Here is a 72,089-nt window from a genome sequence, read left to right as displayed (position 1 = left end):
GACAGTAGAGGGTACAAATTAGGAAAGAGTATTTACAAGTATGAAATGAGGCTGTTCTGGAAAGGGAGAGAGGAGTAGGATAACAGCCCGATGGAGAGACTGGGTTAACTGAGATTCCTGTTTACTTTATTGTTAGGAAAAAGTGTGTGTTCCTGTTGGTGAGAATGACCTGGTGGACACGGACGATTTGAAGTTGGAAAGGAAAGGAGAGACAAAAGACCTAACCCTTCATCATCTCTTCATCATCACCCCTGAGAGTTCTATGGTGTTCCTAGAGAAGCTGCTCCAACCCAACTTCTATGGTGGTGGTCACAAGAGGATGGTGAGGACCTGCTCCTAACTGACGAGAGCCTGCCTGTCAGGGTTAGGAGATGCTGATACGTCTGTGCTGCTCAGAGCTTATGCCTTAGCCAACTTAGGTCCCTATATCTAGCATCTAAGGATTTTCTTTTTTTGCCTACTTGTATCCCATATATCATTAGGGAATAACCTGTTGTCTCACAATAGAATCCCAGAGAGGTTAGAGAACAGGCATGAGGTTATCCTTAACCACACTTCCTTCTCTGTGCACCTACCTGCAAAACTTCAAGCTTCCTTCAGATCTGTAATGAGATGGACACATTTAAGGTTAGCAGAGCGACTGAGAAAAGACTGTTGAAAGTAATGGTTTGTGGGGTATCAGTGGTGTGAAATGTAACTTTGCTTACCTTTTATTGACAGAGATGTTCTTTGTTCTGCAACCAATCACACAGAGAGATAATTGCTTTGGGGGTATGGAGGCTGAATTTCCAATTTAGCATGGAAAAAAGATATAAAACTTACCAAGTTCTTCAATGATTTCCTCTAAAAAATGGAAAAAAATATAAAAAAAAAGGGTTAGTTAGTGATCTGAGACACCAATAAGTTTCATCCTAGACTACATCTTTGTAGGATTCTAGTGACCATTTGAGTCAGATTGCTGGACTCTGCGAGGCACAGACTGAAAGGGCATCTTGTTTTATGTTTCCACATTGGACATCCCCAGATCCTGAGATCCTGAATGTCCTGAGTCTTATACAGTTTACTTCTTATGTCCATCACAGTCTACTGCTCATCAGTGGCCACCGTGTTGTCTCTGTTTGTCTTCTTGGCATTCCTGAGGCCACTGCCACTCTTTCCTGTCCACTCAGTGAACTTTTTTTTTTTCTTTGTACCAGGGATTGAGCCCGGGGGGCTTAACCACTGAGCCACATGCCTAGCCCTTTTTATTTTTAGTTTGAGATAGGGTCTTGCCAAGTTGCTTAGAACTTTACTAAGTTGCTGAGTCTAGCTTTGTAACTTTAATCCTCATGCCTCAGCCTCTAGAGCCATTAGGATTACAGACATGTGCCACCACACCTGGCCAGCAAACACTTACTGGACCCACATTAGTCCAGGTTCTGCCTTCTGTACTAGGGATATCACCATGAGCAAGATAGGGTCTTTCCCCTACAGGGCCATTGACAGGCACCTGTCAATTATAGCTCAATGCTATGAGCAGACTGCTACAGAGAACAATAATGGGATCTCAGGTTCTCCTTTGGATTTTGACAGAGGATTTTATGCTTTTGTTGTATTACAAATACAAATTTTTAAAATAGCATGTATTCATTTTATTAAACAAATCACAAGAAGAGACAAATAATCCTATTGGATTTCAGTTACTGAGCTTTAATACTTTAATTTTTTTAATAAGCATTAGTATATTTTTGACACTCAGTGATGAGAAAGGATCAAACTATCCTTTGTCATTATCCAGTTTAAAAGCAATTTTCAAAACTTATCATGAAAATAAGCTCTCTTCTATAGCAACACTGAATTGCTAAATAGTACTTACTTTTGTAAACCGTATAGAATGAAATCGTTCTTTCTGGTTATTTACTGACTCCCCCCTGCCCCATTTTTTTTTTTCTTTTCTCTTTTCATGGTGCTGCAGTTTGAACCCAGGACCTTGGGACTGCAAGGGAAAACTCTACCAACTGAGCTATATCCCCAGCACCTGTCTTTTCCTCCTATTTAGATAAGTTCAAAGAAAAAAATCTGTATTTCTCATGATGAAAAAAAGGAAATAGAAATAAAATAGATGTGGATAAAAATGACCTTGGGAGTGAATCAAGTTAAAATGTAAAAAAGCAGCTTTTTGAACTTAAAGACTAAAGACAATGCAAAAAAATAAAAATTAAAAAAATAAAAGAAATATTATTCAAGATGGCAGATGAGAGGAAAGATGGATCGGTGGTTGTTTATAGGTTTGGTACTCAAGCAGAAGGTACTGTTCCTCAGCAAGTTTGGTGAAAGAGGGAATTAGGTGAAATTCAATAAGTGGCAATCAGAGTCTCTTAGAGATTTAGAAATTTGGGTGCATTGAATAGAGAACAAGAAAGTACATTGTAGTCCAGCTGGTGGTGGCAGTGGCACTAGCAGTATGCCAGTTCCCTGGGAGGGGAAGCATGAGACAGAGACAGAAACACAGTGGCACATTTGGCAGAGAAAAACTGTAGAAGAGAAAAGGATCCTCAACTTAGTGGGTTCAGAGGCTGCACAGTAAACTTGGGTCTAAATAATGCTCCGTGTTTTTCATTTGGCAAGTGGAGAGCTAAGTGAGAGCCACCTGGAGAAGGTCACATTGACATTTGCTGCAGGGTATTATAACATATACTGCCATGCTGCACCTACTGCATGACCTAGGGTGTACCTAGCAGAATGTGAGTGAAACAGGCAAAGAGAAGAGAGTGCCCAGTGGGATTCCAGTCAGAGATAAGGAGAGGAGAGAATCTGCTCCTTAGATAAACTGAACCAAGAAACAATGCAACTTAGTCCCCATATATATTAGCCAAATTTAAACTTTGTTGACACTTGAATACAAAGAGCAGAAGTGAAAAAAAAAACCCAAGAAAATGAGCATGCCCCAGTAGGATTGGTTAGGTCCACTCATGAACATTCTCCTCTAGATGAAAATAGTATTAATACAAAGGCTATAGATACCACACCCATAAGGGGTATCAATCTATATCACTTTAGAATACCTTGAAAAAAAAAATTGTCTCAGTGGTCCACAGATCAGTGTGAAAGATAAATCCATCTCAACAGATGCACAAACCAATTACAGGAATGCAAGAAATATGAAAAAAAGCAAGGCAACACGACACCTGTAAAGTTTATACTTTATCAGTAATTGACTTCAAAGATATGAAGTGGATGAAAAAATCAAAATAATAAAAAAATCAAAAGAATGATTATACAAATTGTCGATGGATACCAAGAGGATACAGAAAAACAACTGAATAAATTAAGAAACTCAGTACAGAATATGAATATAAAATTCAGTGAGATGGTACAGATAATGAAAAAGAAATCTTGTGAATAAAAGACTCATTAAGTAAAACAAAAATATTCAGTTAAATTTATCTCTAATAAAGGAGATCATAATGAAGACAGGATAACATAATTTCAGAACATTACTTTGGGAGAAAAAGTGTTTGCTTTGAGCATTCATACAGTATTAGAAAAGAGAAAACAAGTAAGCATAACCTAAATATACAAGAATACTTTGATGACATTGAAAGACCTGATTTCAGAATCAGTGGAATGGAACAGGATTGCCAGGTTTAGGCTAAGGACACAGATACCCTCTTCAGGGAAATAATAACAGAACAGAACATTTTTTTTTTCAAACTGAAAATAAGATGTTTTTCCAGATACAGAAGGCATTTTAAATCCCAAATAGACAACAAAGATCCTCTTCATGACTCATTAAAATTTCTAACATGAAGAATGCTGCTCTAAAAATCTCAAGAGAAAGATATCAGATTACATTTAGAGATAAGCCTATCAGAATTAGTTCCAGTTTCTCAGCATAAACTTTAAAACCCAGAGGGACTTAGAATGAGACTTTCCTAGTCCTGAAAGAAATTAAGTGTCAACCAAGATTGCTATATCCTATAAAACTATCCTTCAGAATCAAAGAAGAAATTAAATTCTTCAAAGATAAGCAGAAAATAAGATTCATGACTAAAGCCAGCACTATAAAAAATACTTACAGAAATAATACACACAGAAGAAATTTAAAAAATTCTCAGAGCTTACAAATGGACAAATCTCATTTGAAGAGTAGTTAAGAAAGTAAGAAACAGGACCAAATGAAACACTGAAAATAAATCAAAATTGCAGTAGTTACTGAATATCTCTCTATAATAATATTGACTATAAATGGTCTCAAATCTCCAAATAAATGATGTAGGCTGGCAGGTTGGATTTAAAAAAAAAAAAAACAACTAACTGTGTATTGTTTTCAAGTGAGTCTCCTTAAGGCAAAGATAGTCAATGGCTGAAAGTGAAATAATATAAATAGATATAACTTGCAAATTGAAACCCAAAGCAAGCAATGATAGCCACCCTCATCTTATATTGAACAAAGCATACTTCAAGCCAAAATTAATCAGAAAAAAACAAAGGTTACATCATAGTCGTAAAAAGAACAATTCAACAAGAATAGATAATGATAGTAAATATTGATGTCACAAATGTAGATGCACCTAGTTACATAAAACAGAAAGTACTTGAACTGAAGATTCAGATGGACCCCAGTGATTGAAATCACTGAATCCATTTGTCATTCAAGAAACAGGAACAAATTTTTGTACTGCCTTTTCCATCAGCTCCCAGTATACTCCCAGTTTCATCCTGGGCTTCAGAAATGTGTCTCCCTCCCCCACCCCCCCCCCCACTCCCAGCAGCTCCACTGCTCTGTTGACTCTTCCTCAGCAATGGAGAAGGACCTTCACTGTCCTCCAGTGTCCTCTCTTGAACACACCAATGGATTCTGTAATGCAGTCTTTTCAAAGCCCGTATATATACAATAGCCAAGTCATTGCACCAGTGTAGGTATACTTCAGGAGAAGAAAGTATAAAGAATATGTACACATGGAATTTTACTCAGCCATAAAGAAGAATGAAGTATTGTGACTCATAGGAAAATAGATAGAACTGGAGAACATCATGGTAAGTGAAACAAGCCAGATTTAGAAAGTCAAAGGTCAAATATTTTCTTTCATATGCAGAAACTAGAGCAATTAAAGGCATAAAAAGAATCACATGAAAGCAGAAGAGAGATCAGTAAAACAGAAAATGTGGATGAGGGGGAATAAGAAAGGGAGGAGAAGTGAAAATACTGGGAAATAAAATTGACCAAATTATATTGTATGCATTTATAGATATACCATAGTGGAACCAATTCTTATGTATAATTTTAATTCACCCATTAAAAATGAAATAAAGTTCAAATGTAATCATCATATTGTTAAACCACTCTCACTCTAAATCCTTGGGAATTTTTTACCACTTAGGGAATAAACATCTAAACTCCAAATATTGCCTAAGAGGTGCCTCATGGTCCGCCCTCTGCCTCTTCCTGCTTATCTTTTCTGCTGGTTCTTCCGCAGCTCATCTGTTTAACATTTGTTATTTCTGTTTGAATATTGAATGACAGGTTTGAGGACCATTTCCAACTGGCTTACCCAAATGTCACACTGTGAAGTACAATATTTACACAGGAGGGCTTTAGGTGAGGTGTAAAATGACATGGATGTTGGTGAAACAATCTTCTTGTCAGGAGTGTTTTCAGGTGACTCCCTTAGACTGCTTATAGATAAATGGTCTCTTCTTCCAGATTTGTTTTTTTTCTAATTCATTCATTTTCTCCTTCACTGAAAACCAGAACTGATTCAATTCTAGGAATGCAGGTTACTGGGAATGTGAAAAAGTGGAGGTGTCATTTCAGATGGGGATCAGTTCACAGTTGATGCTGCATCCAGCCTGGGTGGAGTTTTGTCCTGCAGGTCCACTGGGGACAGCTCACAGCTGATGCACAGCTTGTCTTGTGGGGAAGATCCTTCTCAGCAGATGGTCTGGATCTGAGTGTGACTTCAAAGTGAGAAAAGGCAGGGGCAGCTAAGAGAGCACCATCTCCCAGGGCTGGGCCAAGATCAGAACTGCGCCAGGTGTCTGAGGCAAGTAAGGCTGTGCATACAAACTTTGCAATGGTGTTTTTTACATGGTTTTCTTAGTTTACCACAAATGTGTTCACGAATAGAGAAGCCCACTTTGGAAAAGTTGTAGGAGAAGCAGGATTCTGGTGGAGGGGATTGCTCACTCTGTGGAGTTGACAGCCACCCCAGAACCATCTCACGATGCAGCTGCACAAGGTCGGCAAGCTGCAGTGGATCAGCTCTACCTCTCTGGACAGCATGACCTAGCTCTCGTGGTGGAGCATCGTATCCTGGTGGCACCGTGTGCAACAGAGCAGACCCCAGTGTCACTACAGAGGCAGTGTAGGGAGGTGTGGCTGGCTCTCCCTCCTGAAAACCAGGGGATGGGTTCTCTTGGTATCTGCATTCACTGGGAACTTTATCTGAGGGTACAGTGTGTGATTTGAAAAAGTAAAATCGCATTACACTGTTGGCTCTAAGGAAGGAACCCTGGGCAGGTAACTGGTACCTGTTGTCCACATGCTGATGTTTATGATACCGTAACTACTATGCTCTGGAATTAGGAGGAAACCTCATTGAGGGTTAAAAATTTAGCCCACTGCTATTTCTTGGACAAATTATCATGTTCATGAGGTTAGCTAAAGATTTTTCCTCCTAACAGAGAATGGCTAATATAACATGCCAAAATTAAAAAAAAAAAAATCACTTTTCTTTATGACTTTAGCCAAGAAGAAAACTAGCAAAAGAAAAATAAAAATTACATGAACTAGTGAAAATAGAAATGTAACCAATATCAAAAATCCCTTCTCTACTCCATGTGTACAGCTATACCACAGGCTCAGTGTTATCACCACCATCAGCTGGACCTTGTAGCTGGAGCAGTCACGTGAAAGAAGTTTCTGTCCAGTGACACCTTGTTTTCTATGTGATGACTTAAATGAGTCAGTTTGTTCTTTACATAGAAAGGTCAAAACTAAACAGTTGCACTAAGTTCATTTTAGCCTCACAGGGTCCCAGATGTAGCTATAAAACCATCTCCCCTTCCCAGACCCAATTACTGCACAATTGCCACCAAAATACAAGCTCTGTTCCTGAGCCCTGATGTACATGATCTTTTCAATACTAACTGTACCCCCGTCTGCAAAGGCAGAAGGTGCCCAGGAGGTTGAAAGTATTTTGAGAGATGGATGAAGCTACTAAGTGATAAGAGACATAACTTAAACCCAGACAGTTCAGCTCCAGGGCAGGTCCTTTGAAAATGAGGATGAACGTCCCTTGCTCCCCTTCTTCCTAAGGCACATCAGAATGAACAATAAATCTAGCCATCCACAGCAAGACGAAGCACTCAGTTACACAGGATTCCTCCCTTTGGCTCTACCTCTAGTCCTTAAGTGGGTTACACACTACTTAATCTTCATAATGAACCAGAAGTGGACAGGAGTCGTCGCATTGAAGACCAAACACTGACATGTGAATGATCAAGCATGACTTTTAGCTCTATTTACTCTGGTGACAACAGGACCAAACTTCCATGGATCCTTCCTGACTTCCTCCTGAAAATTACACCCTAGTCACCTATCCTGTTCCCAGGGAATAAATGCCATGTCCCAAAGTCTCTCCAGTCATAACAGACCTTTGCTGAATGAACCATCCCTGTTCTGTCGCCCTCTACATCCTTAGCAAGGTGATAAAATGCCATGTGCCCTGGAGTCTGCCTTGGAGCCTTCTGAGTCTGTCTTCTGTCTACTGTTCATCTCCTCTGCTAGAACCAGGGGCTCAGCCACTCCAGGGTTCAGGGATTTCCTTTCCTCACATGTCCTGCTGCTCTCCTCGCTGTCCACAGCCCCGTCCTTACCTCTGAGCTCAGCTCAGTGTTAGCTCCTCAGGAGCTCCACAGCCTGGTGACAAGGCCCAGACTCACACCTATGAGCTCTAATGGCACCTCCTTCATTATTTGTTAAAGACCACACAGAACAGGTGGTCTGTGCTAAGTACATGGAACAACCAACTTTCCCCTAATAGACATAAGCAAACTCTGCAGCTCCCAGAAAACCATCCCATCTCCTCTGGCTGCACATATGTGAACAACTTCCCTGGGGCAAATACTTGTAGAGAAATGTGTGTTGGCTGCTTCGTGCCTGGGGTCATAGAGGCACATTCAATTCTATGTGTACTCTGGTGTTCCTATAATAATAAAAGAGCATGAACGAGGCAATGTTGGTTTTAAAGGTCTAACACTGCCTGTCAAACCTCAGTAATCACATCATTCACTCTGTCCACTGCTTCTGTGGAAAGAAACAGCAACCTTAACACAAGCATGATGGAGAGCACCCTCCTCTCCCTAGTAGAGAAGGCCCATCTCACCACTCAGCCCCAAGGACGGAGGAGTCCGGGGCCCAGGCTTGTCAGCCCAGCTCAGGAGAGGCACAGAGAGGACTCCAGATTTCTGAAAACAACCATGTCACGAACTGGAAACCACCTTTAGATTTCCAACTGTGTTTACTTGGAAATAGGATGAGAGAGAGAATAGGATCCCTTCTCTTTTCAAGTTTTGGCTGAAGTGCCAAAGATGAGAAAATAGATATTAATATCTACAAATTCTGCACATCATTCTCTGGATTTTCAGAGATTTGTATGAAACTAGCTTCAAGATTCTCAGTCTCACCAGAGTATTTTTGGGGAGAATTTATAACTGACACACACACACACACACACATACACACACAAATTCCACGTTATAAGTGGAATAATTCAAAGTGAAGACTTCCTTAAGGGACAGATATTACTGGACAGAGGACTGGGTAGGGACTGCTTCATCCTCCCTTGGGAAAATGAGCAGGGCTCCTCTTGAAAGTCAAGCAAGGGGCCTGTATGTCCCCAAAATGCACTTCATGTGTCCACAGCTTTGAAAAAATACTCCTGTTGTTTTCTGATCCACACCTTAAAATGTCCCCAAGTGCATCCTGCCCAGGTGTCATCAGCCACAGAATGTGGCCTCAGTGCAACTCATGTAATCCAATCCCCAGACTTATTTGGCTCCACGTGGCCAAAGAACCACAGTCAGTTACACTGTCCATGGTGCATCCCCCAATACTTCGGACAGCTTCTCCATGCAGGAATTCCATGTCACAGGTTTCAGCACGTGTCCTCTGAAGCCCTTCCACAAGTTCCAAAGTAGAAACTATCTAGTATGTTTCAGGACTGTGCGCAACCCATATAAACAGGCCTTTTATACAAGATTGGTCTCCATGTGATTGTATGACAGCCATGCTGGCCTTTGTGACTGGTTTAAGAGCCACCTGAAAGCCAGGGGGTTGAGAAGGAGCAGACTCAATAGCTCCCCAATTAGCCCTTTCAACAAGCTTCCCACCCAGACCCCACTCTCTATGGAATGTGGGGACTGTGGCCCTGCCCACGCTCCCTCCCCTCCACCTGGTCTGTTGCTCCTCTAGCTCTCACAATTCCCTGGTTCCTCTTGGTCAGAAAGCTTAAGACAGAGCGCAGGGAGGTTTCAGACAGGAAGGAGAGTATGAGCCCTACAGGAGGATCATCTGTGTGCTTAGAGGCCTAAGATCAATCTGGTCCTTGCAGGGCATTTAGTGGGCTCCTGGGTGTTCCCCTATGGTCCATCTCCACTTATGTTCCCATGGGATGACTGAATATTTCAGGACTGCCCTAAGACCCCTCCTCCTGTCCTTTCTCCTGCAGTCAGGTGAAGCCTGACTGGGTGTCCCTGGGCAGGTATGTTAGGCAGCCCTGGCCACAGCTCTTACCTGGGGCTATCTTTGTCTCAGAGAAGACCAACCCAAGGCATGAGATTCAGGTCATTATGAGATCAAGTCAGAGTGGACTTTAATTACAAGACAAAAGAGATTTTGTGAATTAAATGTCATGTGACATTTAACCTACAGAACACCAGAGAAAACAGAACTCATTACTATTTTGGCAAGTGTAACCTGGAAATACACAAACCCCAAATGTAGAGAAAGGAAGAAAACATTCTAATACGAATCATTTTTTCCCTCACTGATATTTCTGAATCAGGAGCCATGTCCAGTTCAGCAGGAAGGCCACTGGAAAAAGTAGTGAAGAAGGAAGATGGGTGCTCTTGTGTAGTTCAGAGGTAGAGCTGGCCTACCAGGCCCAAGGCCTGTGTCCCACATGTAGAACCCAACGTGTAGTACCCAACATGTAGTACCCAATGTGTAGTAAAAAGGAAAAAAAATAAAAGACAGATGGAAGATGGTGGATAGCAGATAGTTCTTGGTGGATGGTACTTGCTGGACGGTGGATGGTCCCCTCTTGTTCATACACAGAGCTCTCTGTGATGTGCCTTGAGGACAGAGTATGTGGCTACAGGGTCCTGGAGGGCACCCAGAACCTTCCTTAATGAGCAGCTCACCTCTCTCCTGCATGGAAAGCATGTTTTCTAGAAATTATCAAGAAGGAAATGAGTCAAGAAGTGGGTAAAGTGAGTACAAAGGCGAATTGAAGTTCAGACACAGCACCTAAGAGTGTGTCAATGAAGCATCCCTGCTCTTCATGTTTTCCTAGTCAACAGTAAAAGATAAAAACCCTAAGTAAACTTATGATCTATATGTAAATCTAATTGCTACACAAATGATGTCAGCCCACTTGTTCAAGCTTACCTTTGGCTTTTCTGGTTCTCAGGAGGACAATACCGATGACCACCAAGCACAGAGTCAAGAGGCTGAAGAGCACCCCCAGCACCACAGTCCAGGGGCTGACCCTGGGGAACAGGTCACCTGGAAAACAGGACCATGGCGCTGAGATCTAGGCTGACTGCAGGTGGCCTGGCTGATGGGGACGAGTCCTTCCTGTTTCCTCATGGAGGCGTCACCAGGCAGCAGAGACCCCAAGCCTCACTAGCCCTCCCAGCACTCCTAAGGACCTCCGCTTCCTGCCTCCTCCCAGCCTGGGTAGGCCCTGAGCTGCCCTGTCAAACCAGGCAGCTATGTGGACAGGCTGAAGAGAGGAAAGTAACACAGCAGACACCGTGTGACCAGCTCCAGATTTCACCAAAGCCTACATGACGCGAGTGGCACACAGTGCTCCTATAATAAGGAACAGGCTGCAGATGCCACAGAGCCTCTCCTTCACCTGCCTGCCCTGCCCTCCTGAGGCCCCAACTGCTTTCATCATGGGCCTGTTCCTCCAGTTGTCCTCCTCATCACGTGGATGTGGGTCTAAGGACAGGCTGAGGACTGACATCCTCTGGAGCTCTTCTCAGGTTAGAGCAGGAACTGTGAGGTGTCAGCGCCTAATCCAGGCACATCTCCTGTCCAGGTCCCAGAAACAGAGTTCCAGCTGGGCTGGAGGGGGACTGAGGTCAGTAACAGTGGCTCTGAGGCCAACACCATCTGCAGAAGAGGCCCTGAGCAGCCCTCTCTCAGTCCTTCAGCCAGATGGCTAGGAAATCGCCACGGAGCGCAGCTGGTCGTCAGGTTGTGAGTTACTGCTCAGCTCAGCAGACCTCCTGCACTCACGTGAAGAAGGCCCTTCTCCTTCACGTCCTCCATGTGGATTTCAAGACCTTCCATGTGAGGTCCTGAGGGTTGCTGAGGTTTGCTATGCTCAGCCCCGACTCACCAGTTTCTCCCAAGTTTTCTATACACCTTTCTTCACTGTCAAAGTCTAAGGAGGAGTGAGTTAATTTTCCCCCATGGAGATTTGTATTTCCAAGAATGACATTTAGAAAAAAAAAGAAAGAAAGAAAGAAAAAAGCAAACCCCCCACCCCCGCACATACACACACACACACACACACACACACACACACACCACACACACACACACAAATCCCTATCCTCTAATATATTTTCTTTTATTTTCAAATTCCCAACTTCATTCCAGTTCTCTCTTTCTAATGATCTACAACACATGTGACCCACACAAGGGAAAGTGGTGGACACCAGATCTGGTGGTCCTGATAACGTCCTGCAGACGTTCACTTACACACCCACCAGGCAATCTGTTCTTGGGAGCAAGTGTCTGCTAGGCAGTGGGGAGTTCAAGGCCTGAGAGAGCCTCTCTTCAGGGGCTCACACACCCAGCCTGAGAGGAGGCAAACATAATCCAGGGTAATGGGGGTGGGCAGAGGTACACTTGGTGCACACGGGATAGGGGAGTTCCCTAGAAAAGATGGCTCCTGGGTTAGGTCTTGAAGGACGAGCAGGAAAGGGCGCTTGAGGAAACATAGAAGAAAAGTGGCTCCCAGTGCCCATGAGCCCCAGGGGGTGGGTATGTCCAAGGAATGATACCAGGAATGAGGAGGGAAAGGAAGGAAGGGTGGGGACGAGCTGAGGAGAGAAGGGCCTGAGAACACCCTGGAGCACAGGCTACACTCTGCTCCCTGGCTGGGAAAGGGAGAGAGTGGTGCAGGGCAGTGTTGGAGCCAGACTGTGTCCTGTGGACAGTCACTCTGTGTATGTAAAGGGCATACCTGGGTGCTTGGTGCTCTCTGCCTGCAAAATGAGTTATATCATTAGCCCTCATGGCAACTGCATGAGGACACACTATTATTAGCCCTTTTTAGTAGTTGGAAACTGGGCGCAAAACGGTCTGCATGTTCCATGGTCACAGAGGTGGCTGTGGCCAGCATTTTAGCTAATTTGACAGGTGGGGAAAAAGCCCATATTGTTAGGTGTGGATAAATCTGAGCAGGAGTATTTGGAAAGGTTCCAAGGAACTCTGACAGATCCTCTTCTTCCTGTCACTCTTGAAGGCTTTGGCATATCCACTTCTACCCTGTGAAACAATGACCTTGTTGACCTCAGCAGGAGTGCACAGGGGAAGTGGGTATATCTGAGGAGGTCCCCACTCAGGAGTGGCAAGGCACCCAATGGACCCTCATTGAAGTCTGTGTCAGGGGTCTCTGCTCCTCACAGCTTCCTATCTGCACTGGAACTTCTGGACGAGCACCTGGGAGGCAACTGACCTGCCATGGACACTTGGGTCTTCTTCTCATTGAGGACAGGGTTCCTGATGGAACAAGTCACGTGTCCTCGGGAACTTTCCCCGACTGAGAGAGAGGACTCCACATGGAACAGGCCGTCTCCTGCTATAGTCCTGGTCTCCGAGGCAGGTTCTAGATGGAGTGCTCCAGGACCACTCCACTGTACCTCTGGCTCCGGGTACCACCCTGGGGACATGCAGGTCAGCTTAATGCTCCCACTGGGACCAGGTTCAATATGAATACGAGGATCCAGGCCTGAGGCTGGGAATGAGAGAGGGAGAGAGAGAGAGAAACAGAGAGACTGTTGTGTTAGGAGGTCAATGGCTCTGCCCCCCTGAGGTCTATGGACTTGGGCTTACTGGTTGATCTACAGGAGTCCGAACTCTTCTGCTTGTGAAAGTTGGGGTATGAAAATACTGTCTCCAAAATAATTTCTTTTCTATGTACTTGTGAGAAATAAATTGAATTATCTATACCAGTGTGTGAACAAGTGGTTAAACACCCTCTGAACCACTTTCTTTCCCCCTTTCCTTTGAGTGCAGGACTCATCCTTTCTTTTCATGCTCACTATAGTTGGGCTGAGACCCTCCATCCATCCATTTAGCGTGGTTGAGAATTGAAGGGCATGTGTGGATTAGAGGCTCCTGTGATAAACTGCTCCGCAACATTTACTCACCCTCCTCCAGCTCAGGCCTCCTGCAGAACTTCTTCTCATGGGGGAAGCCCAGGAAGGTCAGGGCTCTGTGTGAGACCCACTAGCCAGGTGGCTGTGGGACTGGCATTCCTGTATGATTTAGTAGGGGTTAAGCTGCACCTGCGTGGCCACATGCAGGAGGTAGCTACCTTACCTTGGGCAGCACAGTTTTGGGGTAATGAAGTTTTTATCTGTGGAAGTGCCTCCCCAGCTGTGGAACACATGTCCCACCTCCTTGTGCTTAGGAGTGGTCTCCAGATGCTGATGGAAGTCTCAATGGAATTGGTTGAGCCTCCTGTAGATGATGTCCTTAATAGCAGGGAGCATGCCTTATCCTCAAGTACTCTCTATCTTCTAGGGCTAGGCACAGACAAGGCTGTAAGACATCTACAGCCCCAAGGTCAAGGCTACATTTGTTGTTGAGAAAATAGCCTCGGGGTGATTGAGGTGGAAACCTGACATGTCTTCCACTCCTTTCTCCCTGTTCTCTTTCTCTGCAGGCCTCTGTGGGGAAGTGGCCTGGGATAAAGCACAGTGACTAGCATTTCTGTATGGCACTGGATAATTATATCTCTACTAAACAGTCTGAACAGAGCAGACAGGCCACTGGGCTATGTAGGATCTCTACATGGGATCTGAGAAAGCAGAAGAGAAAGCAAAGAAAGGCAAAGGTTTAGTTTGGGAGATGAGAAGAGCAAGAGAAGGACATCCTTGCTGGCAGGTGTGCTGCTTCTCCTCCCTGGGAAGATTAAGGAGCCTGCCAGAGGTAAAACTCTGGGGCTCATGGCACAGACTGATTCTCCAGGGAACCCTTCCTGACCTGGCCAGGCCTCACTCCTATAGGAGGGAGGGGACAGATGAAAAAAGGCATGCTAGAACCCACCCAGCCTAGAAAATCACAGGACAGCCTGAGGCCATAGTGGGGAGGACCAGGGCTCTGCCTGGGGCTGACCTTTGCCCACAGGAGCACATATGAGACCTACTCTGTGCAGAGCCCAGGCACTGCCTTGCACTGGGCATGGGCAGTAGGTACTCAGGGAAAATACCCCAGGGTCCAGGAAGCCCCATGGCCAGTGCTGGCCAGCAGAAGAAGAGGAGCACAGTGCTCAGGGTGACTGGTTCACCAGGAGTGTGAACTGTAAAGCCAGCAGTGACTTCCCATCACACTCCAGGACACGTGCAAAAAGCAGCCTGCCTGGAAGTCACGGAACCCTGAGCTCCTGGATGTAGGGACCAGAGAAACCTTTCCTTTGGAAAACCCTATTGGTTCTTCAAAAAACACCTGTGGTTATTTGTTATTGCAATATTTGCATCCAGACTTATATTGTAGCAGACCACAAGCATCAGCAATTGCCTGCAAAGGTAGAAGAACATCTCACTCCTAAGCTCAGAATTCACCTCACTGAAGTGCTATCAGAGTTGCCATCTGCAGACATTCAACTAGCTAGAATGCGAAATCTGGGATATTTACACAGCGCTTACAACTGACAAGAGAGTCAGCCCTGGGTTTGGGAGGACACAGAACCTCCACAGAATGGTGATGGATTCACAGGCATGGTGCTGCACAGACACACAGTGCTCACCAGGAAGTCTGACACAGGCTTGAATTTGCTTTAATTTTTTTTTGTTTGCATCCTTAAAAAATTAAAATCCTTTACTACTTTGTTTGGGAAACACCTATACTTTCCTATCTGCTTTAGAGAAGTCAAAGAGTTAGTATGAAAATATTTTCTACCATGGATTCATGAGACTAAAATATGTTAGGAACCCTCTGTTGAAGCTCAGAACACATTCATTTGCAAGTAGGAGGCCCATCAGCCCAGCCACTAGCTTCAAGGAGCTGTGTGCTGGCAGGGAATCTGGGGTATAGTGGGACAGCAGTGGGAAGCTGTTCTCTGTTTGCTGGTGGAATTCCTCTGGGCCAAGAGCAAAAGCATCCGGGATCAGGCAATTCCACCAGTTCAGAGAAAGGAAGGACTTTTTTTTTCTTTGGAGAAACAGTACTACCAACTGGCTCTCAAGATGACAGCCACTAATTAGGTTTCACCAAAGCTTTAGGAAGTATGTGAAATACTTTTAGAAGTAGATGTCTCCTGCCTGGTTTCCCCTAGAAATCATTGTCACAGACAAACCTCTCTGCCCAGAAAGTGAGGCTGAGCCACTGCACGAGCCCAGCTGGCCTGGCTCTTGTGGCTCTAGGAGGGCCTCTTGATGGCCTCTGCAGGTGGCACTCCACCGCACAGGGCTGGCTCTTGCAGTAAGAACTCTAAGACCACCCTTGAGCCTGCTGCAAGAAGGAGGCTTTCTCTAGCCCCAGACAGGGCTCGCTGTCCCCTCTGAGACTCTGCTGAGATTCAGCTGGTAGATTTATAAAGGGTCTGGTTGGCAGAAGCTTTGGCACCAACTGTTGTTTAAAACTTGCCAGCAAGCCACTTTTCAGTATTTACCTACAGTCCAGGAAGAATAGGTAAATGCTGCCATTTATTGTGTAAACTTGTTCTAATGTAACTAGACCAAGCACAGTCTCTGTGATGGACAGACTCTTCTCCCAATCACCTTGACTTTCAGGATTGTCATTGAATGGCAGGTAGGATATCTGTACGTAGGTCACAGGGGCCTAGAAGAAAGCTTCCCTGTTCTGCAAGGTTATGAACGCTATGTTCCTTGAGATGGACCAGGATGGTTTCTCCCAGGGTTCATTCAAGGGATGGGAGAGAGAAGCTCCTCCTGGAGACCAGCACAAGGCTCTGTGCTGGTGTTGATGGAGGCTGATTCAGACTCAGGTTATGTTTTCACTAGAAACCTTCCTTACTCTTCCACCCCAGCCCCACAGGAGTTCCTGGGGTGACTGTGTGCAGAGATGTGGGATGTAAGTGCTTCACCTTAGGCAGAGATGTGAGCAGATAAGGATATCCCAGGATGAGTGTGCAAGTCTGTGCCCATCTAGGGGTGCTGGGATTATTGTCTCTGTTCAGCAAAGAGTTGGAGATCAGGACACAGGGATAGCAAGCAAGCAGTCGGTTTGTTGCAAAAGGAATAGAGATACAGAGAGAAACTTCTCCAAAGGGAAGGGGCCCCAGAGCTGGGAATCCAGTGGGGGAGGTTGGGCTGTTCTTTTTATGTGTTTAGAATTTTCTCCTTTTCTTTTCTCCTCCCCTGTCCACGCTCTCCTTACTATTGTTGAGTGGTGTCCCCCGTATCCATGCATCTATTCTGTTTTTCTGTTGGATCCCCTGCTAATAGTACTAGTACGGAAATGTCTGTCTGATGGGTCCCCAGCTTGTGTCCACAAGGACTTTTGTCAACCAGAAAGTTGACTTCACCAGAAGACCCTCTCGAGACATGTTCCTTTATTCTGGCACTGCCCCTGGCCTCCTCACTGGCCGTCTCGCCCTGGCTGCCCACACCCTTCTACATATCACTCAAGAGTCAGATTCCAGTCAACCAGTGCACATTCTGTCTGGATGGAATGAGGTTCAGAACCCTGGGCCTGCGGCTGGGCTGATCATGTTCCCTCCACCTCCCTCAAGCTCCTCCTGTGTTCCTGAAATAATTACAACATCTCTAGATGGAGACATGTTTCTGGGAGCTCTGCACAGGCCACGCTTAGATGCCCTGCTTGCACCTGCCCTTCATCAGTGTGTTGGAAAGGAAAAGGGATGTCAGTGTCCTTTTATCAAAACACGAATCTGTGGGAAGACACTCTAGACGAATCTCAACCCCAGCATTCTGGCAGTCCTCCCCAGTGTCCTTGGGACACTGCCATCTGTCCTTGCACACTGTAGGGTACTGGTTGAACAAAAATGTACCTCCATTCACCTGACAGCTTTCAGGCCAGAGGCTCACCTGTGACCTCCACAATGAACTGTGCTTCACTGTGGTGTGTAGAGCTTGTAAATGAACAACTGTAGTCCCCTCCATCTGAAGGGCGGATTGGGTGGATCCTCAGGGCCACCTGCCCTTGGTTGATCTGATCCTTGAGGAGCTCCGTCCTCCCGTGGTACTCTGGCTGTTGCTCTTCCAGGATAACCTGGGAATTCCTATAGTAATATACCAGGTCTGAGTTCTTGGTGTGGAACCACCTGATCTCCATGTCCTGGGCATCCGTGGAGGGGTTGAGGTGGCAGGAGAACACGGCCTCTGCTCCAACCTTGGCGATGACTGGTGAGCTTGGTCCCATCACGTCGAATTGCCCTGGAAATCATGAAGATAAAGCGTCACAGCCCAGGGTTGTCAGGCGAGGCTGCAAGTGTCTGATGAGAGCAGCAGACCAGCTCCCTGAACACAGAGAGCTGTGCCAAGCTATTGAGCAGACCTAACACCAGGATGCCAGAGTACCATTGGTATAAAAAGTCATAGCCACACAGAGCCACAGTGCAAGGGTCAGATGAGCTAAATCAAGATTCAGGTGTTCCCTGTTTAGAGTTTGAAATCAAATTCATATAAATTACGTTATTAAAGTCTCATAGAGCTCTGTCTGATAGGTCCCCAGCTTGTGGAGATAGAGATGCCGCAGAGCAGCATGAGCTGCGCCCTGGATCCACACCTAGGGGTGGCATTGCCAGGTCCCTGGAAATGAGGAAACTCTTTGAGGGAAATAGAGAAGCAGAAATATATGGAAAGACTTTACACTTAAAAAATCTCTATTTCCCATTGGCACCAACACAAGCAATGCAGCCTCTACTAGGTGGTGAGGAGAGGGCAGTTCTCAAGGATGGTTGCGCTCTGGAAGACCTCACAGTGGGAGTGTCCAGCCTTCTCTCCACAAAGACAGCAACTGAGGGAGCTCTCCATTGCTTGCCAGTTAGACTTGACCACCGCACAGCGTATGTGCACTTCCAGTCCTGTACGTGATAAAGACACAGATTTATCTATTGATTGAAATATATAAATATAATTCCTATGGCACTTTTCACAAAAATTTTAAAAAGTTATAAACATTCATGCAGAAGCACAAAAGACCATGATGACAGAGTTGACAATCACAGCCAGAAGAGAAAAGTTGGAGCCACCCCACTTTTCTAACTGCAAAGCTGCATGGAAATGCAGGGTACAGCACAGGCAGGAGGGCGGACAGATGTATGGGCCTCTAGAACAGAACAGGGAGCCCAGAGACACCCACAAGCATGTAGTCAGGTGTCTCCACCAGGGCATCAAGAATGGGTGTCGTGGAAAGCAGTCCAAGAGGTGGGATTTGGAAGACTGGCCATCTGCCTGCAGAAGGGGATCTCATCCTTAGTCACACTTAGAAGTCTGCCGAAAACAGGTGAAAGTGTCAAACATCAGACCAAGGATGGAGTTTCCAAGAACTTTCAGAAAAAAAGCCACTAGACAGTGGTGTGACCAGTGAATTTTTTTTTTTTTTTTTGAAACCATAACAAAGCACAGGCAACAGAAACCAAAATAATGAAGTAGACTATACCCAACTAAAAAGCAAAGCAGTCAATGAAGGCCATGACAGGGCAGCCCAGGGGACAGGAGGAAACATGGCAAGCCTTGTGTTGGACAAGATTGATATTCAGATACAGAAATGACCTGGCAATCAAATACCACAAGACAAACTAATAAAAGTAGCCCAAAAGAAAACACGAAAGGACATGAAAAGACATTTCCTTCAAGGACACATGTAAATGACCATGAAGCACCTGTAAGGTGATCCATGCCAGGAACCTCCAAAGAAATGCAACAAAGCCACAGTGGACTATCCACTCCACCCAAGGCGTGGCTGTCAGCCAAAGAACAAAGGAGAAGTGCTGGCAAAGGTGAGGAGCAGAGAGGCCTGGCCCCTGCTGCTGGGAATTGGCACAGTCCCAGCACTGAGGGCAACAGCTTGGAGCTGGGCTGTGCATTCTACCCAGAAATGCCCCCTGCTCCAGTCCTCTTACCTCAGGACACACACGTGAAAGAGGAGAACTCTGAGCAGGAAGAGGAACCCGCATTCTCACGCACATTGCTGCATCCCTCACCATGGTGCAGACAGAGATGTCTGCTGCCCAATGAAGGGCTGCAGGAAACGCGGTTACACCTCAGAGCTGCGTGTTCAGCTTCCAGAACAAGGACACCGTGCCATTATGACCACAGGCACACTCCTGAGGACACTGTGCCAAGTGGAGTGGCTGACACAGGCAGACCCACACCGCATGAGAGCATGGTGTGACGAGGAGCTGGGGAAGAGCAAGTCAGGGACTGAAGGATCGATGGGATCTCTGTCCTGTGAGATCAACAATCTGAGATCTAATGGCTAACAGAGCTGTACAGTACCTAGAGGCTTGCTAAGGGGAAGGTCTTGTGCTAAGCATCCTCAAAACACACACACACACACACACACACACACACACACAGGGTGATAATAATAACAAAAGCAAGATGGTAGGAGGAGACACTGGAGGAAGGTCGAGATTAGTTCCTTGATGGTAAGACAATGTCACAGGTGCATGCTAATTCCCAAACTCCTCCACATGTGTCCTTTAAAATGCATGCAACTTTAAAAATGTTTGTCATGGGGCTGGGGATGTGGCTCAAGTGGTAGCACGCTAGCCTGGCATGCACGCGGCACTGGGTTCGATCCTCAGTACCACATAAAATAAAGATGTTGTGTCTGCCAAAAACTAAAAAATAAATATTAAAAAAATTATCTCCCTCTCTCTCTTAAAAAAATGTTTGTCATACCTCAATGCTATCTTCCAAAAATATCTGAATAACTGAAAAAATAAAGATAAGAAACAGGGATCAAAATGTTCACCCAGTGTGATCATTTCAAGAAAACTCTAAGACTCTACATCAAGCCTTCCTATAGGCAGCTCCAAGCACATCATACTTTTCTACCATCATGTCATTCAAGAGTTCTGTGATCTAAGACGTCTTCAACAGGCTTGTGTGTTTATTTTCTAGTCTTCAAACCCCTTAGTATTTGAAAAATAAGCCTGGGCATCCAAAGGAGTTGGAAAACAGTACTGATCCTCACAAATCGGTTTACATCAGTGCTTTCAGAACCAGATGTGGCAGAGGAAATAGTTGAGCTCTCCTGCTCAGTTCACATCATTGCAGAATAGCCCAATGTTCCTTCTCTGATGAGGAAAGTACCCTCTATAAAGTAGATCAATTCCTAATATCCTGTGAGTGGCAACTGAGTAGAATGTCAGTGGTGGGAGATGAAGGGATCAAAGGACATTCATCCCATGCTGAAAGATTTCCAGGGACCAGGACAGCTGAAGAGTTTTTCCCTGGCTGAGGGAAAAGCCACTGCCCCTGGGTAAGCAGATGTATCCTAGACACGACCTCCTCCTGTGCACCCTGGGTGACAGCAGAGGCAGATGCACCCTTCATCTGGGTCTCCAGGGGTGTCACTCTGGGTGGCCCTTCCTCCTATCTCCTTTCTTGCAGACAAATCCAGGCTTCAGTGGGTGGCTGGAGAAACAGGGTAGAAGCAAATACTACTTTCCTAGAGCTCCCAGCCCCAGGTTGTGTCCCTGAAAGTCATGGGGAACCAGAGATGGGAACAGGGAAGGCTGTTTTGGGCCCTTCAGGGAGAGCAGCAGATTTCCAGAGTGGGATCTCTGCTGGGGTCTGAGACCCGGAGCCCAGGTAGGAGCACTGCATCCCCCAGGCAGTGTTCTGGGGCCACTTCCCTTCTCATTATCTTCCAAGCTACTCTGCCCAGAAAGTTCAGACAAGTTGGACAGGAGGAAGGAAGCCTTCAAGGCTTGGAGCAGTGGGGGAGAGCAGACCTTTCATGGAGGAGCTGCACTGTGCTGAGAGTTAGCTGAGCCCCTGAGAGCTCCCAGGCCTGGAGACTAAGGCGATGGGACCAGGAGGTCTGCTCAGCACACACACAGGGAGAGGCATTGCCCGGGAGCCTTGGGGGCTCCTCACTCAGCATGCAGAGGCCCTTCTAGGGCCTGAGATGCCTGAGATGCCAGGATTTGTAATCTCTCCTATGAAGTGCCCACCACACTGCACCAAAATAGGGGGCTGGTGTTTCAGAATTCAGAGGCCATCTTAAATCTTCCGCCAAACTGTATTCTGAATTTGATGACATAATAGAAGAATTCCTAGAGTTGGAGCTTCAAAACGCACCACTTCTGCATGCCTGTTAAGGGACCATAGCAAGATGTGACTCAGCCAAAAAAAGAGGAAAAACCAAGAGGAAGACAGCAGATGGGATTCTACACAGGAAACCCCGAAGGAACCTCAGAGTGATGGATGGTGAGAGGGCAGGGGAGAGTTCCATGAATTCCCAGAACCAGTCATGGGAGGAACTGGAAAGCATATCTTGGAAAAATAAGTCGTTGATAGACATTGAAAGAACTACTGGGAATATGCAAATGAGAAAACTAGGGCAGGTGCCAGCTTAGGGAACTGAAGAGTCCCCCAGACTGCCTGTGGGGTCAGCACCTCCCAGCAGCAGTGAAGGGCACGGGGTAGCCAGGATGACCCCCAAACTAGGACTGGTCTGACCCGATGTTGGGATGAACTTCCACTGAAGGTGGATGAGGGAGGGAAGCAGAAGGAGAGGATGTGGGGTCCACAATGTGACAGGGAAGGTCAGAAGCCACAGCCCAGAGTCAACAGAGAGGATTGAGGAGGATCAGGGGGAGGAATTCTGACCTTGGCCTAAAGTTTCCAGTATTGTGTGCTTTTAAAATATTGATCACCGAAAAGCAAACTTTGAATGAAAGCCATGCTGTGCAGTTAGGGTGAGCTGTGCAGTTAGGGTGAGCTGTGCAGTTAGGGTGAGCAGGTACCTGCAGGCCTTTGGAGCCAGGAAATGAACTGGATTCCTTATCCCCATGGAAAGATCATGAGTAAATTCACGGGAACAGCAGGTTTCTCCAGGTGCCCTCCAGTGGATGGAGGTGAATCTTAATTATAGACAAGGTACATTTGGTGAATTATCAATTTCTAAAGGTCTCATTTATAAAATGAGACAAATGTCACAGGGCAGAGATAATTCATAAACACTCATTCAAAAATTTTAGGGCACCAAAAAGTAATTCTCCTATTATTAGATCTTATTATTAGGTGGTATATAAAAAGAAATATAAAAATATAATATATATGTATAATGTTTATCTCCTCCATAGGAGGTAATTTGTTTCTATTTATTTTGTCTGTGTCTCTGTGAGCATATTCACTCACTTTTTAGGACAAGGCCTAAAGAGATTTTACTAGGAAAAGTATGCATATTACAAGGTCTTTGTATGTAATTTTTTTTTTTTTCTTTTGTACTGGGGACTGAACCCAGGGGGCACTGAGCTACATTCCAGTCCTTTTTATTTATTTGAAGTTGCTGAGGCTGGCTCCAACCTCCAACCTCCTGCCTTGGTCTCCCAGTCCCTGGGATTGCAGGCATGGCATGCATCTTTCTCCTTAATGCTAGAATGTTTCATAATTTGAACTAATTGAAAAAAAAAAAATGATCTCCAGCCAAGACTGGAATATTTTCTTTTACTTAGTGAAATTCTACTAATGTTGGAAATACTGTCATGTGATAATACTTAAACTGAGCAGGTTTAAGATGAAAGAGAAATTCATACATTTAGTAGTTTTTTTAAAAAATAATAAACATATTCTTATTGCAATGTCCCATTTGCTTTCTAGTGTTTTAGTAGAAAATATTTTCTGAGGTAGAGGGCTAAGCTACTATTTTAGAGTCTAAAATTATCTGTTTTAGTTTTTGAGAAGTTATGTCTGTGTATTGTTCAACAAGATGGTTCTCAATAAAATCATTGAGATGTACAGACATTCCACACCCACACTGATATCTTTCATTTATGGGAACGCATGCTGGTGTCAAGCAATATGTTGTTTGGCCGGTGTGTGTGTCTTCTCTTGGATCAGTTTCCATATTGGAAACATTTTTAATCATAACAGCTCAAACCCAAGCACTTATCAAACAGGAGACCAGCTCTGTGGGCAACAGGGGAACAATGCAGGGCCCCTGCTGTGCTCCCTCCTTTCCAGCCAGGACCAAACACAACAGGGATAATATGAGAAATGAATTCCTAAGAAAGGAGGAAACTAAAGACTAACAAGGACCTGCCTTAGGTGGGGGCAGTGGGGCCCTTGGGTCTCAGAGCTTGTCCTCAGGTTTGTTGGCCTCGTGCCTTTGCATATACCTTGATTGTCATCACCTTTCTCACAACACTTGTAAAACACTAGAACTTCAAGACAGATGCCAGCTCAGTGTGTTAGAGGATGCACTATGTGTCGCACACACTGGGGTTCCCTCCTTCCCAAACACACAGGGCCAAACACAACAGGGAATAACAGGAGAGGTCAAAGCATAACAAAGGGTGAACACAGAGACTCTGACAATGGCCTGCACTATGGGAACTGAGCTCTCAACCCAGGTTTGTCAGCAGGCGGCCACTGTCCCCAGGAGCACCTGCACTCAGGGCTCAGCTTTAGAGAAGGTGCAAACAAACTTGAGCACATCACAGAAACCACCTAAGACACAGCTTCTACAGCACCTCCATTAAAAACCAGCTTTAGGTGACTGGATCATTTGATCCTCACAAAGGAAAGAGAAAAGCACAGTTGTCAACAGACTGAATTCAAAAGCACCTGGGCTTCAGCTCCAGCAAAGGGGCATGAGCTGGGCTCAGGGGCACCTGAGGAGGAGGGGCCCTGACCCAGGCACCAGGGAAAGGAAAGGGCAGCTGTGCCCTTTGTCACTCACCTGCGCCTGGCCAGGGAAGCAGGAGGCAGAGCAGGAGGGACCTGAGGCTCTTGCTCCAGGGCTGCATCCTGGGGGGTCTCAGTCCTCTGTCCTCCCAGGGGTTGTCCTGGGTCAAGTCCTTCCTCTGGTTCACTGCAGTTCACGCTCTTCCTGAAACACTGTGAACAGGATCCCTGGACAGAAAGCTGGTTGTGAGAAACCCACAGCAGGGCATGTGGAAGCAGGGGAGGGGCCACTTGCTATACCTTTACAGCCTCAAAGTCCAATAGCCAAAGAAGGAGTTCAATGCAGGGTCAGCCACCACAGGGTGACACCAGCCTCTAGGACACAAGGAGAGCTCCAACCCACACTCTCCTTATTTTAGATTCCAGACTTGGTTTTCTGAGTAGAGTCAACCCTGTTCATTCACTCTTAAGTGACGATCACATTATCACACTAGTTGTCACTAGAAAAAGACAACATAAAACCACACCAGGCTTATTAGAGTGGAAAAAGGAAAACCAACAGGTTCCATGAGTGATCTGAGAAGATGGCCTTCCTGTGCACTTTGGGAGGTGGGGGGACACAGAAATCTAGCCCTACTGGAGAAAATGGTGGCTTCCTGTCATCAGTCACCTGCTGTGTGACCCAGGCAGAGAAATGACTCCTGTCCACATGAAAATGTGTGTGCACACAATCCAATTTTAGTCATAGGAGACAAAATTTAGAAACAAGTCCAACATTCTCCAAGTAGTGGGGAAAGGGCATGAGGTATCACTCTGGGGCAAACAGAAGGGAATATTCATTCACAGAGGAAGGTACATCAGCAGGGTCTGTGCTGGGAGGAGCCAGGCTGCAGAGGCTGCATGCTGGAGGCACTCCCATGGCGCTCTAAGAAGGCAACAGCAGAGCCAGCCCTGGGGTTCTGGTTCCCAGAGTTCAGTTCCTGGAGGAGGGGGCAGAGGAAGGGCTGAGTCACCAGGGACAGCACTGGAGCTCCCTGGGGGAGAGGAGCAGTTTTACATCCTGATGGGGGTGGGTCTACAAATCCATGTGCATGTCAAAGTTCAGACTTGGGCCTTGCTGATGCCTCTATATTTATAAAAAGATTGTTAATACAAAGGACAGAATAAAAAGCTTGAAGCAAAACAAGCAAACAACAACAACAAAAGGATATTAAGAATCAGGAGAATCTGCCTTTCTTCTCTGATCACTTCAGTTCCCATGAAGGTTCTGGCCCCAGCATATTTAGGGTTCTTGCAAGAACAAGATTCTTTATGATGAGACACAACATTGAACCTGGGTAGATGAAAAGCAGAAGTCTTACTTACAGTTTGAAGAAGAGCAAGCTGCCAGGCAGGGCCACTGAGGGAAACAGGCTAGGCTCTGGGAAGCATCTGAAGCAGGGTTGCTGGGCTGGTACTGACCAGGGTTCTCTGCACCCTGTGGATTGGCTGATTTAAATAATTCTCCAGGCCCTGGCCACAGGGCTGCCCCTCCTTGTGGTTTTGTCTCAGGGTGATAGGCAGGTACATGGAGGCCCTGAGTGAGAGTTTGATAAGGAAAGGAGTTGGGGTGTGGACTTAATCGGCTGCTCAAGGAGAGGAAGCCATGGGCCTCTAGCCAGAGCCTCCAACTGGTACAGACAGCAGATGTTTTTATTTTTATTTTGTTTTTTTAGTTGAATATGTTTATTATAAAGCAGGTGAAAGCCCCTTTTTCAGCAGGGTAAGATAATAGGAGGGTTTTTCATTTGTACCAGGGGTTAAACCCAGGGCACTTTACCACTGATCCACATCCTCAACCACATTTTAAATTTTATGTAGAGACAAGGTCTCTATGAGTTGCTTCTGGCAATTCACAATCCTCTTCCTCCGCCTACTGAGCACTGGGATTTCAAGGTGTGCATCACCAAGTTCATCAGTTTTAGTTTTTAAAATAATTTTATAGAGAACAATTTAGTTTGTCGTAGAATTCAAGTAGCATGCACATTTTGACCCAAATCTTGACCCTTCAGAAATCTATCTTGTGATGATCCACAATATGAACACTTTTTTACTAAAGCAATTTCTCTCTAGGCTTTTAGCCTAAAGAAGAAATTAGACAAGTACCCAGACATGTACAGAAGATTCCCATTATAATATTATTTGTCAATGAAAATAACTGGAAATTGGGTATGTCAAATATCCTTTAAATATTTATTTTAATAAATTCTTATTTAGTCATCAATGGGACACTTTTAGACATTAAAATTATGTTATATAACTGTATTTTGAAATAGTTAAGTATAACAGTGTAAACAAATCCATAATATGTCATTAAAGAAAGTTAAATATATATATATATATATATATATATATATATATATATATATATATATATATATGATACTCTTTCCTTTTTTTAAGTAAATAAGAAGCAAGTGATATGGTATGATTTCATGGGTATGCACAATAGAAAAATAACTATAAATGTAAAAGACAACTGTTCATAGTAATTTTCTCAGGCTAGTGGAATTTCTAAATTATTTTTGGTATTAATTTATTGCTGCATGGAAGATACATTCATTTTACAATCACAATTAAACTAATGAATAATTTACTTTTGGTAAAAATGCTTCTTAAGTAGATTATCCCAATTCTCTTACATATATATTTTAACTTCAACTACACCTTTCAGTGAGAACTTTCTGCTAATTACAGGGTGTTTCACTTTGGTGAAAGAGGAAAAAAGTGTTATTGTTGTTGTTTTACTTGTTGATTTTTATCATTCTTTTAACATGTTCTTGAACTCATTTATACTTTTAAACATTTTTATTTATTTCTCTACTCAGAATTTTTGTGAAGTTTTGACTTATCAGGCTTAATTTGCAAGCTAGATTTTGTTTAAATTTACTACTTAGGCAATTTATAGGTGGATTCATATCACTAATTTTAATGGCCCTTCATTTTATACCATGGATATCATCTCTGAGTAAGAGGTAAGCCACCAACTCAACCACAGATGACCAGACTGGCACTCTGACAGGTCATCTGTGCTAAGTGGGATCTTGATTTCTTAAAAACATTTCCAGTAGGAGCATCGTCATTGACTTAGGTCATCGTCTGGCTGGTTTATGGGTTCTGTCTTGGCACATCAGTCCAGTCTGATGGGATCATCGTGAATGTTTCCCTCAAATGCCTGGCTTTCTGGTGAGAAACTCTCCACCAAGTTGGTCTTAGAAATGCTGGCATCCCCTGCATGTAATTTGTCTTTCTCTGCCTCCAACAAGTGGGCATTCTGTTTCCTGGGCTTCCTGGCTTCCCCTTTAGGCTGTGACTAAGGGAGGTGCAGCAGGCACACATGCAGATGGAGCAACTTCCTGCATGCCATTTATAGACCTCTCCTTTGGGCTTTCATTTGTTCATAGAAATTTTCATGTATTGGTCCTGGATTATATTATACTGAAGACATAAATTGGTGTGCCTTCAGTATAATTTTCCTCAACCCTGGGAATGTAGTCCTTGGAGTATCTGTGCATTTTATCTTGTTGTCGCTTTTTTACATAGTGGAAGATATTGAAGTTTAATAAAGTAACCAGGGCCAATCCAAGGAAGAAAGGAATCCCCAGAGATAAAAAAAAAGTGCATCCAGAGTTTCTTGAAAGGCATGCTGTACAATATCCCTGAGCAGGAAAGAGTGGATTCTTCAGGCAGGAGCCATGTTAGTGTTGCTTCTTCGTGTCTAGACACTGGTTCTGAATGTGGTTACTTGAGGCATTTGAGTGGTATTCATAGCAGAGGAGCCTTTTAGAGAGTTGGCTACAAGGTGCCCCAAGTAGCAAAGGAAACGTTGGTCATGAGAAATGTGAAAGTGAGAATAAGAGGAAGGGGCTGGAGGAAAGGGTCTCTGTGGGCCAGCTGCAGCCCAGTGCCCTCACTTCCATAGTAATGTGCAAGAAAACACACCTGAAGCTCTGGGGTCTCCAATGATATCTTGGTAGACTTAGAAACTTTGCTTAAACTGTTTTTTTTTTTTTTTTTTTTAATAACAGTGATATCATGGTGTATTCTTTTGGTCAATATGGTAGATGTGGTAACTTAGTTGTTTTGTCACACACGTATGAAGTGCAGTGGTATTTATGTCATTAAGGAGAAGGTGACTGTGTTCATGGTTGGAGGAACAGGAGAAGAGATCATGGGGGAGATCTGGAGGGATGCAGGGAAAAGACCACGTGATGGAACCAAAGGACCCAATCTTAGAGGGCTGGGTAGTGGAGGGCTTGCCCAGGGTGAAGAGAGGGAGCATGCTGCAGACAGATTTTAATTCATAGGACCTTCCCTGCCGTCTGGTGTTCTTGGATGCTGTCACTCTCTGTTTCATGAAGTGCAGCATCTGGGCTGAGGGTGGGGCTTGTGCACCAACCGCTCACTGGCCAATTAGTCCTTGGCTTTTCACCTGCCTAATGGTTGAACTGGGAAGGTCCACCAATGAGTGTTCAGACTGAAGGGATAACTCTGGTGAAGGTTGGTGGCATGTGGCTCTCAGCACTCATGTGGATTTTGGGAAATGATGGCTACTTGGAGGGTTCGGGCCTCCTGGCTGTCAATCAAAGCACCCAGACGAGGATTAATAAGGTGGAATGTGAGCAGAGGGGTGTGTAGCTGCCCTTGCCATGCATTGCTGCCTGACTTCCACCAGAATCACCATTTGTGGGAGGTTAGGGTTGGATTCTGGGATATGGAATTGAACTCCTTGTTGTCTGCAATGTAAATTGGTATTTTCTCAGTGGATTTTCTGTCTCCTGACTTGGTGACCCACATTGTCTGTGGAAATGCCCCAGGAAAACTAATTTCAATTCCATGGAGAGATCAGAGAAAGGGCCAGATAAGATACCCACCACTTATAACTAAATACCGAGAAAGGTTTTTAAGTGGTGACACCATAGGCTCAAATGGACCCCACTAGGAGGGTGGGGACCTGGCTTATGGATAAGGCTGTGAGGAATATGGACCAGAAGAGTGTGAGCCTGTGGACTGGCCTCCTCAGGAGAGGCAGACAGGAAGGAATATAGAAGGGACAGGGGGTACATTTCAGGTCCACAGGGAGAGAGTTCATGTACACACCAAGGCCTCACAGGAAAGCCTAGGAAAGGGAGATGGGAAGGAATTTGAAAGCCTAGTTGAGGTGAGAGTCAGCCAGGAGCTTGTTATAAGGGAGGTGCTGACCAGGGGTGAGACAGACACCCATTTAGGGCTGCACTTGTCCTTATGTAGCCCACACATTCTTCTAGCTGTTTGAGACCCAGCAGGGGAATGGAGGTACTGCTGAGTGGTGTTTGTAAGGGCTCAGGACTGTGTGATTGGAGAAGCAAGACATGTGTCTTAGGAATTGTCAGTAATGTCCACAAATCTGAAGGGCAGAGAGTATCCTGCAAAGCTTGACCTTGTGTTCTTGGTATCTGCAGAAACATGGAAGACCTTGAGTTATACTTTGATACTCTGAGAGGAAAGAGATTCCCAGAGCACACTGTCCTACAGCAGAAGGCCCTTAAGAAACAGCTCAACATGAATGTGATTACAGGGACAGTTGTTGACCAGGAGATCCAGTGCTCATATATCTGTAAAAGCATGGATAAATGTGGTGGCCTTAGCAACTCATCCTTCATCAAGGGCATCCTGGGTACAGGGTGAAAGGGAGCAGATTCCCGACCTTCGCTACTTCAGATGTGTGGCAATGTCACACACACAGCCTGCGCTTTCTCTTTGACAGTCATTCCTTTCCTACAGAGGGGCTCCCTGGGTGGGGCGAGGGGTTAGGAGAGGTGACCTGAGCCAGCATCATGGTATCCTTCTCGACATAAAACAGGGAGGATCACTCATTCCGCAGGACAGGAGGCCCGTGGTTGATCCACTTTGTAATCAGGTGTCTCGGGTGGGCTGAGACTCTGAGCCTCTGTTTCTATGAACCAAAGCATGATGGGTGGCTGAGTACTGAGGGGCCTCAAGTAAGTGTGTGTGGCGGCCGAGGAGGTGGACTATCTGGAGATGCCTGCTGTGGAGACAGCACTGACTAGGATACATTAGTGAGATCCATGATAGCAAAGTATTTGCTGGTTGCCGCTGGACTTCATAATGTAATATAATTAATCACTGACCTTTTGCAGATTTCAGGCAATTGTTGGCTCTTACCAAGGTGCAGTGAGAATAGTCCCCTGCTCATTAATCAGGTATTATATACAATGAATTTTAGTTCTTAAAGTCCCAGTTCTAACTTAAATGGACGGATCAGCTGCTTTAACTAGGGTCTGCTAGATCTCAAGGTCAAGCAAGGTTGCGAGTACCCAGGACCTGGTTTAGTTTTCATGTATTATTACTGCATTGGAGCAGCTGAGCCCACAGTAGGCTATTGTAGGGCCAGGGTGTCCTAACTGTGGGAAGCTGCAGGGCTGCAGGTACAGTAAGACGAACCCATTTCCCTTCATGCCTCTCTTGGCTGTTTCTCTAGGATTATTAGAGCTCTGTGTTCAGTTCAGCAGGGTCTGCAAGTACAACCACCAGTTCAACCCCAGTACTAATTCTGACCATGAAACTCCATAAACTACTCATTTTAACAAATGCTGATCTCAGTTCTGAACCTACGTTACAGAGCACAAAGGTTACCAGGGTCCTTTTATTTCTTTACAAATTCTTTTAACAACTTTTGAATATTCTGCTGGGTCAAGCTAGGAACTGCTAATTTCTGTAGGTATGTGTTTACTCCCCTGTATTTTGGGCTCCTTTGTTGTTATGATCTAGCTGCCACATCTCTGTCTTTGGGGTTCAGTGTGCACATGATGGCTCTGTGTGCCCTCTGGGTGACTACAGGAAGGAGAGCATTGTAAGAAGGGTGGCCTTTCCTTCATTGGATTCAATACAGTTTAATGGTGGCTCAGAACTAGGTGACAGATGGACAAAAGGGAAACTATTGTCAGTTACAGCTGCAAAGCAGAGAAGGCTGCCGGCAAGGTCTGCTGGGAAGCGGGTCGCTGCCAGGAAGGGAGCAGGGACAGGAGGAAAGGGCTACTTACTGCAGATGAGCTTAGTTGGATTTCCTGGGCTCCCAGGCAGAGGGCTATCGCTGGTTGTCTGCTGCCTGGCCCTGGGACAACCAGGACTCATACAGTGGCCAGGAGTCTGTCTTGGAAAAGGTGATCCTATCCAAACTGTCTTTTCTTCATTTTGTTTATAATCCTTAGAGTTTTAATTAAAACACATTAATTGAATTAATTGTAAAAACATATTAATCGTATCCTTTAAAAACTTATCGTGAAAATTTTGTTTTAATGAATAAAGCACCCTGGAATGGAAAAATTCCTTTATGCTTTTCAGGTTTTTCATTTTAAATTCTAATTCATGATATCATTTTGAGACCTTTGAAACAGGACATTCATGTGAATATCCTGAGAACATTTATTTTTTCTATAATTTTTTTGCATTTTTTATACTCAAAATGTAATGAGTATATAAAATAAATGTGTTTGTGTTGATTGGTTAACTTCAGAAATATCTACCTATGTGTGTGTTTAGTCACTGACTGCCTTAAACGTCTCTCATTTTAGACCACTACATTTTCTGCCATCTGGATCTGGGATTATTCTGGACACCACAATTGCTGAGCTCACTCTGCAGATTGTATCACATTCTGGGATGGGAAGCTGCTCATTTCAGGGAATGTCGGCTGCGATTCCATATTACCAGGTCGGTGCAGGCAGAGGTCTCTCTCCCCATAATCGTGAGGAGCAGAGCAATAAGCCAGTTCCCACACCAGTTTCCCACACATTTCCCTGTGGCCTATTCCAGAACTCAAGCCTTCAAGACAGGGCAGCTGCAGAGATCATCTCAGGGCCACGCTGGCTCCCTCTGCTCTTAGCAGCATGCCTGCTTGCAGGGTGGACAGCAGGCAGCAGGGCGGCCAGGGAGCAGCCAGTCTGCACAGGGGACCAGACAGTTTCCCCAGCCAGCACATCAGAAGCCTTCCGGTCTCCGCATAGAAGATGGTTTAGTACGATTCAATTTTCTTTTATTCTGGCTGTTGACCAGACTCTCAGTCAGGAAAGAGTTGGCCTGAGAGAATATTCTGATTGAATTGACCTAATTAGAAAAGGTGGTTAATGTTAATCTAAACATCTCGGCAAAGTTTCTCCTCAGTGCCGGCTACAGGGAAATAAAATGGTCATTTTGAGCACATTTTCTGGAACATAGGCATAGAGAGGATTTATATCAAAGGCTTGATTTTTATTTCAGAATTTGGGCTCAAGGATATACCATATTTTGAAACAATTAATTATACAACTTCAATGTAATGGATAAAATGGGGTCAACTACACTGAAATCAAGGAACAACTACTTGAAAATATTAAAGTTTTTTTTTCAGTTTTTTTATGAGCCAGAAGTTTAAAAGAAAGGAAGAAAAATAACAGAGAGATAAATAAGATATTTCTAATTTACCACTTCATTGTAATATTTAATATGGAGATTATGAGCTATAGTATCATTGATCAATACAAATTAGAGTTGAGTCTATGACTATGAGCTTATAATTACACACACACACACACACACACACACACATATATATGCATTTTGGGTACCTTAGAAAAATGTTTTTGACATTCTTAATATTGAGAGCAGAAACAATTATAAAATGAGAAATACATCACTTTATAAAATGAGAAATACATCTCTTCACCCTCTGGTAAGTCCTGAAGATACTCTCTTCGGGTGGTTGGTTTTAAGAGTGCCCAGGGCCTGTGGAGTTCTTGGGGAGACAGGACACTTGTGCTTGGAAGAAAAGTTTGTTTATGCAATTATCAGGTAATCCAACTGGATTGCACTGGGCTTAACTGGCTTTATTTCCTAACCAGGAAGAAGAGGCAGGACCCTTTGGTGTGAATGGCTAGAGTAAGTGAGAAAAGTCAACATTTCACTAATCCTTCATAATTCAACCATGCTTCTGCAAGAGGAAGTAGGCTGTATTCACTTAGATGCCTGACTGATTGTTGTGCTTTCATAAAATAGGCTAACTCAGGAGCAAACCACCATGTACAAGTGTTTAAGTATAATTATCAGAGGTCTACATTATCAAGCCATGCAATCAGATCATATTTTACTTTGAACTTAGTCACAATTAATTCAATTAGTATTTATCACAAGATCTATTTCAGATGAACCTAAATATTAAATAGGTGGGTGAGAGTATGAACAGGTGTGTGTGAGGGGTCAGCATGGAACAATACACCTCCCTCTGTGCAGAACTAGCACATAGAGGTATGTGTGGACATACCTATGTTATACATGTGTGCAAACACTCACATGCAGATAGTATATATATAAAGGTATTGACTCTTAATTTTTATAACACATAACAAGTAAGCAAAAACTTCATTTGAACATGTATTTTCTAAAAATAGATGCTAGAATTTAGTCTCTTAAGCAAGCATGAATTTTTTAAACAAGTGTGAGATATTTTATTGGATCCTAAGTTATTGAACTCTTCCACCACTGATAGTCACAAGAGTTACTTTCAGCTGTTCCTTATTGTAGACTAATTTGCCTTAAGTTCACCATGTGCACCTGTTGGTATTAATGTGAAAATTTTTATACCAGTATTGTGCATTTATTCTTTTTATGCCTATATATTAGAGGTTTAATCAGCCTCTAAAATTTGTAGCCAATATAACATGAGTTTTGTATTGTGATATAATCATCAACCCTCAACAGTCTTGATATTGGTTCAACTAAAAAGGATCTGATATTGTGTAGTAAGAAGTTAAAATTTATACAGAAGTGATGATAATAATGAGGACTTACACATTATGAGTCCTAGTTGTTACACATTTCTTACATTAATAAACACAATCTTTTCTTCACTAAGAGCAAATACATAAGAACATTTTGAAGCCATTCTGTAATAATTAAAATCTGTAGGATTTCCATGTGGACTAGTGTCCCTGCATCTTCACAGACTGATGGCTTCACATGAATGGTGTCCATCCAAGGAAATGAGAACCCAGAAGCCTCTTTCTAGGCTTCAGGGTCACCTTTTATACAAGCTATATTAACTTGTATTCAGTCCAGAATCTTGTGTTTTAACATACATCTTAAAAATATGGTAATCAAGGTACTGGGAATCCAGGTAACACCCTGGAGGTCAGAAGCCAGCCATTACAGTGCCTCTTTGCAACGGCAGGGGAAAGCGATAAGGATGCAGTGCAGACTCTGTGGCTAGTGGCCACATTGGACATTCACAGCTGAATTCAAACAAAATTAAAGAGAAATAAGAGCTCTCACCTTGAAGGAGCCAGCTTTGCTCCCGTGCTCACTGCCCCATGTTGATGCTGGCTGCCATGGTGAATGTGACAGGAGAAGCTAAAGAGACAGAGCACCTCACCTGGGCACAGCCTCCTGCAGCAAGAGGAAAGCATTAGACCCAGGAGCTTCATACACCAAACAGTCTCAAATGTCCCCCAGCACTCAGCAATGTGGTAAGCCACGTTTACAAACACCAGGACAGGAAATCTCCGGTGGAAGTGACCTGACTGGTGCAGCCTGGAGTCTGTCTGTCTGGGCAATATTTGGCAGCCTTCTGCCTGGGATTGGCTGAGGTTCAGTTGCTTAGCTATAAGGGTAGACTCTCATTAGTAGGGTACACTTGGCTAGCACCTGAAGCCTGGTTTAGTTCTCCACATAGAAGGTCCTTTGGACCATCTCATCATTCACATACAGGGGCTATCACAGGTCCATTCACTCCAATTCAACATGTCCCTGCTTTTGGTCAAACCCTCCAATCTTGATGGATTGATCAAAACTCTGAACACAGGCAGTGATACCATCTTCTGCCACCATCACAATATGTGCTCTGTGCCATTGTATACTGCATACATGTAACTTGCTTTTGACTTTAACAGAGGCTTTCAGGTATGGGTGTGCCTGGAGTCTCAGAGGAGATCTTGGATTAGGTCTTTGTGCAACACTGGAGCTGTTAAAACTGTGGGACTCATGGATATGGACTAAATGCATTTTGCATTGTTTTTTTTTATTTTTTTATTTTTTTATTTTTTCATCTTCCATACATTTGATTTAAATGAGTTATGCATTTCCATTTTTACCCCAAATACAGACTGCAGAATCACATCAGTTACACATTCACAATGTTTACATAATACCATATTAGTGACTGTTGTATTCTGCTAACTTTCCTATCCCCTACTATCCCCCCTCCCCTCCCCTCTCATCTTCCCTCTCTATCTCATCTGTTGTTGTTCCATTCTCTCCCTTCCCCCCCTTTCCCCTCACAATCTTGTATATGTGATTTCGTATAAAAATGAGGGTGTCCTTCCGTTTCCATGCACTTTCCCTTCTCTCTCCCTTTCCCTCCTATCACTCGTCTCAGTTTAATGTTAATATTTTCCTCATGCTCTTTTCCTCTGTTCAGTTCTTAGTTGCTCTCCTTAAATCAAAGAAGACATTTGGCATTTGTTTTTTAAGGATTGGCTAGCTTCACTTAGTATAATCTGCTCTAATGCCATCCACTTCCCTGAAAATTCAATGATTTTGTCATTTTTTATTGCTGCATAATACTCCATTGTGTATAGATGCCACATTTTTTTTATCCATTCATCTATTGAAGGGCATCTGGGTTGGTTCCACAGTCTGGCTATTGTGAATTGTGCTGCTATGAACATGGATGTGGCAGTATCCCTATAGCATGCTCTTTTAAGGTCCTCAGGGAATAGTCCGAGGAGGGCGATAGCTGGGTCAAATGGTGGTTCCATTCCCAGCTTTCCCAGGAATCTCCATACTGCTTTCCATATTGGCTGCACCCTTTTGCAGTCCCACCAGCAATGTACAAGTGTACCCTTTTCCCCACATCCTCGCCAGCACTTATTGTTGTTTGACTTCCTAATGGTTGCCAATCTTACTGGAGTGAGATGGTATCTTAGGGTGGTTTTGATTTGCATTTCTCTGACTGCTAGAGAAGGTGAGCATTTTTTCATGTACTTATTAATTGACTGTATGTCTTCTTCTGAGAAGTGTCTGTTCAGGTCCTTGGCCCATTTGTTGATTGGGTTATTTGTTATCTTATTGTTTAATTTTTTGAGTTCTTTGTATATTCTGGAAATTAGGGCTCTATCTGAAGTGTGAGGAGTAAAGATTTGTTCCCAGGATGTAGGCTCCCTATTCACTTCTTTTATTGTTTCTCTTGCTGAGAAAAAACTTTTTAGTTTAAGTAAGTCCCATTTGTTTATTCTTGTTATTAACTCTTGGGCTATGGGCGTCCTATTAAGGAATTTGGATCCTGATCCCACAATATGTAGATCGGAGTCAACTTTTTCTTCTATCAGGTGCAGGGTCTCTGCTTTGATATCAAGCTCCTTGATCCATTTTGAGTTAACTTTTGTGCATGGCGAGAGAAAGGGATTCAGTTTCATTTTGTTGCATATGGATTTCCAATTTTCCCAGCACCATTTGTTGAAGATGCTATCCTTCCTCCATTGCATGTTTTTAGCCCCTTTATCAAATATAAGAAATTTGTAATTTTGTGGATTGGTTTCTGTGTCCTCTATTCTGTACCATTGATCCACCTGCCTGTTTTGGTACCAGTACCATGCTGTTTTTGTTACTATTGCTTTGTAGTACAGTTTGAACTCTGGTATCGCTATACCTCCAGATTCGCACTTCCTGCTTAGTATTGTTTTTGCTATTCTGGGTCTTTTGTTATTCCATATGAATTTCATGATTGCTTTATCTATTTCTACAAGAAATGCCATTGGGATTTTGATTGGCATCGCATTAAACCTGTAGAGAAGTTTGGGTAATATCGCCATTTTGATAATGTTAGTTCTGCCTATCCATGAACAGGGTACATTTTTCCATCTTCTAAGATCTTCTTCTATCTCTCTCTTTAGGGTTCTGTAGTTTTCATTGTATAAATCTTTCACCTCTTTTGTTAGGTTTATTCCCAAGTATCTTATTTTCTTTGGGGATATTGTGAATGGGGTGGTTTTCCTCATTTCCATTTCAGAAGTTTTGTTGCTGATATACAGGAATGCCTTTGATTTATGCGTATTGATTTTATATCCTGCCACTTTGCTGAATTCATTTATTAACTCTAGCAGTTTCTTTGTAGACCCTTTTGGGTCTGTTAAGTATATTATCATGTCATCCGCAAATAGCGATAATTTAAGTTCTTCTTTTCCTATTTTTATGCCTTTAATTTCTTTTGTCTGTCTAATTGCTCTGGCTAGTATTTCAAGAACTAAGTTGAATAGAAGTGGTGAAAGAGGGCATCCCTGTCTAGTTCCAGATTTTAGAGGGAATGCCTTCAGTTTTTCTCCATTTAGAATGATGTTAGCCTGAGGCTTAGCATAGATAGCTTTTACAATGTTGAGGTAAGTTCCTGTTATCCCTAGTTTTTCTAGTGTTTTGAACATAAAGGGATGCTGTACTTTGTCAAATGCTTTTTCTGCATCTATCGAGATGATCATATGGCTCTTATCTTTAAGTCTATTGATGTGGTGAATAACATTTATTGATTTCCGTATATTGAACCAGCCTTGCATCCCAGGGATGAATCCTACTTGATCATGGTGCACAATTTTTTTGATATGCTTTTGCATTCGATTCGCCAGGATTTTATTGAGAATTTTTGCATCTAAGTTCATTAGAGATATTGGTCTATAGTTTTCTTTCTTTGAAGTGTCTTTGTCTGGTTTTGGGATCAGGGTTATGTTGGCCTCGTAGAATGAATTTGGAAGAGCTCCTTCTTTTTCTATTTCTTGAAATAGCTTGAAAAGTATTGGTATTAATTCTTCTTTGAAGGTTTTGTAAAATTCTGCTGTATACCCATCCGGTCCTGGGCTTTTCTTAGTTGGTAGTCTTTTGATGGCCTCTTCAATTTCTTCTTTTGTTATTGGTCTGTTTAAATCGTGTGTGTCTTCCTGACTCAATCTGGGCAGATCATATGACTTAAGAAATTTATCGATATCTTCACTATCTTCTATTTTATTGGAATATAGAGTTTCAAAATACTTTTTAATTATCTTCTGTATTTCTGTAGTGTCTGTTGTGATATTGCCTTTTTCATCCCGTATGTTAGTAATTTGCGTTCTCTCTCTTCTTCTCTTCGTTAGCGTGGCTAAGGGTCTGTCGATCTTATTTATTTTTTCAAAGAACCAACTTTTAGTTTTATCAATTTTTTCAATGGTTTTTTTTGTTTCAATTTCGTTGATTTCCGCTCTGATTTTAATTATTTCTTGTCTTCTGCTATATTTGCTGTTGTTTTGCTCTTCCTTTTCTAAGGTTTTAAGATGTAGTGTGAGTTCATTTATTTGTTGGTTGTTTCTTTTTTTGAGGAATGAACTCCAGGAAATGAATTTCCCTCTTAAAACTGCTTTCATTGTGTCCCATAGATTCCGGTATGTTGTGTCTGTATTGTCGTTTATCTCTAGGAATTTTTTGATTTCCTCCTTTATATCTTCTGTAACCCATTGATCATTCAGTACCATATTGTTCATTTTCCAGGTGATGCAGGATTTTTCCTTCCTTCTTTTATCATTAATTTCCAGCTTCATTCCATTATGGTCAGATATGGTGCATGGTATTATCTCCACACCTTTATATTTACTGAGAGTCGCCCTATGGCATAATATATGGTCTATCTTTGAGTAGGATCCATGTGCTGCTGAGAAGAATGTGTATCCACTTGATGATGGTTGATATATTCTATATATGTCTGTTAAGTCTAGGTTATTGATTACGTTATTAAGTTTTATAGTTTCTTTGTTCAGCTTTTGTCTAGAGGATCTGTCCAATGGCGAGAGTGGTGTGTTGAAGTCCCCCATAATTACTGTGTTGTGGTCTATTTGACTCTTGAACTTGAGGAGAGTTTGTTTTATGAATGTTGCAGCACCATTGTTTGGTGCATATAAATTGATAATTGTTATGTCTTGTTGGTGGATGGTTCCTTTTAACAGTATATAGTGTCCTTCTTTATCCCTTTTGATTACCTTAGGTTTGAAGTTGACTTTATTCGATATGAGAATGGCCACTCCTGCTTTTTTCCGATGGCCATATGAGTGGTATGATTTTTCCCAACCTTTCACCTTCAGTCTGTGAATGTCTTTTTCTATCATATGCGTCTCCTGAAGGCAGCATATTGTTGGATTTGTTTTTTTAATCCAGGTTACTAGCCTATGTCTCTTGATTGGTGAATTTAAGCCATTAACATTTAAGGTTACAATTGAAATATGGTTTGTACTTCCAGTCATGTTTATTTATTTATTTATTTTAGATTGGTTAGTTTTCCCTCTTTGGTTATTTTTCTTCCCCTTTACTGAGATACCTCCCACTGTTAGTTTTGGGTGCTATTTTTCAGTTCCTCTTCTTGTAATATTTTGGTCAAAATGTTTTGCAGTGCTGGTTTTCTGGCTGCAAATTCTTTTAGCTTTTGTTTATCGTGAAATATTTTAATTTCATTGTCAAATCTGAAGCTTAGTTTTGCTGGATACAGTATTCTTGGTTGGCATCCATTATTTTTCAGTGTTTGAAATACGTTGTTCCAGGATCTTCTCGCTTTCAAAGTCTGTGATGAAAAATCAGTCGTTAACCTAATTAGTTTACCCCTAAATGTAATCTGCTTCTTTTCTCTCGTAGCTTTTAGTATTCTCTCCTTGTCCTGTATGTTAGCTATCTTCATGATTATGTGTCTTGGGGTTGGTCTATTATGGTTTTGGATGTTTGGGGTCCTGTAAGCTTCCAGGATTTGGCAATCCATTCCATCTTTCATCTCTGGGAAGTTTTCTAGTATTATCTCCTTTAGTAAGCCATCCATTCCTTTGGACTGATTCTCTGTGCCTTCTTCTATCCCAATGACTCTCAAATTTGGTTTTTTGATAAGATCCCATATCTCTTGGATAGATTGCTCGTGAGATTTCAGCATCTTTTCTGTGTTAACTATATTCTTTTCAAGTTGATAAACTTTGTCTTCATTATCTGATGTTCTGACTTCTACTTGATCTAGTCTGTTTGTAATATTCTCATTAGCGCTTTTAATCTGATTTACGGATTCTTGCATTTCTATGATTACAACTTGATTTTTTTTTAACACCTCTATCTCCTGATAAAGCTCATTCTTTACTGATTGAATTTGTGTGGTTAGTTCCTCTTCAAAATATACTTTCAATGCTTGGATTTGCTGTCTCATGTCTTCTCTAATATTCCGTTCCATCTGAATTAGGTATGCCCTGATTTCTTTCCCTGTCCAAGTTTCTGTTTCTGCTATGTCCTCTTGTACATTTAGATTGTCCTGCATTGTTTGTAACCCTTTTTTCCCTTGTTTTTTCATATTGTTCACGTTGCTATCCAGCTCTGTTTGACTGCTTTGTAACTGCTTTCTCCTATACATTTGTTTTGGCTTTGTATATCTCTGTTGTCTCTCTTTTGTGTTGGGAGATTATGCCTAGAAATGTTGGGCTTTGTTGTGCTTTAAAGCAGATTCATTCAATTCATATAAGGCTTCTAGGTTCTGTATGCATATAATGTTTTGCTGTTTGTTCTTAGGTCTATACGTTTAGGTTAGGTGCTCTGGTGGTACGATGGTTAGTATGTCTTGGCTACTTTAGAAGATTGCTCCACTGAAGGTGGATACTACCAGGCAATTGGATCAGGGTGTTGTTAGTAGCTAGGTATTTGGGAGTCTTATAGACAGCCTCGAGATATTCACCTATTTGCATTTAGACAATTACACGCAATGGAAGATGTAATGCTTGGGATGAGAGTTGGGGGGTAAGGGGATGAAGGTGCTGTTAAAAAGATAAAAGGATGGAGGGAGAGATAGATTAGAGGGGAATGAAAAGAACAATAAAACTTGAAATGGGATAGAAAGAGAGAAAGAGTAGGGGGGAAAGGATCAGGGAGAGAATAAGGTGAGAGAAAAAAAAATATATCGGCAGCATCAACCACAACAACAACAACAACAACAAAAAAAAAATTAAAAAAATACAAATAAAAATAAAAATAAAAAATAAAAAATAAATTAAAGTCTTGGAGATCCTCCTTCTTCTCTTCCAGTAGGTGGAGCTGTGCCCTCCAAGCGGAGCGTCTGCTCTGTACCTGCCGAGAGCTATCTCTGTAGGGCGTCTCCTGGGGGTCTCTCAGACTTGTCAGTCCCGAGCCATTTCAATTCTCCAGCTCTTAACCCCCTTCCTCCTGTCAGCCTGCCAGCCAGGTCCTGTTCCCCAGAAGTGATTCTCCAGAGGTCTAGTTACACTTGCAGCCCCACCGTGTGTCCCTTTTAAGCCCCAGTGCTGTGGTTAACTGGCGGCTAAGACCCTGGCGGTCACCGCTGGTGATATGGGGGCCTTGGGGTCTGGGATCCCCTCTGCTTCCCTACGGACACGACCCCTGAGAAGTCAATGATGTTTCCTGGCTGCCTGTATCAGTATGGGAAGTCACGCACCTGCTAAAGTGGATTCTGCTGGGAAGGAATTCCGCCGGCCGAACTCCGATGACGTCACCTCTCTGCTATGGCGGGCCTCAGGCTCCTTGCCGGAGTGTCCGAGGGGAGGGGTGGAACTGGCCCGGCCCGGTTCGCCTCAGCTCCTGCGTCGTGGGGGCTTGGCTAAAGACTTCTTCCTGCCAAGCTGTGTCTCGGCATCTAGCGGGACCCAGTCACTTTTGCTGCGGGCGGGTGGACTGATCTGCAGCTGTGCCCGCGGTGCGGACTGTGGAAGGTGAATCTGGTACTCCGCGTCTAGCGGCAGGGTCCCGCTCGTCCGGGTCACATAGACGTTTTTTTTAAAAAATCCTAGTAGCTCCCGGGCGGTCTCTCTTCAATGGAATTTTGCTAGGAGAATCTCCGTTGGAAGGATCCAAGAGTTATCCTTGCAACTTTATGCCCCCATCACTGGGAGTACAGTGAAAGTGCAGCCTCTCTGCCCGCCGCCATGTTGGATCCCTGCATTTTGCATTGTGAGATGAAAATGAGCTTTTGGAACCAGGCGCACTGGCGCATGCCTATAATCCCAGCAGTTCAGGAGGCGGAGGCAGGAAGATTATGAGTTCAGCAATTCAGCGCTAAGCAATGCAGTGAGACCCTGTCTATAATAAAATACAAAATAGGGCTAAGGATGTTAATCAGTGGTCGAGTGCCCCTGAGTTCAATTTCTGGTACTCCCCTCCTCAAAAAATAAAAAAAAAATGAGCTTTTGGGGGCCAAGGCAGAATGTTCTAGTTTAAATATGAAGTGTCCTCCAAGAGCTTCTTTGTGAATGCAGGAATATTTCACAAATGGAGTGATTAGATTGAGAGTGTAACCTAATCATTTCATGTTGGTTGGAATAAACTCACTGGGTGGTCATTGTAGACTTTGCATGATGAGAGGAGGCAGGGCACTGGGTTATGCCTGATAGGGTTCATTTCCCTGTACTTTTTGTACCTCTCTGCTTCCTGGCAGCCACTAGTGAAAATAGAAGTAATATCAGAGCAGGTCACAAAGAGAGCTTCTGCCCTAACTGCTTACTGCACGCAGCAAAGAAAAACCTCGGCAGGCAGAAGGTTCTGACAGACCCAGTCAGTGCCTGGTTCACCTTACAACTCACACTCAATAGACCACATGAGAAATGTGACTAAGTGTAGAGATGTTGATACATAAAAGAATCAAGTCTCCAAGTGCACTCCCAGAGTGGGCATGGGAGGAGCGGGCTTAGCTGTCAGCACACTGTGCTCCTGAATTGCTGGCAGGGTGCAGTAAGTACCCTGCTACACCGCTGTGAATGTCCCCACTGGTGATTTTAAATTTCCCTGCTGGGTGAGGTTAAGAGCCCTGGTCCTTCGAGTCCTTCTGGGGGCCTGTTTGCCCAGGACTGTGGCTCATACAGTGGTGGGTTGTCACCGTCCTGTTTTCATGGACTTGTGGAGAGCTGCGTGGGTTAAGACCTGTATGATACGACACCCACACGATTTCCAGTTTGTCCTCCTCTTACTTGGTTTTCTGAACATGTCACAGAAGTTCTGTCTTCATAGGCTCCTGTTCCTCTCTGTATTCGGGGACTCTTCTGTTGCAAGAGCAGCGAGCGCCCTCTGCAGGAATCTGGGCTTCACCGACTGGAAACGCCCCCTTCAGGGCATCAGAGTTCAGTCTGCTCTGCTGGGCACCTCTGGCTCACCTTGCTGTGTTCTAGAGTCCCGGGGACTCACCTTGCTGTGTTCCAAAGAGTCCCCGGGACTCCCATGAGTATCTCAGGGAGGCTACTCTATCCATTACATAGTCGAGCTCCTTAGCTAATCGGAGGAGAGGACACAGCCCTAAGCAAGAAGCTGCGGGTTTCGGACTCCTGGAGGACCCCAGGGAGAACCACTGCACCCCTAGGGCTGGAGGTGGTGTTCATCCAGGCTGTTTGCAAGAACTCTTATGTGAGTGGCCAAATGCATTTATTAAGCAACATATATTAGAAATTCTGTTTTGCTTTTAAAGTTTTTGATAATATGTTCCAATGAGAGAAATATAAACAAGTTTTGTTTTGTTTTTTTCATTGATAACCTGAGACACTGGCCACCTGATACCGTATGGGCATGTACCTAGCTAGGTCTACAGTCTTTCTGGGATGCTCTTCAGGAAGAAGCCCCCTGACACTCATTCCCTGCAGAGGCAGAGCTTGCATCTAGAAGCGCTGCGTTTTCAGCTCTACCCACCTGGGACCTCTCATCCATGAAAAAGAACTTCCTTCCTCCCCACTTCTGCTCACCGATTTCAATGCTTTGAAAACCAGAGAAAACATATTAATGAGAAAGGATGGGTGAGATCTGAAAATCCCTATTATAATATTTTTAAGTAGTATGATGAACATTGGTAGTGCATGTTTTAAATGAATGCAACACTTTATTTAACCCTTAAAGGCATACATTCTGAATGGTACTGTTAAGATACAATTCATATGCCATAAATACTCCCATACACAGGACAGAATCCCAGGTCTTTTAATATGTTAGAGCTGTACAAGAATGGCACCAATTTAAAAATGCCATCATCTCTTGGCATTTTACTTGAATAATCTAAATATCAAATATCATATTAGTTAACATAGCAATCTGTTGTATATTTACATGCATATATTTTTTAAATTTATAAATGAATGATGATCTCTATGTGTGTTTATATAGGTATCACATATAAATTTACTTAATAAATAAAAAATAAATTTCTAATAAAATTATTAAAAAAACCAGAGAGGTGGGGGAGGATCTCAGAGGATAAAGGGAAGATGAGTGTAGTAGGAATTGAGGCGACTGGAAGAAGGAGGGGAAAAGGGAGGAAATGAGAAGCTAATTGACAGAATTATACCATATGCATGTACAAATATACCCCAGCAAATTCCACCTTTATGCATATGTATCAAGCACCAAGTCAAAATTAACAAATAAATAGAGGGAAGATCAGTAGAGAAGAGGAAGGGGAGTAGGGGAAGGGGAGGGGAGGGAGAGAGGAAACAAAAGCCCAGGAGGCACTGCTGACCCTTCTCAACTGTACACAAGGTATTCTCCCTCCACTCCATGGTGACTTTCCTCTCCAATATTCTTTGTAGTTGTGTTCATGATTCAAACACTTCCAAAAACTTCTTTTATTTATTTATTTTTACATTTTTTCCATAGGGGAAGCCCAAGCGGGCTTGGTTTGCAGAGGAAGAGCCTTGTCTCCAGAGCACCCCTCCTGCAGACTTGTCCCAGCTGCCCAGTGCCCGCCTGGTCCAGGCCCACAAGTCCAAGCCCTCCACTCCCTGCACAGGCTGTGGAGTCTGTGGGGCACTGGTGCAGTTGGCAGAGGGGCCGGCTTTCCTGCTCCCGTGACTAGGTTTTCCTCCAGCTCACCAAGAGGGTCAGTTCTGGTACATCAGAGTGAGAAGAGGGGAAGGAACCCATTCCCGGGTAGTATAAATAGGCCTGGAGCGATGCAGAGATTTACACTCAGCACTTACATTTCAGGAGCAAGTGTGTTTTTTTTAAGACTGTTTTGTTTTATTTTGCTTTAAACTTCTCTAAAATGTCAGTAAGAGAGAAAAGTAATTTCTCCCATTTCTATTAAATTTTATGTTTCACTTTAAACATTTTGCTGCTGCTTTTATCTTTACGTATGAAATAACAGATGTCCTGGGTCATGATCTTATGATGATCCCATGGCTTTGACCTCCTTGCATAAACAATTTATATGTATATAATTTAATATTTTACTTTATATAATGATTTAAATATAGTTCAGTGTATCTTTATTTTTCTGTTTCATTTTGTCTTTCTCAATGAAGATCTATGGTTATGTATATATGCATTTAAAACACACCTTTCAGCAAGTCTAGAAATTAAACTGTTTTAAATAAGTTACACGTCAACCAAGTATCTCTTATTGTACCATCAGCTGAAGCAGAGCCCTCTGGTCTACCACCAAGCACACACACACACTCACACACATACACATACACACACTCACACCTACACATATTTTAAACTTATAAGGCCACAAAGTGTATTTTAGAATACATCCTCTATGCAGTGTGTAAAGCGATCACCAAATAAGAGCAATGTAGATGATGTTCCATTACTTGATAATGCACAGTGTCTGTGGACGTCTGGGTTCTCGTGGGTTCTATCACTTATTTTGAAAGGAAAAGCTACCAGACGGTCTGCAGACACTCCCAGAAATAAGCCAGAGGGACTACCACTGCTTCACTTGACCAGGAGGATCACGATTCTCACAGAAAGCCCTACAGGAAACGGGCCTTAAAAGACAAATTTTTCTGAAAGCCCTTGATGGATGCAGAGCACCTATTATTCACCTTGACTCGGAGATTTTTAAAAAGAAGACAGAGCCTCATGGTGGAAAATCCATGGGATTGATGAGGACAGGGTGCAGAAGCAGGAAGATGGCAAAGTGGACTTCGTCCAAGCGGCCACACTTATTTATATCAAGAGGTTACATAGATTGTTAGTACCATAACCACATTACTGTTTAGAGTTTCAGTAAGGTTGCTTATTCTGCAGTTATACTTCACAGTTACAATATGCAACGTTAGGAGCTTTGTGTAGTTCTCAAGAAAGAACATTGTCTGAAGTAACTGTTAAGAGGGCAGCTCCAGGAGCACCAGAGCTTGGTGAAACATTGTGGTTATCAAGCAAGTAAGTTCCTTTATTCCCGGGAGTTATGTGCCTAAGATTAAGGTGGAAGCTGATAAGACTCTAGCATAGAGGGCATTACCATAGCAACCGGGCATCCTATGCCTTTGCCCAGAGACTTTCCCAGGCACCAAGCAAGTCATCAGTAACCCCAATCCCAAACACAGAACCCCTACAGGCCTGCCCTATGGGTGCTGCCTAGATGGTGAGGAGGGACAGCAGTGCCATTGGGTAGGTGGAGTAGACATTTGGTGACAGAGGGAAGGAGGCCTGTGACATCTGGGAGGGTCCCAAGGTGGGTCCCAGGTGGCAGCTATTGAGGGTCCATGAGAGGACATGGGACCTGAGAGGACATACTACCATAAGAGGACATACTACCCCCTGTAGTAGTTGCACCCCCTCCTCCACAGAAAATCTTAACTAAGCTTCTCCAGAAATCTTCACCATAATTGATTTTAGGACCATCAGCAAAAGAGTCTCTACAAAAAGACTCAATGTAGGTAAACTTTCTATTTTCCTGTTGCTCTATTTTAATTGGCCATTGGCCTGGAAGAAATCAGCACTCCAGGTGCTGAACACTCACCCCTTTACTAGTTTTTTCACACAAATTTATCCAGCATAATAGTTTGTAGAAGTATGTTTACTAAATACAAAATGTGATAAATAAAAGACAGGTCCTTTAACAAGGCCTCTGGCCTTGAGCTGGGGCTTCACAGAGATAGATGTCTGCATTTCTAAGATAAGAGAAGTTACCAACTGGGTTCCATGGTAACAGCTGGCAGGGGGAGGAAAGAAAGGAGAGAAGCAGCTCTCTCCTTCTCAGGTGTTGTCCTTGAAGGGTTAACTTGCCCAGAACAGAGAAAGAAAAGCTGCTTTTATGTGAACTTCTGCAGACTGTGAACTTCTGAGCCCCTCCCCTTACATGCTGGGTATAACGTTCTGAAATTCCCTGAACTCGGAGTTCAGGGGGATTGATTGATTACAGCAAAAGCTGTTCCCTCTGAACCTGGCTATAACCAAATAAAACTGTTTCCTGCTATCTTTTGTGCCTTGCCTCATCTGACCCCTACAACACTGCCACCGCAGGTCTCAGGAGAGATGGGCAGTGTGGAGATGGGCTTCTGAGGAAGGAGCAGAGGGCAGGGTAGGTGGTCAGTGCTGGGTACCGGGGTCGTCTCAGCAGTGCTCAGGCAGATGGCACAGGTGCTCCAAGGACACTGCCAGAGGATTGGCAGACTGAATTCATCAGCCAGCAAAACAGCAACTGGGTCCCCTCCAGCAACTGCTGGCAAAGGCTGAACCAGAGAAGCGAGGCTGTTCTTGGCAGAGCTGTCCTGGGGCACCCGGCTTTGGATGCCCTGCATTCTGATAGCTGGACAGCCAGGCAGACGGTGATCACCGTGGTGCTGGTCAGCAGACACCTGACAGTGTGAACTTGCTGTGGAGGGATGATCCCAAGTTTGAACCTACCCTCATCCTTCAGAAGGGCTGGAGGCCAACTGCTTTGCATTTGGGGTCAGGGAAGCAAAAAGCTGGTCATGGGCCTGAACTCTCTCTTGGCTCGGCCCCAGGGCAGCTGCTCTGCCCTGCAGCGGCTTTGCTCAGGATGTTTGAGGGAGTAAGGGGGTTCCTGCTGCAGTGCCCCAGGTACGACCAGGGCTCAGGTCTTCAGGGATATCTGGTGCCAGGGAAGCAACTACATTCCTGATCCCAAGAAAGGAACTCAGGCACGTCACTCATTTCCTCTGGGAATGTCTGTGTCCTCCACTGAGGTGGTTGAGCATGTCCTCCACAGGTTCATGGGATGGAGGCTTGGTCCCCAGCATGGCAGTGCCGAGGTGCAGGGCCTTGTGAGACTGGGGTCAGTTCCTCACGGCACAGAGCACCTCCCTGCAAGTGGGCAGATGATGGGCTTCCAGAGCCAGTGGGCTGCCACAGGAGAGGCTTGGCATACAGCGAGGCACCCCACAGCACGCACCCCGGTGCAGGAGGCAGCTCCCTTTTTGATTCCCTGCCATGTGGTGAAGCTGTCAGGTGATGCTACAGGGCAAACAGAGGAGGCCACCTGATCTTGGACTTTGAGAGTTAAAAAAAAAGCAAAAAAAAAAAAAAAAAAAAAGACTGTGACCTAAATTAACATTTTTCTTTACACAGTGGCCAGACTCTGGTATTTTATTATAGCCGTTCTTCCTTGAACCCACTGCTCTTTCCCATCATGGCTGCCTGGAGAGTTTAGGAGTACCAAAGGCCTGCACAAATAGCTCCCAGGGTGCTCTGGACCTCAGAGATATTCCTCTCCCTGACTGCAATGCCCTCAGGACAATCAGGAAATTGTATCCCGGAAGCAAAGGCTCTGAAGACTCACTCCATGTAGCACCTGGGGAGCTGCTGCCTGCTCTTTGGAGCACCAGCATGGGGCCAGACAGCTGTGGGAACAGGGGTTGGGGGCTACTAAAGAAACACACTGTCAAATAACAAGCCTGGCCAGGCACCCCTGCTCCAGATCAGCTGCTGGGGGAGTGTCTCAGGGTGTGTGTGGGGGTCCCCTGGATAATCCTCAGTGGCAACTTCCACAATAAAAATCAGAACACATTCTCTTCCTGCACCGACGGGGGCCATCAACCTCCCAGCAGTATGCGGTGGGTGTTTTTGTCTGCTGTGCCACTCCACAAATGGACAGGCCATGGCAGAGATGAGTGGTGCAGGCAAGTGGCAGAGTGGAAGAGCCAGATGGGTGCCAGCGCCCGAAGTCCAGCATGGAAGCTCTGAACCACAACCTGCAGGGGCTACTCAGTCAGGCCTAAGTCAATGTGGCAGAGGACTCCAGCACTGCCAGCTCTGCCTGGACTGTCCAGCCTAGAGATGACCCAAACACCACCCATCATCTGACAGTCAGGGGTCACGGCACCCAACACAGCTTCTGCAGACATTTCCAAGGCATAAGTGGAAAAGGTGTTTGGGGCCATGTGCTTCTGGCCAGATCACAAACTCTGAGGCTGCAGATATCACCTAGGAGGAACATCCAGCTGCTGGAGGCCCTGCATACTTAGGTCTCTCCAGCACACCACCAAACTTCAAATCCCAGCAGGAACTGGGGAGATGCTTCCTGTATTCTGCACATTAGGGGTGAGCCCTGTTCCTGAACACTACAGACGTGACCACCCTAGATGACTGAGCACTGCAGTGTCCCCTGTGCTGTCAGCTGGGGTCTGCACCTGCTGGCCCACACCCTCAAAGGTGATGCAGAGAGCCTCCATGTTCAAAGAGCGTCTCTCCTCGCGACTCACTCCCTCCGTGATGGCTGGCCAGGACACAGGGAGGGAACCTGCTCAGTCGACAACTCCACACAGCGCTGCAAACAGAACCAGAATCCATGATTCCTCATTGTCAGCAAATTCAAGATGGCCGTGGAGGGGCCTATCCAAGAGGAGGTGGGGAAGGAAGAGGTAGCAGGTGCTCGCCCAGTGCTCCTGGGGCCTTGCCCCTTCTCACCAGGCTGGTCCTGAGGCTGAGCCAAGCAGACACCAAGACCACAGAGTCACAGACTCAGCTCCTCAGACAACCAAGCGCCAGCCCAACAGCCACCTCTCCAGTCAACTCCCAAGGACGCCATGCAGGGTGCGTCAGTGAAGGGGAGTTCCTTCTCTGTAGGACACTCCTGTGACAATTGGTTTGCAATATCCTGGGCTCTGAGCCACTTGGGGCACAAGGGCACCCCGTACGTAAGATTGGTCACCTGGGCTCCCAAACACACTGAGTGACGATGGGCAGTGTGAAGATGGTGGGAATGCAAGGTCACAGGCTCCCCTTCCAAAGACCCTCTGAGCACACCCTTGGTAGGAAACTGTGTCATGTTTGGTGCTTGAAGTCAGAGGAAAAGGAAGGATTTATGATTCGGAACTTGCCTGTCCTTACTCCTGCACAGCATCAACTCCATCCTGCCACGAAGCTTGGGCAGGAGGATTTGAGAAAAGGACTGAGGGAAGTCCTAGCGCCAGGGGTCAGGAGATAATCTGGAGGCCTCAGCTACTCAGGAGCCCTGACCTCAGGATCTAAGGACTTCCACCCTCCCCGGTCCCTCACTCAGCAGTGCTGTGATTCTGCAAGTCAGCCGTCATCTGTGGGCATCCACACCCCCAGGAGAGGAACAGGAGGCCCAGCCGGCACCCAGGCCACCTCACTGGGCTGCTGTCAGATCTCAGGAGATGAGGCCCCATGTTCTACACCAGCTGTGAAGGACCAGACTCGGGTGGGTTGGAAAAGCAAACTCGTTCTCCACTGCCCTGGAGCCACCCACGCCTCGCTCTGGGTCCCCAACCCCCAAGGGTCTCCCTCAGTCCTTTCTCCCTGAGTGGACAGGCAGAGCACCTCTGAAGGACCTGCCCTCCTCTCCAGGCATCTCTGCACATGGTTATTTTTGGACCCAAACCTACTCTGTGTCAGCAGTCGACAGTCAACATGGAACACAGCAGTAGGGAGAGGAGGGGAGGAGCCACACGACCTGCCAGGGCCTCGTGGCTCTAGCAGGGATCCGAGCCCAGGCGTCACCTGTTACTCACTGTGCCCTAGTGACCATCTCATGTCTCCTCTGCATAAAGGCACTGCCCACACAGTCCCTCTGAGTGTGTTAAGTCCACCCTGACCCCAGGACCACCCTGAAGCCCAGCTTTGGTGTAGCTGGAGCAGCTGGGCAACTTGTGAATGGTGGGATCAATCTTTTAACTTTGTACCAAGCAGCGATTTCACCTTGAATTAGAAATTTTTTAAGCCCAGGTAAAATGAACCTGATGGGCATGTTCTCCAGGAAAAGCTTCTAACTTCTGCACGAGTGTCTCCTAGGCTTGATTTGGGGCCTTTGAATGGAGCAGTTTTCCATTCCACTTTCTATCTTCTCCAAGAGAATTGAAGACCCAAGAAACACTGCAGCACATGACCTGCCCCATGTGCTTTCTTCCTCGAGTGCTGGGTGGACACAGGGCCAGTGAAAACAGTCTGCACCCTGATCACTCACTGCTTAGGAAAACTGCACAAAAAGGAGGAGGGACTTCCCTGGTGGCTTCACCTGGACAGCCCCCCAGGTGCAGCTTCCTGCTGGGAGTGGGGACCGGGGTGTGGTGTGAGGTGTTTCTTCTCCAGGTAAATGTCTAGGGCCTGCTCCACACATTGGCACTGAGCTGATCCATAGCTACGACAGAAACCCTCCTCTTAGAGATTATTTCTCTACTGCTGGATTTAAGATCCTCAAAACCCACCACCCCACCCATGTCAGGCACTGCTGATGTCTACTGGCCACTGAAGACACACAGAAGTTTCTAGAAGTTTTACTGGTTCCACCTGCTCTGACCCCACTGCCTGCTCAAGGCAGCCCCCTTCCTAGTCTCTAGCGTCCTCCTCATTGCAGAATGGATACCTCTTCTCCCCTCTCACTACCTCTATTCAGGCAGGGAGTTAGATGATAGGAAAGGGCTCTGGAAACACAGTGAGTTAATCCACTGGGACACTGATTCCACTTTCCCATCCCACTTCCCTGCACAATGTGTGAACACACTCAGCACCACCAAAGTGTGTCCTCAGGAAGGGCACCTAGGACCCAGGCACAGAGGTGTCCCCTAGTCCTCTGATCAGTTACTGCCTGAGGAGGGCAGTCTTCACATCTCCCCAAGGACATGGACTCCTAGTGCCACATCTCTCTTTCTCTGCTGTGTCCAGTGACCACTCTTGAACCTAGACATGGGACCAGTCCCTGGATGGTGGGGCCTACTCAGTGCACCTACAGAGTGGGGAGTGTGCCTGTCACAATGGACCTTCCATCAGGGAATTTGAGGAGAGAACTGTGGGAGGCCCTCTGGCAAGGGTCAGTCACTGGTTGGCCAGTGAGTAGCTAGGAGTGTCTAAAGACATGACTAAGAAGCTTCCTCCCGTGGATAAAGCTCAATGCCCGCGCCCCCCTCCTGCGCCCCCACCCTCCAGCCCCATCATCCGCCTCCCTCCCCTGACCCGCCAAGCTGCCAGCCCTCAGCCTGCTCTCCAGCTCAAGCCCTCCCCTTCTGGCCTCTGCCCCACCACTTTCCCTCCTCTGCCTTACATGGTCCCTTCCCAACACCCTGCCTTGAGGGGCTCCGTACCCAGCTCTTCCTCTCTTACTCCCAGATCACCCACTCGCCTCCCCGCTGTTCATCTGGCTCCCCTTTCCCGTCACTCCACCATCTATTCCTCATCTCCTCCTCCCAGCTCTCCCTTCTAGGTCCCCATAATCCAGTCCCACCCACAATCCAGCCTCCCCAACCAGGCAGCAGGGTTGACACACTCACCCAGGGGAGATGGTTTCCCCACTGTGCGTGCAGGTCACAGTCCCTGGGACTGTCTTCCCAGCAGCCTGAGCAGGTGGACCCAGGGGTCACAGGAGGATGACAGCCCCACACTCAGCCTGGAATCCACCCTTCCCGGAGACCACCTAAATCTTTTCTAGGAAATGATTGGCCAAGGTGAGATCCAGCTGTCAGTCTCTTACCTGGGCCTCCCCACTGGACCTGGAGCCCTTCCCTGATGATGTCCAAGGGCAGCTCTAGTACCCAGGTTCTGACCTGAAAAGCTGGGGCAGGTAAGTCCAGTGCCTGCCTGGGGCCCTGGGGAAAGGGATCTGGGGGCAGTGGGTGGAGATAGGGGACTGGGCTGCCTAGGGGAGGTCCAGGGCTGGAGACTGAAGCATTCCAACCAGGACTCTGTTGCCAGTAGACAGCTGGGACATTGTTGCCAGGAGATGGCAGAAGACCCGGCACCACCCCAGCCAGGGGGCACTTAGAGAGCCCCATAGCACCAGTGTGGCCAGGCCATGGCTGGACACCAGAGGGAGAGGGCAATCCAGGACCAGGTTCATCAGAACCAGTTCCTGTGGGAACAGTACCTGAGAGATCTGTGCATGCAGAAGCTGTACAAGGAGTACCACGTGAATCCCCTGTACAAGGGTGAGGACTGGGGGAACAGAGGTGGGACACTGCGGGGTGGGTTATGGGGTCGCAGGCAGCAGGGAGAGGCCTGCCCTGATCTCTGGTGTCCAGAAAGGGTGGATTCCAGGGCTGCCCAGCCTCCTGAGACACATCAGATGCATTGAAATGCATCCACCTCACGATGAGATCAAACATACTGCATGTCAAAAGTAATGCTTTTGGGGGGAGAGGTACTACAGATTGAATTCAGGGGCACTCAGTAAAGCCCCAGCTCTTTTTATGTTGTATTTAGAGACTTGAGCCTCCCTAAGTTGCTGAGACTGGCTTTAAACTTCAATCCTCCTGCCTTAGCCTCCCAAGCTCTGGGGATTAAAGGCATGTGCCATGGCACCCAATTGGAAATGGCTTTTAATATTTCTGGTTTTGATGGAATTACATTTTGCAGGGTTTTTATATTTTGTTTTTGTTATATTTTGGTTTTATTTTCATACACTAAAGGGTTTTTTAGGATTTTAATATCATCATAGCCCTTTCTTTGGAAAGTTTAGGAGAGTGGGCTCTGGTCAGTGCTCCCTGTTGTCCAGGTAAAAGCACCCTCCCCTCCACTCCTCTCACCCTGCACACTCCTGTTAGATCCATCTCATCCTGCAGTATCAACAGTCCCTAAAGGACAGTGGGCCTCAGATGAGCTCCAGATCTGCCATCTGACCACCTCCCAGCTACCTTCCTTGGACTCACCATTAGGGACCTCAAACTGGCCCTCTGGAAAGCTAGGGGCTCTGAATCCCTTGCCCACCGTCTGTCTCTCCAGAAGACCCTATGGCAGCACAAGGCAGCTGGGCCCTTCCCTCCCAGGTGAGAAGCCTGAGTCAGCCCCGGCCTCTGTTCCTCAGTCCACACACCTGGCAGTCACAGAAGCAGAATGTCTGCTGCTTCACATTTCCCCTGACCCTTGTCTGTTCCTACCTCAGGGAAAGACTCATGGTACACTGGGGGGGGGGGGTGTCCCTACCTCTCACTTAATTCCACCCTCTGGACTGGACCTGCCCCTCTCCAACCTCACCTCCTCCAAATTCCTTCCACAAATACAGTAGAGCCTGCCCCCCCACCATTGCTAGGCTCCCTCTCACACTCCTCTTTACCTCTGAATGCTTCATTCCACAGCCCCCCATGGTACCTGCCCACCTGCTCCTCCTCCCTGCGCTCCCCCCAACTCTCTACCTCCATAGCCAGCACCCCTGCAGCCTGGCCATCTGCAGGAGACTCAGTGACTTCATTTTGCTTAGAACTCTTCTGGCTGTCTTCTGTCCCCACCACTGATTTTAGCATAAAAAATTCACTTCTGTTTAGGTTGGTTCATTCCAACAAGCTAAATAATCCCTCAGGCCACATTCATTCTGGGAAAAGTGATTTCCTCCAGTTCTTCCCTTGGGCACAGGATTAATGTGACCATTGTGGTGAACTGAGAAACTACTGTAGCTTGCATTTCTGTTTACTTGTACTGTAAAGAAAAATATTACGCTTTTCTAATATGCAGATAATATTACATACAGATGACATACACATTTCATATCGTAGGGGTGCATGCTCAGAAGACTTTTTACTCCTGGGCATGGTGACATACACCTGTATCCTGGCAAGAGGGAGGCTGGGGCAGGGAGATTGCAAGTTTAAGGATGACCTCAACAGAGACCGCTCTCAAAATAAAAAAGGGCTGGATTAGGGTTAGGGTTAGGGTTAGGGTTAGCTCGCTGCAATAAATAAATGAGTGAATGAATAAACAAACATAAATCCTAGTAGCCTGTGGCTTGTTGCCACTGCCCTGGACAGTGCCTGGCCAGACCCTAGGTCCTCAAGAACTGTGGGACCTTGTTCCCAGCACCCAGCCAGAACCCCCCAGGCCCAGGTACTACGTGGGTGCAGAATAGGAGCCTGGTCTAGGGTGAGTGGCGGGAGGCAGGGGTTGGGCTCTGACCTGCACTGTGTCCCTGCTCTTCTCCAGTTCACACAATCACCAAGAAGCCCATGTCGTGGCATGATAACTTGGAGGAGCCTGAAGATGGTAAGTCCTGAGGTCGGAGACTGCGTGAGGTGGGGCAGAGAGAGGCAGGGGGCTCAGAGAACTCGCAGGCAGAGTCGCTGCAGGGAACCTCAGGGTCCTCTGCTATGGTCTCGAGACTACTCTACTGACCAGGCTCAGAGAGAGTGATGTGCAAACACATGCCAACTCATTACTGTCATCCACAAGAGTCCCCGTTGGCCTGAAAATAGGAGTCATTCATTCACAGATGTTAATACGTTACTCACACGGGTTCTGAAGGCCTAGGAACTGGATTCATGTCCTGGTGCTGCCACTCCTTAACTGTGGGCTTCGGCCAGGTTGTTGACCTCTCAGCCCACTTCTTAGAGTTGTTGGAAGGACCAAGCAAAACACCACAGGTGCCTAGAGCTGAACCTGGCTCACCATGCTCAGTAAACACAGTCCTGTTCATGTTTCCACTTTCACCTGGTCACAGGCAGTGGGGTGGGCCTGGGGGTCTCAACACAATCAGGCAGAGGCAAGAGGGCAGCCTGTAAGTGCCTCCACCAGTGTGTGGGGTGGGATCATGGGCAACAGCATGGAGAACAGGTGCCTCCATCAGGCAGGGGATGTGGGACTGTTGGAGCAGGTGGGCACAGGTGGTCCAGGGTGTCAGGTGGGAGGCTGTGGAAGGACCCTGCATAATGGAAAGGCACAGGAGAGCAGCATCCGCATGTTCTGAGAACAGAGGAATTGACCTCTGTCCCTGCCTGCCCTGGACTCCCTGGGGACCCATGTCTGTCACAGTCCTGCCCCAGGGTCCAGAACAGTGCCTGGCACAGTTTGCACTCAACACATTTGCTGACACATGGCTGAGAACCAGACTCCCCTGTCCCAGGCCCTGGCTCTGCACACAGAATTCTCTGGCCCTGGAGTAGTGTGGACAGGAAAAGGACATGGGCAGCTTCTAACTTGAGACTCCTCTCCAGTCAGGTTTCTGAATCTCGTTCACCATGCTGCTCAGAAACCCAGGAAGAAGTACCCAGAGACACAGACGGAAAGTCAGGAGATTGGCTGGGAGGCAGAGTCTTTGGTAAGCAAGGCCCCTGCTCCGGGCAGCAGTAGGAACACAGGGTGGAGCGGGCAGTAGCTGAGAGCAGAGTGGGCAGCCAGCTGGCAGGGGCTTGAATTCTGTCCTTCTTGGTATCCTGAGACCTGGGGTGAGTTTCTAAGCCACTGTGTGGTGCTGATCGTGTTCATAAATGGGGACACCACAGAACCTGACTCACAGGGTTGCTGAGAGGAGTAGTACCTGGGACAGTGCCCAGCCACAGCACCTGCTCAGTAAACGTGGCCAGGCTACTGTGATGCAGATGGGGAAGAGCAGAAAGGAATCCCTGAGCCCTGCCCAGGACAGTCAGGTGCTGCTCCAGACAGGAGGATGTCTCTCTCCAGGGGGCCCACCACTCATAGAGAAGAGCTCACCCCAAAAGGAGGAGGTGTGGCTCAGAGCTGGAGAAGCAAGGGCACATGGAGGCAAGGGATAGCCATGGAGATCTAACTATCAGTGAAAAAGGGGACTTCAGAGGAAACTGCTCAAGACCTTGATTGAACAAGAATAAAGAATCAGGGATCAGTGATTGATAAAGACCACACGGAAGGCTTGATCCAAGGTGGGCTGTGGCTAGGGCAGAGGCTCCAGCAGGGTGGGCAGCTGGATAAGCTAAGGATGGAGGTGTGTGTAGGGGGGAATCACTGGGGGGAACGTCTGGGTGAGGGGTCCTGGCTAAGCTGACCTGGCTGGATTATTGCTGAAGGCAGGGCAGGGACCAGACATGCTCTGGGGGACAGACGGCAAGGAGCCCACAGACACCCAGGACAGTCAACACCCAGGATGGTGGCTCTCGCTACACTGCTCAGCTGGAGTTTTGCTGAAACTGGATGATGCAGAGGTGACCACAGAAGGCCCTAAGTCAGGCCTGGTTTAAGAGGAGGACAGCCTGAATGGAGTTTGATCCAGGAGAGTCCTTGTCCAGCAAGAAGGAGGTGGGAGGGGACAGTGTACATCTTAGCAAAGCACCAGAGAGCTGGGGGCTTCACGCACCTCAGGGCATCTCTTGCAGTCAGCACACACAACAGGAAGGACGAGTGTGGGGCCCAGCCAGGCCGGCCCTGCTCAGACCCTTCCAGGCCTTGAGGATAGAATGCTGTGTCTGAGTCCCAAGGGGCCTGCCAGCACTCAGTCTGTCCATCACACATGTGGGGACAGTGCCCTCAGGTGGCACAGGGAGCAAGGTAGGAAGTAAGCCCCCCAGATTAGATCCAGGTGTTGTGGGAACATCAAAGGTAAAAAAGCTGGGTTTTCAGAGCGTTGTGCTTGGGGCAGAGGATGTGATTGATGTGCTCCATGGGCCCCAATGTGAGGACCCTATCCCTGGTAGGATCTTGCCCTGTTCAGAGCACCCCAACCTCAGCCCAGGGACCCCTGGGAAGTAAGGCTCAGTGGGCACCTCTTTGCCTTGTGTCTCTGGGTAACACTTGCTGAAAATATATCCTCACGTGGGGTGTGTGTTCAAACACTCACACACACCAACACACACTCATACACACACTCTCTCACACACACATACACACACACTCACACATGCACATGCACACACACACATACACACTCATGCACATACACACTCACACACAATACAACACACACTCACACACATATACACTTACACACTCACACACATAACACACACATACACATTCACAAATACATATACACATTCTCACACATTCACACACACATACACACATATTCACACACATCCTCACACACAAATTCACACATACACACACATTCACACACTCACACACACTCACACAATCACACACACATACATTCACACATAACACACACTCTCACACACACACTGTCATACACACACACTCATACATGCTCACACTCCACACACGTACACATTACCACTCATACACACACTCTCACACATGCTTACACACTCACACACACACATACACACATACACATACACAAACTCACACATACACAAACTCACACATAACACTCTCACACATTCCCCACACACTCACACACATAAATACACTCACACATTTACACACTCATTTACACACACACTCATATACCTACACACCCTCACAGTCACACATACACATACACTCACACTCACATACGCACTCACACACACTCGTATACACACATCCTCATACATATTCACGCACACATTCACACACATTCACACATTCACACACACTCACACTCACACATACACAGATACACATTCACATACACACACTCTCACACAAACACACACTCACACATACACATAAAAACATTCACATACACACACACTCCCACACACATACACACTCACACACATACACTCACACTCATACACACTCACATACATACATACACACACTCACGTACACACATACACACATTCACACACATACACACACATACACACTTACATTCACACACATACACACACACACACACACACACACACACTCTTGCAGCCTGGGATGGGATGAGCATGTCCCTGAGTGACCCTCAGGGCAGCTTCTCTAAGGTGGCTGTGCTGAGGTCCTCCCTCTCCCTGGCTGGCTGTGACCCCCCACCACACTCCCTTTCCATTCAAGCACCTGCTGAACACCTAGTGTGTGCGGATGCTGTCCGGGGACAGGCAAAGCACCGCCCCCAGCTGTCCCTGGCACCCCAGCACAGAGGCCCGCTGGCTCTGGGCATCCTGGCTGTGGTGCACCCCTGCCTCAGAAGGAAGAGGAAACGGTGTAGAAAGGGAAGTGAACCGCAGCGCAGTTGGGCCACGGTGGGGCAAGCAGCTGCCCTGCTCCGTTAGTCCTGCAGGACTGGACAATTCACAGGAACGAAGCCAAGAATCGGCCTTCCCTGTGTCCACGCAGCCAGGGGCACCAGCCACAGATGTGCTGCAGTCAGGCTTCCTGGGGCCCAGGGGTGGGGTGGGGCCACTTCTCAGCTTCCATTTCCCTGAAGGAAGCTGGGATGAGACCAGGTACCAGGAAATGAGAGAAAACACAATGAACCGGGGTGTTCAGTGTGGGAAACCATTCTTGCACGTGATTGGGCACCTCCCAGATTGGGTGTGAGGCGTTCTGGCCAAACTGTGTCGGAGCTATCCCCACCCTTTCCAGGTGCGAGAGCCTGTCCGTGTCGGGGTGTGACTGACCACTGATCCTGAGGCCAATCACTGACCCTGACCTTGGAATGCTGCCCCTCTCGACCTTCATTGGATGGAATTTTCCCCTGAATTTCTTGTTCCCCAATAAAGGGCCACTCCCTGGCGTGCTCTCTCTCCCTCTCTCCTGCTAGCCCTGAGTAAGCCTTGCTGCCCCACCGGGTGGTTCGAGGTGAGAGCCAGAGAGGTGAGAGCCATCTCGGACCTGGTCATAGAAAAAGGTAATTGAGTCTGTGTGTTTTATTTTGATCTCACTAGTTAACTTCTATGCCACAAACCTCTTTAATGAAACCAGCATGCTGGTCGCCTGGTGGAGTTCAGTGTTCTTGGCATTGAAGGCAACACAGAACTTTCTAGAAATGTTCCTGTGATAATGAAAGCTATGTTCAGACTCCAGACCTCAAACAAGGAAGGTGCATTTCAACATCATTCCAACCAAAGAACCATAGGGTGCTGAGGGTAGCCAGCTTCAGGAAAGTCCTGTCCCTGTGACAAGGTCACCCTACTTTCCGGGAGCAGCCTCAGCACATTCACACTGTGCCCTAAAGAGCAGAAGAGAGGTGCCCAGCAGGCAGTGTGGGTCCTCAGAGACTGAAATGGTCATGAGAAATTGAAAAGACTATGGCCACTTAGATGGAGCTCAGCACATTCAGGAGGACACAGGCTCCTGTCATTGAATAGTCACATGGATGTGTTGTGAGTTAAGGAACAAACTGTGAGACCACAGACAAACCACAGAAGTAAAGCCCCGATCCCAGCAGTCCTACCAGACCTTGACCAAAAATATGGGAGGGTCAGGCTGCCCTTGGGAGCTCGATGCCCTTGTGTGCTGCTCCTGCGTACCCTCCTTGTGCCTGGCTCTGGTCCCAGCTGCTCTGACCCCACTGCCTGCCCAAGGCAGCCCCCTCCCTAGTCTCCAGTGTCCTCCTCTTTGCAGAATGAACACTGCAGTGGAAAAACCCTGACATCACCAACTTAAAAAGGAGGAAAGGGTCCTTCTGCTCATGGTTATAGAGATCTCAGTCCATGTTGGTGGACTCCATTGTTTCTGTGCAGGGTGGGCAGGAGGGGCAGAGCGATGCTGCTTCTTTCCAGGTGAGGTCAGAGCCTTTCATTGTGCTCTCCTTGAACTGTGTACTCAGCGCTCTGTCACCTGTGGGAGTCCAAGGCGGGCTTAGAGAGGGGACCTCAACTGGGACTCACCTGCAGGTGAGTCAGTCAGCAGGGCCAAGGTAGAAGTTATTTCAGGACAGCAAAGGATGCACACCCACAGGGAGTGTGTCTGACCCGACGCTCAGGGGAGACCAGTGGGTTCCCAGGCACAAGCACTCCCTCCCACGTGTGAATGTTCCCAGGTGAGGGCACTCCCCTCCCACGTGTGAGGGTTCCCGGGTGTGGGCACTCCCCTCCCACGTGTGAAGGTTCCTGAGTGCGGGTACTCCCCTCCCATGTGGAAGAGCTCCTAGGTGTGGGCACTTCCTTACTGTGTGTGAAGGTTCCTGAGTATGGGCACTCCCCTCTGTGTGTGAGGGTTCCTGGGTGTGGGCACTCCTCACCTCCTGTGTGTGAAGGCTGGTGTTCTGAGGGGGCTGGGGTGTGATCCTAAGCAGGAAGCCACAGTAGATTTGGGTGATGTGGAAGATGTTTACAAATGTCCCTGGAGATCAAGTTAAGGTAAACCGCTGGTGCCTGGAGGTCAGATGTCCCTCTTTGTCAGGGTGTGGCCCTTAATCACTTGTGGGCACAGTGTGCAAGCTCTGCAGGTGCTGGCAGCTTAATGACCATGACCCGTCTCTCCTTAGCACCATGGCGTGCTCTGTGGTCTCTGCCTGGAGAAGCAGGCATGATGTGACTGCCGTGTCCTCAGGGGCTCCCTTCACCAAGGCTCATGGGCCCTTTCGGTTGCCCGTCTCAGCTACGGCAGGCTGGCCTGGGGTGGTGGTCGCCCCTCGGTTCCTATTTTCAGAGACTGTTATATGTGGAGTCATCACAATCCTTGTGGCAAGACATTCCAGTGTTTTTTCACTAGGTCATAGTTCTTGCTTCCATGGGTGAACTTTATGGGTACAGAAGTTCTCTCTTCCTACGATGGTCTGTGTCTGTCCCCAGAGGCTCTTCCAAGTCCTGGAAGTGGCTGGGGCCTGTCTCTCTAGTAGTTCACTCTGCCAAGGAGCCACCAGGTTCAGCTGAAATAAGGGCTCTGTCTCCAGGTCTTGCTCAATTTGTTGCATTTGTGTTTCAGGTGATGCTGAGGAATCCCGGGCTGTCAAGAAGGCTCACTTGGTGCTTTGCAGCATTGGGTCTTACACTGGTCCCAGAAGGGACATGGCCCTGAGAAAGAGCTGAGGGGCACAAGGGAGAAGCCCTCAGGGGGACCACAGGGAGCACCGGGCCCTGGCAGGGGATGCCCTCCAGGGCTGGTTAGCGGAAACTTGGTCCCAGTCCCCGAGACACTTATTAAGCAGAGTACTCTTATTGAGTTTGACTTTTGCCCTTTGTTTCTAACATGGTTTGTTTGCTGATGATTTGTAAGGAGCTGACGATAAACAGAATTTTCCCTTTCATCATTACTTTGAGTGGTTAAGGAAAGACAGGAGCTGATGGATGAAGAAGCTGGTGAAGTGCCCAGGTGTGCTGTGTTGCAGGAGGGGTGGCCTGGTCCTACTCTGATGGGTGGCTGGGCCTGGACTGGCCTTGTGCTCTGGGCTGTGGAGCTGCCACTGGCAGGAGGTGCCGGCTATGCCCACTCAGGGGCTCCCCAGATGGGATGCCGACTGCAGCCTGTTCCTCACACCATGGTCTTGGCTTCTAGGCTTTGGAGGACAGAGAAAACATGCTAGTGAGTAAGGATGGCTGAGACCTTGAAAACCCCCTTGTAATTCTTTACAAGGATTATTGAAAAATATTGTAACTGTTTTAAATAAAGTTACCCCTTCACCCTACAGGAGAACCTGAGCCATTCATTATGAACACTGCTCTAGAGAGATATACAACATGCCATAAAATTCACCCCATGGTCACAGAGAGCCACAGAGTTGTGAAGCAATGGCACAATTTCAGATTTACATCTCATTTATTGGCATCTTTACTTGAATAATAGAAGTATGTATAATTTAATGGTATATTAAATATTGCATTAATGGTATTTTATTTTCATATTAGTATATTAAATATTTACCTGCATCCATTTTTTCTTTTTTCTTTTGCTTCTGAGTGATTATAGCCATGTGGGTTTATATAGATTTATTGTATTTTTTTTTTATACTGGGGATTGAACCCAACGTGTGTAACCACTGAGCAACATCCCCAGCCAGCTTTTGAATTTTATTTACACACAGGGTCTCACTGAGTTGCTTAGGGCCTCGCTCAGTTGCTGAGGCTAGCTTTGAACTTGCGATCCTCTTGCCTCAGCCTCCCAAGCTGCTGGGATTACAGGTGTGCACCACTGCATGCGACTATAGTGTCTATTTTAACATTTCAAGAAGTCAAAATGTTTTTAATGATTAATGAATTATACAGGAACCAGTATCTCCTTGTTATGAGAATTCAAACTGTGCTTTGTGCTGGAGCTGAATCGCCTCTCCTCAGCCCCCTCCTCAGCTCCCACAGATACCTGTGTACATGTGCTCATGTTGTCACAGAACAAGACAGCCGGCTTCGGCTCACCATGGGAATGCTCTGCAGTGTGCAAAACTGCCATCAGATAAGACCCAGTGACACAGATCATGCTTTCCACAGCAGCAGTGCGCAGCCCCACTGCCTCTGCAATTCTGTCAAGTACTGTAAGCAGAACTTTAGTGACTACAGGGGAAACCACCACACCATTTCTTGTGGCCAGGGGAATCCTGCTACCAGGCTCAGCAAGACATTACGGGGAATGGGAACTAAAAGCCAAATACGTCTCTGCTTTCCAGGAACATATATGTCCAATCTTGATTCAGTGATTTAAAAAAAAAAAAGTCACATTTTTTTTCATAGGAATTCCTCAGGGTTCATAATGACAGATCACTGCTGTTTGGAATCAGTAATGGAAGAATTGAGAGAAAGCACCTTGCCACTGAATTAATGCAGAGGACATTTGGTGTCAGAGGGATGGTGGACCTGGGTGCTCCTCAGGGCCAGTCCTGAATTAAGGAACATGGTCTGTGGCTCATAAGGTGTCCCTCCAGGAGAAGATTAGGCTGTTTCTCCTGCCACCGAGGGGTCTCAGGAGGGATGAGAGTGTGCAGGCACACCCTTGGTGAGGAAGTAGTGAGCAGAGCGGGCACACTCAGAGCAGCCACAGCCTGTGTCCATCAACAGCAGGCCTTGGTTCAGGCTGCACAAACAGTTCTCAATCCAGGTTAAGTGACACAGTGAGGACCACAGGCCTACTTCAGAAGACACAGAAACTCCAGCCCAGTGACACTATAGAGTCACCAGGAACTGCTAGCCCAGCCTTGGTTAGTTGAAGGGAGTGACTCTTTGCAGTGACAGTTGGTTTGGAATGTCCTATGTTCTGATTCAGTTGGAGAGCCAGATGGATGCTGGTCTGCAGAATGCTGTCCTCAGCACCAGGAAGGTCCACCACAAGGTAGCTGGCACTGTGAACTTGCTGAAGTGTGGCCTCACAGCTGAATCTCATCTTGTCCTCCAGAGAAGCTTCTTTGATGTAAAGTGCATCTCATTTGGGGTCAGGGACTGAACCATAATAGAGACAGAGCTGGTCAAGGACCTGAGCCCTTGTGTTCAGCCCCTCTTCTAAGGTGTCAGCTCTTCTCCATGCAGAAATGCCTGGTCATTATGTTTGAGGAAGAGCATGAGGGGAGCTAGTGTTTCAGTGGTCCAGAGTGTGATTAGAGGTCTCGGGATTTGGTGGTCTCTGTCCTCAGGGAAGCAGCTGCATTACTGTCCCAGGTTTGCTATCTCTGGCATGTCCCTTCTTGTAAATGCAAATGTCCTTAGCTGTAGAATCTCTCTATTCAGCTCATGTCACAGGTCGACTTGAAGATCACAAGCCATGATGCAAAAGCTCCCCAGAAGCTGCAGATCACGACACCAAAGAGTGGAGGAGAGAAGCCCTTCTCCTTCCCTGCTTTTAACCACCCACTCCCTCCCTGGAGGCAGTCACTAGCCAGTGTGTGGCTTTTCCTCCCAGATATTTAAAATTGAAAGGCCATGCACATTTATGCTGAGCAGCTATTTTATGCTAAAGCTTTACCTGCATCAGGTTACATTCAGCCTCATGATACCAATAGGGAGGCACATTTCAGTGCTCAGATGATAGTGCAGAGGACCCAGGACACAGGATTGCATGACTTACCCAGGTCCACAGCTCCAGGCTGGTCTGAGCCCAGGCCCTCTGCACCAGCACCCAGGCACTCAGGCCCTCTGCTCTTCTTCTGGCTCTGCACTGGCTCATCTACAGGAACACGGTTCCCACTCACCCCATCTGCAGCTGTGCTGAAGGCCTCTCTCCAGGACCTCCCTGAAGTCCCTCTCTGACTCAGGAGGTTCTATGGGGCACCAGTGAACACTGGCATCCAAATTTAAACTCTCAATCTCAGCAGCAATTCCACCCTGGACTAGGAACTTTGTATGGGCCACCAGGAGGAATGGGAGCCATGAACGTCCAGGAAAGCACAGCTCACAGGCCAGCGCCATCTGTGGAATCAACATTTCAGGCTGATCCAAGTGTCCTTCAGTGCACAGCTGAGGACCTGAGCCCCATTCCTGTCCTCTCCTCCCTCTCCAGGCTTCTTCTGCCCAGGACAATGGCCCAACAGCAGCTCAGTCCAGGCTGGTGAAGCAAACTCCTCTGTCCACTCTGGTCCTGTATCCACATGGAGCCAACTCCCTGAGGAATTCATAAGCAGCCCCACCAATGTGCTTGCTGACAAGTACTCTGTGTCCTCCTGGCCTCCTGGGGCTCTGCTGCAGGAAGAGTCCCCTCTAATGCCAAGGTAAGTAAACCTTCTTAAAAAATAGATGTGGTAATTTGTTGGTTTATTTTAAAATAAATTCACACATTGACATTCCACCATGTGGGTCACAGATAACAGGTGCATGTTCCTGTATGAGCTACATCTGCCTCAAAGTGCACAGCCCACTTTAAATGTGTTCACTCCAGGCACACACATCAGTGGACTGATGAGCCCTTCAGCATCACCTAAGAAGCAGCACCAGCCCCTAAACATCAGAGTAGAGCATTGGGGGCCCCATGTGTCAAGAGGAGCCTCACTTCACACTGCTGGTCCTCTGCCTGGGTGGCTTATGATCCCTAGTGGAGTATGAGTTGTGATGGGAAGACCAGCAAAGCCCAGGGGAGCTGGAGGACCCTGCTGCCCACAGGACCTGGGTGGGGAACTATGCTGCAGGCAGGTCCTCACCTCCAAGTCCCACACACTCTGCCACAACCGTCTTCCTGGGGAGACTTTAACCTCTGCTGTGGGCTCAGCATCCATTAGGATGTTCACCCCTGTGGCTGGGCCCCACATGTGGGGTGCTGACCAGGACTGAGTCTGCAGGATCCCATGTTCCTGCTCTTCCATACAATGTGACATCCAGTGGTGGGGTCCTCTGAGGCCTCACACCTGTCTCATCCCTCTTTCCCTGAATGTGGTTTTGCAGGAGGGATCAGAATGCCCTGTCCTGGTCTTGAACATCTGGAAGGCTGGGTAGGGCTCCTTCCTTCTGCAGCTAGACCCAGGACAGCACCTGCCACCCAGCCCTGGTGGGGCTCTGAGAGACGAGGAGCCTGAGGAGGCCTTGGTTGGCTCACTCTAGGCTTCCCCACCCGAGCTGTGACTCTTCGCTTCATGTCACCCCAAATAAAAAATGTCACCACATGTGGACAGTCTTCTTCCCATGTCTGGCACCCACCGTGGTGTCTGTGTGGTGCCAGAAACACTGTGGCCAGCAGAGGAGAGAGGCCTCCTTCAGGGGCGAGGGTCAGGGTGGGACATGGCCTCCTGCGTGGGAGGAAGAAAGGCAGGCTCTGTGTAGGAGGGAGGGTGACCTCAGCCTGTGATAGGACAGTCCCCAGTGTCCCTGTCCAGCCTCCCTGGGGAAGCACATCGTGGGCTCTTCTGAAGAACTGAACAAAGAACTGTGGGTGTTTCAGATAAATGTAAATATAAGTTGACTCAGGTTTGGTTTTCCCTTTGCATTGCCAATTCCTGGGGGAGTACATTATAGTAATTAGCACCCGATGGCCTGCAGGGGTCAGCACAAGCTGAGACCACTGGACTGGGAAATGCCTCCTGTTGGCCCAGATCTGCAGCTCCCTTCTCATGGCCACACTGCCCTGGAAGTCTTTTTCCTCTGGATCTTAGGTTCCCAGGGGCACTGAGGGGGGCCATGCTGTGTGGGTTTGACATATAAATGAGGGCATCTGCAGGCATCCCCTGGCCTTGGGCAGCAGAGGGAGGATTTCTAGGGGCAGCAGGAAGACAGCAGGACACCTGGCCTGGGAGGGGAGAGGGGTTCCCTGTGGTAAGAGGAGGAGATGAGCACAGCATGGCCTGCCCCAGCCCAGGCTGTTGGTGCCTGGACACTGTGTCTCTCTCTAGGCACAGGGAGGCAGGGGCAGCCCTGTGTCTGCTGTGAGCACTTGTGCAAGTCTCCCTTGAAGCCTGGAGGCTGCAGTTTGCTTCCTGCTCCTCCCCTCAGGGCCATTGGCAGAGGCAGGGGATGCAGGTCAGGTCAGCAGTTTAGAAGGAACTGGCCTCATCTCCCAGAGTATGGGGATCTGGTCACAGAAGTCACCTCCTTCAGGGTAACTTGGGCTCCTCTTATCAACATTATTTTGGGCCTGCATTTCCCCTCCAGTGAACAGGTAGTTTGCTAAGGAATGTGACATCCTGTCCACTTAGGCCAGGCAGGGCTGCAGCTAAATTGCTTCTTGGAAAAGAAAGCATGAGGGAGTCAGCACAGTGGGCCCATTTGATAGAATCATTCTCTTAACCTCGTGGTCCCACCATTCACATCTGACTGTCCCCTAACAGAGAGACCCTGGCCATGCTGGTCAGTGCAGGGGTAGGCACTGTGTCCTCATTATTTCTCCTCATCCAGAGCTCAGCCCTGAGCCGCCCATCTTGGGCTCAGGGCATCTCTGATGATACACCCCGTAAACATCTGCTCTAGCTCAGGTGAGGAAAGAACCCTCCTCAGCTAATCCAGGGTCCTGCTCAGGGTGTGATCCAGAGTAAAGCAAGGTGAGGAGGCTCCTGGACAGAGCAATGTGACCCCTTCCCTGCTCCTGCTGCCCTGCTCCTATCCAGCACAGGGGTGGCTGTGCCCAGCCCCTCACCACTGTTTGAAATCCCTCTAGGACCCTAATATTGGTCTTTGTGTCCCTGGGCCTCAGAGAGAGGCAGACAATTCTGCACATGCAGGCTATTGATAAATACCTGTAAGGAACCAGGGAAGGAGAGGCCCCTTCTTCCTTAAGTTTCATCTCCAGAGGAGCCCTCCCCTGAGTGGTGGACATCAGCCAGATGCGCTGCTGAATTTCCATTAATTACCAAGAAACAAAGTAACCATCCCAGTCCTTCCACACACTAAACTCAGCCCAGGGTCCCAACAGTGCTGTTCTCATGCAGAGGAAACTCCCACCCTCTCAAAACTGTCTGGTGGGCAGAGGTCTGGGCCTGGCCTGGGTCCCTTCCTTGGAGTCATGAACACAGTGTGTCCATTGCAGCTACAGCTCACAGCTCACAGGACTTGCTCTGAGGGCTGCAATGATCCTAGGCATGTAGGAGTGACACCTTGAGTTGTGAGGTTTTGCAGGTGTGAGCCTTGACTGCTGAATCTCTGACCACAAAGAGCCCAGGTGAGTTCTGAGAAGCCAGGGGAGGAGCAGGGCGAGGTGTGGACAGTGTGTCCTTCCTGCAGCTAACAACTTCCCACTGTGTCTCTAAAGGTCCTCTGTCAATAGAAGATATGATTCCAGTAGTGACCATGAAGAAACTCCAGGCAGATTCCATCAGTGAGACAGGACCCAAGGGAAGGGCGTTCCTGGAGTCACTGAAGTATAACTGCTCAGCTGGAGACACAGAGCAAGGGGCTGTGAAATCAGAAAGAAAAAAGAAATGTGATTTTTCACCTTCAGCAGCTAATGGTACAATAAAAGAGCTGTGATGTCTATGGGCTTTGAGTGCTTGATTCCCAGCCATCATACTCTGCTGTCAAGGTGTCTTTCCCACCAGAGAAGCTGTCTCCTGAATCTGCCTCTGACACTCCAAAGCCCTGGGGTTGCCTGGTTAACTCCTGTTGAGAATGGAGCACAAAGTCTTTGGGTGGGGTCTGGTACTGACCCCCAGTGCAGGTGTCTGGATCTCTCATGGCTTCCCAGACCCTGGATGTGGAGGGAATGCTGTCTCAGGGAGCTCAGGTGCACGGCGGTAAGGAACCCTCTCCTCTGCTGGACTTCAGGTCTTGTTCAGCAACCTCGGAGTTGTCCTACTGTTTAGTCCTGGTGCACTGATGCCCCCGTGGTCAGGTTACCTGAAGAATCCCCTAAGTGTGGTGAGGTTGTAGCAAACTCAGCCACGTACACGGTGAGCCCTGGAGCTGGTGTGGCCCCCAGGTCCTGGAGAGTGTGACAGAGCTGTAGCTTCTTAGCTGTGCTCACCTCAGACACATATTTCATAAGTTAGCCACTTTTTTTTTAATGCTTATGTGTTTTGTTTTAGAATTTTCTCAAAGTTCAATGAAAGAGATACATAATTTCCCATTTCTAATCTTTTTTAAAGTTTCTCCTTATATTTTGCTGCTATGTTAATATTTTCACATAAAATCATAGTGGTTTTATATCAGTATTTTATCAAATATTTTGTGTGGTAATTGAGCACTGGCTGACAGGAATTCAGACACTCGTGTGTGTGTGTGTGTGTGTGTGTGTGTGTGTGTGTGGTTATCCTGTCCTTTTATTTGCAAGTTGGTGACATATTGCACTAACTTCAACATCACATTTTTAGCATTTTTAGCATAAGCCTAAGTTTAAAAAAGAAACGCAACTCTGAGCTCAGTATAGGGTTTTGACCTCTTACCGGGGTGGTGGTGATCAGGCTCCTGAATCCCCAACCGCCACCCCTGGCTACCCACAGCCTCTGGTAAGAATGTGGAGGCCCTAGAAACGAAGGGCTGGTCCCCTGCGCTGGCAGCCTGTCTCCAGCCAGGGAGGCTGAGAATCTGGCAGGGCTCTGGATCCCAGAGCTAGTGACCTGTTAGGCCTGGAGGTACGGGGAAGTGGTCAGCTAGACCCAGCTGGCCGCGGCCCTGGGCTACAGGTGAGGTGATGGTCCCCCAGAAGTCACCGGGCAGACAAGTGGCCCCGGGAAACAGGAGAGGGGCGGAGCTTCAGCATTGTCATTCCACCCAGCCCAGCGGCTCTCCACACCCTCACCTGGGCAGGGAGCAGGAGAGGAGCCCCCGCCTGCTGCATTCAGCCGGGCTGCTCTACAGGACGGCGCAGGGCAGCCTCAGCTCTCCGGTCATTCCAACACCGGGGGCGCGGCTCTCATGCAGGTGAGCTGCCACCTGATGCGGCGACCACAGGTTAAGGGGACCCAGGGCCCGAGCTGCGTTTCCCGGCAGATCTTCTCTCCCGGAGCCCGACCCACGGCGCCCTCTACTGTCCTAGAGTGATATCATCGTTCCAAGTTTCACTCCAGCTACTTTCTCTATTCGCACCTGGGAGACAAGGTCAAAACCAGGCCAGTATAAGACTCAAGAAACCAGGCAGGTTATGTTCGCTGGCCATCCCGGCGACTGGGAAGCCGAGGCAGGAGGATTGCAAGTTGTGGCAAGACTCAACAACTTAAGTTAGACCCTGTCTCAAAATAAAAAGTAAAAATAGTTTGGGGATGTAGCTCAGTGGTAGTGTGTGCCCCCTCATTCTGTAGTGTCACAAAGGAAAATAAAAAGGATTTAAGTAAAAAAAAAGAGAAGCAATTCAATTAAATTGGCCCAGGGTTAATAAAGAAGAAAAAACGCTTTATACTCTATCATGTCAAAAATTTGTAAATAACCATTAAACACATTGATATATTTAATATCATGGCTCTAAAAATGCAAAATTAAATCATTATATTATCCCATTCCACAAAAATAAACACAACTGAGTGCATGGGGTGACCTACCAACTACTGGCAGCATATAAAGTAGGTGGACTCTGACTTACTGCTGGCAGAAGGCAGCCACTTTGTAAGCAGATTTGCCATCCTGTTAGCATACAAAGTTAACATAAACTTTCTGAGTGTTATATCGTTAGTGAATTGCCCAAAAGAATTACACAGAAATTCATAAATGAAAATGCATAACAGGATTGTTCATCAAACAGCCTAAACATCTGATAGTAAGCAAACAGAATTTAAAAATTAGTCTGCTTACATCAGAAGACCCATAGGACAGAGTGCAGGTGACATGTCTCCTGGAGATGAAATTCTGTAAAAGAGAAATCTAGTGACACAAATAAGACAAGGGGTCCTGGGGGCCAATGTCGATGGAATATTGACTGAAAACTGTCATAAATTATAGTTAATAAAAAATTTTAATCTTCATTTTGAATTCATGAAAGATATGAATATATCAATATGAATATGTACATTAAATAATTATAAATGCAATAATATGAAATATTTATTTATTTGTTTGCTTATTTATTTATTTCACTACTCACCAAACTGCTTAATTGGATACATATTATTTTGTGTAATTTCCACCTTTATTTTAAAACAACGATCACAGTATTCTAAGATGAAATTACAAACACTTTTACGAACTACTTTTCATAAAATTCTGCCCCTTTAAAGAGAATATTATTGGTCGAAAAAAGAGTTAAAATATGTTAAAAAAAAAAAAAAGTTGAATACTCTTGCCTTCTGTCCTTAGTTACAGATGAAGTTATATTTCCCTAAGACACTGCCGCTTTTGGAACCATGGGTTTCACATCGTGGGTCTGGTCCTGCGGTAGGAACGCCCTAACTGAGGTGGCAGAGGCCACGCAAGACTCGCCTGGTGCAGGGAGAGTCTCAGTCCCCTTCGAGGAGGAAAGAAGAAAGAAGAAAGAAATCGGTGGCCTCCGTGTGCAAACACCAGTAGTACAAATGTGTCAACTTCACAAAATATGATTAGTAGTGTTGTCACATTAAAAGACTGAATGAGGGTGAGGTGTCCAGAAATCTAGGAATGGGGACAAGCGTAGAAGCGGTGTGCCAAGCTGGTCTGAGCCCTGGTGGGCGCCCTCCCTTGGGCGGAGTCCTCGTGGGGGTCCTCCCCTGAGCGGAGTCCTGGTGGACGCCCTCCCCTATGTGCTACCTGGAGAAGGGAAGGGGCAGCCAGGGCGCGTGCCGGTGTCTCTGTGCAGCTCAG

At 46.5% G+C, this 72,089-nt stretch overlaps 1 protein-coding gene and 1 pseudogene across 1 annotated transcript; one reads left to right on the top strand and one right to left on the bottom strand.

The window, feature by feature from the left end:
- Window positions 1-27,469: 27,469 nt before the first annotated feature.
- LOC143400183 (T-cell receptor-associated transmembrane adapter 1 pseudogene) lies at window positions 27,470-49,772 on the bottom strand (annotated as a pseudogene).
- Window positions 49,773-53,347: 3,575 nt separating this feature from the next.
- On the top strand, window positions 53,348-59,721 carry LOC143400182 (cilia- and flagella-associated protein 144-like). The gene is made up of 4 exons (XM_077109430.1): window positions 53,348-53,480; window positions 55,465-55,524; window positions 56,472-56,575; window positions 59,692-59,721. The coding sequence occupies exons 1-4, from the start codon at window positions 53,348-53,350 to the stop codon at window positions 59,719-59,721; spliced, it is 327 nt and encodes a 108-aa protein (XP_076965545.1).
- Window positions 59,722-72,089: the final 12,368 nt, after the last annotated feature.

This window comes from Callospermophilus lateralis, chromosome 5 (assembly GCF_048772815.1).
Source record: "Callospermophilus lateralis isolate mCalLat2 chromosome 5, mCalLat2.hap1, whole genome shotgun sequence".
Taxonomy (NCBI): Eukaryota; Metazoa; Chordata; class Mammalia; order Rodentia; family Sciuridae; genus Callospermophilus; species Callospermophilus lateralis.
This window is presented reverse-complemented; position numbering and strand designations above follow the sequence as displayed.

Bases quoted from the DNA above. Each gene is read 5' to 3' on its own strand.
- LOC143400182 (XM_077109430.1), top strand. From the start codon at position 53,348: ATGGCTGGACACCAGAGGGAGAGGGCAATCCAGGACCAGGTTCATCAG. The intron at 53,481-55,464 runs GTGAGGACTGGG...GCTCTTCTCCAG, and splicing joins CGTGAATCCCCTGTACAAGG to TTCACACAATCACCAAGAAG. The intron at 56,576-59,691 runs GTAAGCAAGGCC...CACCCTTTCCAG, and splicing joins GCTGGGAGGCAGAGTCTTTG to GTGCGAGAGCCTGTCCGTGT.